The sequence below is a fragment of the Arachis hypogaea genome, chromosome 8 (assembly GCF_003086295.3).
Source record: "Arachis hypogaea cultivar Tifrunner chromosome 8, arahy.Tifrunner.gnm2.J5K5, whole genome shotgun sequence".
Lineage (NCBI taxonomy): Eukaryota > Viridiplantae > Streptophyta > Magnoliopsida > Fabales > Fabaceae > Arachis > Arachis hypogaea.
In genome coordinates, this window is record NC_092043.1 from 17035401 (window position 1) to 17087582 (window position 52182).

Here is a 52182-nt window from a genome sequence, read left to right on the forward strand (position 1 = left end):
GAAATTAAGTTTGGTGTTACCTATTTATTATTCTTCTATTTATTTTATTCAATATTTTTATCTCTTTACACAAGTTACCTCACTGGGAATTCTCTACACTCTGACGTAGAGATTCCCATTCTTTCTTGTGTTCTGTTTGTTTATGCGCAGGAACAGAGACAAAGAACATCTCTTAGGCTTTGATCCTGAATCTGAAAGGACTTTCAGGCGGCGTTTACAACAAGCATGACTTTGCAAGGCTGCAGAATCCACTATGGCAAATAATAATGCTAATGCCAATGTGGTAAATCCGAATGGGGATGATCAACAGAGGAGAGTGCTTGGCTCTTATTCTGCCCCTACTGCAGATCTTTATGGAAAAAGTATTGTGGTGCCTCCTATAAATGCAAACAACTTTGAGTTGAAGCCACAATTGGTCACCTTGGTGCAACAAAATTGCCAGTATCACGGACTTCCTCATGAAGATCCAAATCAGTTCATATCTGATTTTCTGCAGATATGTGATACTGTGAAGACAAATGGAGTGAATCCAGAGGTGTACAAACTCATGCTTTTTCTGTTTGCTCTGAGAGATAAAGCAAAGCTATGGCTAGATTTCCAACCAAAGGAGAGTTTGGATACTTGGGACAAGGTTGTTACTGAGTTTCTCACAAAATTTTTTCCACCTAAGAAGCTGACTAAGCTTAGGTTGGAGGTTCAGACCTTCAGACAGAAGGATGGTGAAACTCTGTATGAAGCTTGGGAGAGATACAAGCTACTGACTAGGCAATGCCCTCCAGACATGTTCTCCAAATGGACCCAACTGGATATCTTTTATGAAGGCTTGGGTGAGATGTCCAAGATGAGCCTAGACACTTCTGCAGGCGGTTTATTGCACAAGAAGAAGACACCAGAGGAGACTATTGAGCTGATTGAATTGGTTGCAAGCAACCAATATTTATACTCATCTAACAGGAATCCTATGAACTCTGAGACCCCTCAGAAGAGAGGCGTGTTAGAAGTAGAAGCTGTTAATGCTCTTCTTGCTCAGAACAAGCTGATGTCTCAGCAAATAAATCTACTTACTCAACAGATGGGTGGCATGCAAGTCTCAGCTATCAACAACCAAAATCCAACACAGGAAGTCTCTTATGACATGGCAGGTAATTTTATGCAAAATGATAATTATGATTATGCTCAACTTTCTTCTGAACAGGTGAATTACATGGGGAGTGGTCCTAAAAATCCCAACAATGATCCATATTCTAAGACATACAATCAGGGGTGGAGGAATCACCCAAATTTTGGGTGGAGAGATCAACCTCAGAGACCTCAAAACTTCAACAATAATCCTCAAGGCGGTTTTCAACAGAACAACTATAATAATCGCCAATTTCAGTCTCAGCAACAACAACCACCTCAGCAGGCAAATTCTAAATCCCAAGAAGATTCTAAATGGGAAATGATGATGAGTTTCATGCAAGAAACCAGGGCCTCCATTAGAAACCTGGAGGTGCAAATGGGTCAAATGAGCAAGCAATTACCTGAAAGGTCTCCAAATACATTCCCTGGTGATACAGTGGTGAACCCAAGAGAAGATTGCAAGGCCATTCAATTGAGAAGTGGTAAGGTAACTGGTTCTGAGACCAAGGTCAATGAAGATCCAGTTGAAGGAGAAGCTCGAGAGGAGAAGAAGGAAGAGGTAGAACACGCCCCTCCTAAGCGTGCAGATAACCCGTTTCTTGACTCTCTTGACAACTATCCCGCCTTACCAAAGGCTCCTGAATATAAGCCAAAAATGCCATATCCTCAGAGGCTTCAGAAAGCGTCCAAGGAAAAGCAATTCTCTAAATTTTTAGATGTCTTCAAGAAGCTGCAGATCAACATCCCTTTTGCAGAGGCTCTGGAGCAAATGCCTCTCTATGCCAAATTTATGAAAGAATTGTTGACCCACAAGAGAAATTGGAAGGAGCAAGAAATCGTGGTATTAACTAAGGAATACAGTGCAATTATTCAACACACCCTTCCTGAGAAAATGCCAGACCCAGGAAGCTTTGTCATTCCTTGCACCATTGGAGAAGTCGGCATTCAGAGAGCTTTATGTGATCTTGGAGCTAGCATCAACCTCATGCCACTTTCAGTGATGAAAAAGCTTCAAATTGAGGAGGTAAAACCTACTCGTATTTCTCTTCAACTTGCTGATCTTTCTATTAAATTACCTGTGGGTGTGGTTGAAGATTTACTTGTTAAAGTAGGACCATTTATCTTCCCTATTGACTTTGTTATATTAGACATGGAAGAGGAGGTAAAACCCTCTATTATACTTGGTAGACCCTTTTTAGCTACAGGTAGAGCTCTGATTGATGTGCAAAAGGGTGAATTAACCCTAAGGGTCAATGAAGAACAGGTGGTCCTGAATGTTTTTGAAGCTCTCAAGCACCCTAATGATTCTGAGGGGTGCATGAAAATAGATGTTATCGAACCACTTGTTCAAGAAGTACTGGAATCTGAGGTACTTGATGATGTTCTGGATCCTATTTCTGAGTATGAATTAGTTGAAGTTGATGATTCACCACCCCAAAAGAAGCTGATGAACACGCCAAGCAATGAGGAGGAAGCCCCCAAGCTTGAGCTCAAACCCTTACCTCCTTCCCTGAAATATATGTTCTTGGGTGGAAATGATTCATATCCAGTGATTATTAGCTCTTCTCGGAAACCTGAAGAGGAAGAGGCGCTTGTTTCAGTGCTCAAGAGTCATAAAATAGCTCTTGGGTGGACCATTAGTGACTTGAAGGGGATTAGTCCAACTAAGTGTATGCACAAGATTCTTCTTGAAGATGATGCCAAACCAGTTGTGCAACCACAAAGGAGACTCAATCCAACTATGAAAGAGGTGGTCCAAAAAGAGGTAATGAAACTATGGGAAGCAGGTATTATTTACCCTATTTCTGACAGTCCTTGGGTAAGTCCTGTACAGGTAGTTCCCAAAAAAGGCGGGATGACAGTAATCAAGAATGAAAAGAATGAGCTTATTCCTACAAGAACAGTCACAGGATGGAGAATGTGCATAGATTACAGGAGGCTCAACACTGCTACAAGGAAGGATCATTTTCTCCTCCCTTTCATTGATCAGATGCTTGAGAGGTTAGCTGGCCATGCCTTTTATTGTTTTTTAGATGGATATTCTGGATATAATCAAATTGCAGTCGACCCTTAAGATCAAGAGAAGACAGCATTCACATGCCCCTTTGGAGTATTTGCCTACAGGAGAATGCCATTTGGACTTTGCAATGCTCCAGCAACTTTTCAGAGGTGTATGCTTTCAATTTTTTCTGATATGGTTGAAAAGTTTATTGAGATATTTATGGATGACTTTTTTGTTTTTGGTAATTCTTTTGAATCCTGCCTTAAACATTTATCTCTTGTCTTGAAACGGTGTCAAGAATCAAACCTTGTTTTAAATTGGGAAAAATGTCATTTTATGGTTACAGAATGCATTGTTCTTGGACACCGGATTTCAAGTAAGGGATTGAGGTTGATAGAGCAAAGGTGGAGGTAATTGAAAAATTACCACCACTAACTAATATTAAGGCAATTAGGAGTTTCTTGGGTCATGCAGGATTTTATAGAAGATTTATAAAGGATTTTTCTAAAATTGCTAAACCATTGAACAACTTGTTGGTTGTTGATGTTCCTTTTGTCTTTAATTCTGATTGCCTGCATGCTTTTGAAACTCTGAAGGCAAACCTTACCTCTGCTCCCATTATAGCTCCCCCTGACTGGGATTTACTATTTGAATTAATGTGTGATGCTAGTGATTTTGCTATAGGAGCCGTTTTAGGACAGAGGCATGTCAAGCTTGTACATGTCATCTATTATGTCAGTCGTGTGTTAAATGATGCTCAAAAGAATTACACAACTACAGAAAAGGAATTATTAGCTGTTGTGTATGCTGTTGATAAGTTTAGGTCCTATTTACTTGGTTCTAAGGTTATTGTTTATACTGACCATGCTGGGTTGAAGTACCTTCTAACCAAACAAGATTCTAAACCCAGATTAATCAGATGGGTGTTACTCCTTCAGGAGTTTGATATTGAGATAAAAGACAGGAAAGGGTTAGAAAATCAAGTAGCTGACCATCTTTCCAGAATTGAGCCTGAAGCAGGAGAACAACCACCCACAGCTGTGACTGAGACATTTCCAGATGAACAATTGTTCCTCATTCAGCAGGCACCATGGTTTGCAGACATTGCAAATTACAAAGCCATGAATTTTATCCCAAGAGAGTACAGTAGGCAACAAGTGAAGAAGCTATTGACTGATGCAAAGTACTACATTTGGGAAGAACCATACCTTTTTAAAAGGTGTTCAGATGGAATAATCCGGAGATGTGTCCCAGATGAGGAAAAGCAGCAAATTCTTTGGCACTGTCATGGGTCTGATTATGGAGGCCACTTTAGTGGTGAGAGGACAGCTACAAAAGTCCTTCAGAGTGGGTTTTACTGGCCGACTCTCTTCAGGGACTCAAGAGCATTTGTAAAGCACTGTGGCAGATGTGAAAAAGCTGCAAATCTCCCTGCCAACCATGAAATGCCACAGCAGGGACTTCTTGAGGTTGAGTTGTTTGATGTGTGGGGTATTGATTTCATGGGACCTTTTCCACCCTCACATTCAAACAACTATATCCTAGTGGCAGTGGACTATGTGTCCAAATGGGTGGAAACTGTGGCTTTGCCCACCAATGATGCCAAGGTGGTAATGGGCTTTCTTCAGAGGTATATCTTTAGCCGGTTTGGCATCCGAAGGACACTCATTAGTGATGGAGGAAGTCACTTCTGTAACAGACAGCTAGACTCTCTTCTGCATAGATATGGAGTCCGTCATAAAGTTGCAACCCCCTATCACCCTCAGACAAGTGGACAGGTTGAAGTTTCTAACAGGGAGCTTAAGAGGATTCTGGAGAAGACCGTTAGTGTTTCAAGAAAGGACTGGTCTAGGAAGCTTGATGATGCTCTCTGGGCATACCGGACAGCATACAAGACTCCAATTGGCATGTCGCCCTATCAGTTAGTCTATGGCAAATCCTGTCACTTGCCAGTTGAGCTGGAGCACAAGGCTTATTGGGCAGTTAGGTATCTGAATCTTGATTCAGAAGCTACAGGAATTAAGCGGATGCTTCAGTTGAATGAGCTTGATGAATTCAGATATTCAGCCTATGAGAATGCCAAGCTCTATAAGAAAAGAACCAAGTTACTGCATGACAAAAAGATTGCCATCAGAGTCTTTGAGCCAGGACAAAGAGTGCTTCTATATAATTCAAGGCTCAAATTCTTTCCCGGGAAGCTGAAATCCCGGTGGTCAGGGCCGTTTGTGGTTACCAGAGCCTCACCATATGGTCATGTGGAAATACAAGAAGAAAATTCTGACAGAAAATTTACCGTGAATGGCCAGAGGTTGAAGCACTATCTTGGAGGCGAGATTGACCGCCAGAGGTCCACTCATCTGCTGAACTAGCAGAACTGAACGTCAAGCTAGTGACGTTAAAGAAGCGCTTGTCGGGAGGCAACCTGATAATTTTGTATCCTTCACTATTTTTCGTAGTAATTTCTCTTAGTTATTTTTATTTTTATTGAGTTCTTACTAATTTTCTAATCATGCAGCTATGTTCTCCCAGGAACCGAACACCTCAAGCTATATTTCAAAAAAAAAAAAACGTACACACGACGCGAAAGCGTCGCTGACGCGTTCGCGTCAAATGGATGTGTGTGAAAAATAAATTTGACAGAGAGTTGCGCGGGAGTGGCGCGAGAATGGAGCCTTTTGCACAAAGAAGCCCACGCGATCGCGTGCCCCACGCATTCGCGTCGCTTGTGATTTTTTGCCATCCACGCGGTCGCGTCACTGACGCAGACGCGTAACCTGCAAAATCGACGTAAAAGAGTGTTTGGGCAGAGAGTTGTGCTGGCTTGGGGCACGAGTTGTGCTAAACGCACGGAATTGGTCACGCGGACGCGTGACCGATGCGATCGCACAAACGGCCATCCACGCGTTAGCGTGAATGACACGATCGCGTCGTATGAAAATAGGCATCCCAAGCCATGCGAACAGAAAGTCGCGCGGGCACGCTGCTGGCTTCGCGCGAATAGCATAAAATCTAGGGCACGCGATCGCGTTCCTGATGCTTCCGCGTCATTTTGGAAAGTTCTTCTTTGCTCGAGGACAAGCAAACCTTTAAGTTTGGTATTGACGCTGTGCTTATTGGTTTTCTGGCACAAAAGGGAGGTGAATCATCTTCACAAAGGAGCACAACCTGAAGAATAAAGCGACCGCTAGGATAACTAAGGTGGTTGAGTTCCTTTCGTTTTTATTCCTCCTTTCTTTTTCTATGTTATGTTCCGGTTTTCTGCTATTTTACTTTTTCTGTTGCATGATCTTTTATTAGTTAGAATCCTAGGATTTTTTTTTAAATTTCTTTAATGCTGAAAAGATATTTCATGTACCACTCACTGAACTTGAATCTAAAAAGAAAAGAAAAAAAAGTGATGTATTGCATGAAAAATTGAGTTTAATTCTAAGAATAGTCTTATTTACTTAAATGTGGTGGTATTTTCTGTGATTTTTAAATGCATGATATGAACAGTGCATATTGGAATTTGAATCAAGGGATGTTGATGTATAAGGAATAGGAATTTAGAGAATTATTATGACTTCTCTGAAATAAACAAAAATTTAATCCTTGAAGCAAAAGAAACAGCGAAAAAAATAAAAATAAAAAAATAAAAACAAGGTCCAAGGCTCTGAGCATCAATGACTAGGGAGGTCAGAGATGATTAAAAGCTCAAAGAGTTGTGTCCCTAGTCATATGCTTGTGGTATGATTGTGTCAAGTAATCCTTGAGACAGAACACCTAGAGTTGAGATCAATTACATTTAACAGAGTATGCCAAAGGCTTTGAGCACCACTGTCTGGGAGTAATTAAAAGAAAAACTAGAACTCAAAGAGAGTTCCCCAGTTAAGTGTTTGTGGTGTTTTTGTGTCAAGTAAAGCTTGAGACAAAACATTTAAAGTCACGGCTAGGCTCAAGGTGCAAAGCACCAAAGAAAAATAAATTAAAGTAAATGTTACTGTGTTCAAGGATTAAACTGAAATGTAAAGATCAGAGAATTCATAATATTATCCGGATTCTAATTCCGAATAACAATAACATTCTTGATTCAAAGGAGAGTGAGATGCCAAACCTATTCAGGATTACAGTTATAAACCCCACTATAAAAAGAGACACGAGCTTAATCGAACTCTCATTCTCATGCAAATTCACATCCTAAACCTATATTAGTTTTGGTTGCTTGAGGACAAGCAACAGTTTAAGTTTGGTGTTGTGATGCGTGAGTATCTTATCTATCTTTTCCTAGTAAATTTGTATCTAAATTGTTGAGTTTAATTGAGAATTAATTATATTTTAGCCACTATGGATGCTATTTTGAGTTTTGTGCAATTTTATTTATTTTAGGTAGCATTCGGATGGATTTGATGAAGTTTCTGCAGAAAAGAAGAAGAAACCAAAGAGATGCCCAGCGAAGACCAACGCGGACACATGGCTCACGCGACCGCGCGGAATGGAGAAATTGCAATGACGCGATCGCGTGCCTGACGCGAACGCGTGAACTGGAATATGCACAAATGACACGAGCGCGTGGACGACGCGGACGCGTCACATGCGCGATCTACAAAATTACAAATGACGCTGGTTACGAATTTTGGGTTGTTTTGACCCACTTTTCAGCCCAGAAAACACAGATTAGAAGCTGCAGAATGGACAAAGCAAGTGGTCCCTAACCATCAACTGAAAATCTGTTAATTAATTCGAATTTAAATTCAAATCTTATCTTTTAAGAAAAGATATTATTTTTAATTTTTTAAAACCTATTAGGATTAGTAATAAATAGAAACTCGGTACATTTAGACAGGCACCATTTTTTACCAATTTGTTACGAGAACCCTTATTTTTCTTCTCTGAACCATGAGCAACTAATCCTCCATTGTTAAAGTTAGGAGCTCTGTCTATTTGTAATAGATTAATTCGTTTGATCTTTCTAATTTATTCCATGCTTTGATTTATATTTCAATAATTGTTTTCGCTATTTATTTTATGAATATGGGTGGAACGGAAGTATGACCCATGTTCTAATTGAGTTCTTGTAAAATTTGGAAAAGCTCTTTACTTGAACAACAGCTTGAAAACATATTATCCTAAATTTTAATTATTTGGATTTAATGGGATACGTGACATATAATCCCTTTTTTTTGGGTAATTAGAATTTTTGTGGCATATAAACTGAAAATTGATTTTTACCCTCTAATTGGAATTAACTGACCAAGGAATTGGCAGTTAATTAATTTTAGAGGAGACTAGGAAGGTCTAAGGAATTAGGGCCTAGTCACATATAGTTTGCCATGAATTTATATCTTGCATGATTAAATTAGTTAGTAATAAAAAATTTAATTCGGAAAAATAGATAACTCTGAAACCTTAACTATCTTCTCGTTATATTATTCCCAACTTATTTATTTATCTGTGTTTAATGCTCTTTGAATACCAAAACACTCTTTTCTGCTTGCCTAACTAATCTTATCAAATACTATTGTTGCTTAATCCATCAATCCTCGTGGGATCGACCCTTACTCACGTAAGGTATTACTTGGTACGACCCGGTGCACTTGCCGGTTAGTAAGTGTGGGTTATAAATTCCACACCAAAGCACTGTTCTTTTGGGTGTATTTCTGTGAATTTTCTTTTGATTCACATTTTACATATAGATACATATATATAATATTAGGGTTTAGGGTTTTAGGGTTTACAAGTTAGGGGTAAGGGTTTAGGTTTTAAGTGTTTAGGGTTCAAGGTTTTAGGCTCAAAGCATCAGGGGGGATAGATTTCAGGGTGTATATTCAACTTTCTTTGGGTGTAAAAAATTGCAGGTTGTGGGTGTATTTGATTTGATGTTTTTCTTCATATTATAGTACCTGTAATTCATACATTTTGAATACAATACAGACAGTTTAACAGCACAGACAATTTGGGTGTATATTTAAGCAATCTTGGGTGTATATTAAACTTCTGTTGGGTGTAAAAGTTTATAATTTGTGTTTAGATCTACCTTGATGTTTTCCTTCATATTTTACCACCTGTAATACAGAGTTTTTGAATACAGCACATACAGTTTAACTATGAAAAAAAATTTCATTTAATAGAAGTTGTTTATAAATGACAAATTTTTAGAGCATTTGTTCAATTTACAAACTAGCTAGCAGTTGGATTACTCAGTTTCTATATCAGTAGAATTTATCTGACAAAATGGACTCAATAATACTGACGATGGCTTCGACAGTCTTATTGCATTACTCGCTCTGATCTCTCTCTTTATTCAATTCACTGAATAGTATCCGCGAGGCATATTCTACTCTATAGTGGTCCACCTCATCCTACTATATTTGTTCTTATATTTCTTCCAGGTTGGTTTCTCGCTGCCATTTTTTCTGAAATGAAAAATGCACCTAAAGATATCAGTAAGATACACCCATATATATGAGTCAGATACACCCATAGATATCAGTAAGATATATGATTCAGATACACCCATATATATCAGTCAGATATCACTCAAACATGCATCAATATACAATGTCAAGCAACATTACAAGGTCAAGCAATATACACCCATGGACAAGCAAATATAAGCAACTGCTGACTATTACAGTATATCAGTTCAGAAATATACACCCAACAACTTATGCCATATACACCCAACAAATTACCTAATATACACCCACCAAACTACGGAATATACCCCCAAAAATTAGTTACCAGAAGAAGTAGAACAACAAGAACAGTAACACCTAGAAGAACTAAGAAGAACAGTGTAACATAGAACGAAGAATAACAGTAAAACCTAGAACAAGTAGAACATCATAAAATGTAAAATGAGACGTAGAGCAAGAAGAACAGTAAAATGTAAAACAACGTAGAATAACAGTAAAACCTAGTTCTTCAATTTCAAAATGTGGAAAGTATACAGGAATGGTAATGTAACGTACCTTGAGTATTATAGCTTTGTTTTCTCTGGAGATTCTTGATCGAGAGATCTATGTTGTGTTGATGGAATTTTCGAATCTTAGCGACGAGTTGTATATTTTCAGTATCAAATGATGCTCGAAAATGGAATTTGCTTTTTCTCTGAATGGCTTTGAGAAGTGGAAGAAGTGGAAGAGTCTGCCATTAAGGGGCGGTTTACGTGAATCGTAACCGTTTGAGTGGAGCGCGTGAATGTTACGCTCCATTCAATATAATTCAATGCGCGTGTGGAATGTTTGTGGGCTGGGGGGCTTGTAACACTTGTAAGGCCTTTTTGCTTGTATGTGTAGCAGGCCCCTATAATAATTTCGCTAGATAATTAACAGAATCTAGCCAACAAATTACCTAATATACACCCACCAAACTACGGAATATACCCCCAAAAATTAGTTACCAGAAGAAGTAGAACAACAAGAACAGTAACACCTAGAAGAACTAAGAAGAACAGTGTAACATAGAACGAAGAATAACAGTAAAACCTAGAACAAGTAGAACATCATAAACTGTAAAATGAGACGTAGAGCAAGAAGAACAGTAAAATGTAAAACAACGTAGAATAACAGTAAAACCTAGTTCTTCAATTTCAAAATGTGGAAAATATACAGAAATGGTAATGTAACGTACCTTGGGTATTATAGCTTTGTTTTCTCTGGAGATTCTTGATCGAGAGATCTATGTTGTGTTGATGGAATTTTCGAATCTTAGCGACGAGTTGTATATTTTCAGTATCGAATGATGCTCGAAAATGGAACGTTTGCTTTTTCTCTGAATGACTTTGAGAAGTGGAAGAAGTGGAAGAGTCTGCCATTAAGGGGCGGTTTACGTGAATCGTAACCGTTTGAGTGGAGCGCGTGAATGTTACGCTCCATTCAATATAATTCAATGCGCGTGTGAAATGTTTGTGGGCTGGGGGCTTGTAACACTTGTAAGGCCTTTTTGCTTGTATCTGTAGCATGCCCCTATAATAATTTCGCTAGATAATTAACAGAATCTAGCCAACAAAATAAGAAGGTAATAAATATTTTTGAATTATATTTTATTTTTTAAATTATTATTAATTAGTGATTATTTAAATTTTATTTTTTAAATGTATAAAATTAATAATTATTAATTACAGTTATTTAAAATTAATAGATTAAAAATTATTTATTTATACTTTTTTTATAAACAAATATTTTTATAACTAAAAAATTAAATTTTTTAATTTTATTATAAATATTTTTATATTTTAAATATTTTTACAATTTAAATATTGTTATAAATATTAAATTTAGTATATTACATAAAAATAATTTTTAAAAAGTAGATTTTTGAATTTTTTTATCAAGTCTTTTATTAGTTAAATTCAATAATAAATCAGACTTAATATTTAAAAAAAATTATAATAAATAATAGGTCAGACTCAAATAATGAGGATTATATTATTTAAAATATAATTTATTAATTTTTTTTAAGTTAAAAATGAGATTTGAATGCAAAATTTTTAAATAAAAATAAAAAATTATACTATGTAAATTATAAAAATAAAAATAGTTGTATAAATAGAAGTCTAACTATTCATTGAAATTTTTTTTCAAATATTGGGCTACTGTGGTAACTCCCAAAAATTACCGTTGAGGCACATATTACGCCGTTGTGGTTGGCGGCAGCAGGATATTGTAGGTCAACCAGACAACCACACTGTTAAGATTAAAAACAGCGATGACATTTTGTGTTGACCAACAATTTTATCTCCTGCTCTTAGTGTATTTATTTACTATGTTTAGACGAGTCAAACCATGGGCCCTCGATCTTTTACTGTGCCAAATGTCGTCTGTGGATTGGCTGCCCTGACTTGACCACCTTAGTCTAAGACCGCACCTTTGTATATAAATATATTTCTTTAATTCATTTTAAATATATATATTTTATATTTTAATATATAATTTATACATTTAATTAATTTATTAGCTAATTTGTATGGACACATTATATGCTTGGAAATATAAATTATTAACTATTTTGAGATAAATTTTAAAACACATTCAATCTGTTACAAATAAATCTTATTAACTCTTTCAAGATAGATTTACTTATCCTAAGGTTTTAACAAACTTTTCATTACATATTTTGTTTCCTTTGTAGTAAGCACTTTGTTTTAAGTTTTGGCTCCTCATTTATTTATTTTTTTATGTTTGGATGGTTTCTTATTTTTTTCTCAATATTGTTTGTTTGGATTGAAATTTGTTAGATGAGAGTTTATATAAAATTAATTTTAATTAAAAGTGAGTTAGTATTAATGTTATTTATATTTAGTAACTTTTATATTAAAATAAATTATAATAAAATAAATATTATTTAAAATTATTTTTAAATAAAAAATTAAAAAAATATGAATTTAAATAATTATTTTATATTATTTTATTTTAGATATTTAAAATAAATTTTATTAATCAATTTTATAATAAAAATTAATATTTATTTGTTAAATTAAAAATAAAATATACAAATTGATAAAATATACTTTATATCAAAAATAAAAATAATATATCAAATAAACTTTATTAAATTATATTATTCATAATTTTTTTAGTACTCTTAGTAATCTTTTATTTATAATTCTATTATTAGTTATAGTTAGTTTTTTATTTATTTTGTCTTTTTTAGTAGGATCAATAATTTATATTATAATAAATTATAATAATAAATATAATATATAAGAATTACAATTATAAATTTTATCAAAGCAAAAAATAGGAAAATTTCATATAAAAAGACAGAGGAAAAGAACTCATATAAAAAACAATAAAAATTTTATTAATGGGTTGCCAGGCGGGATTCGAACCTTGCTTAAGCAGACTAATGAGCTAACTACTAGATCAACCCAACTTGATTATTCTGTTATGTATGCATTAAGTTTGAATTGAGTCTTCCTTCTAATCTACTTTCAGTGTTTACAGAAAAAACACATTTATATGCATATGACAAATAAGCACATATTTAATTACCGATGAGTCATAAATTATTTTATTATTGAAAAAAATAAAAACACCAACTTTGAGACCCTGTTGCTATTAAATATCAATTAATAGAAGCAGAAAAGCAAAACTAAAGAGTTCTTGCCTCTTACTTCTTCTTTGTGAGCAGAGAGAGAAAAGTACCATATCTTGTTTGATGGAAGAACAGAGTCCAAACTCTACAACAGAGTATATGATGGTGAAGCTGCAGGAACTTCGAGCAGATTTAGAGAACGACATGATGCAAATTCCGTTGGAAGAAGAAATGGTACAAAAGTTCATGCAAGACCTCTATAAGGAGATCAATACAAAAACTACAATTGCATGCTCCGCTAATCCCACGCCACCAGTGCTGCCACAGAATGACATTTTCATCCCCCTTCTTAACGAGGATCAAGAAAAGAACATAGAGCACTTTGAAGCTGATTTTGATGACGAGTGGCTGTCAAAAGTTCTTGTTTGGTGCCAGATTGTGGACAATAGTGAGTGGTTTTGAGTTCAACTCCATCATGATATGATTATGATAGATGTATCAAGATGTATCAGATGCTTTCTACGATAGTGTTTGTTTCTACTTGTATGTATACTTGCATGTATGCCAGTGTTAATTAATATTAATAATTAAGTATCTTGTCAAGTGTGAACTATTAGTAGTAAATTAAAAGTATAATTTGGATGTAAATGTCATATATATATAATTAAGTTGTGTTCGTTTGTTGTTTCTTTCTTTTAGCTTTGCCTACTCTTTTATCTTACTATTTTTTCTTTTACTTTCAATCAACCATCAAAACTTAGAAGTAAATGCAACAGAGTGTATTATAAGATATTTGCCATAAATAGTTCATATGTTGTGAAATGGAAAATTATATTTGTCAAATTGTTGTTGTAGTTACTTTGTATTATAAGATATCTCAAGTCTCGTGAAGAAAGGAAAAAAATCCTACCAATTTAGTCTTAAAAAGTTAGGATGTCCCTCATACATTGTATGAGGCATGCATGGCTTTGTATAAAAAAAATAAAAATATTTTAAGAGTACAACTCTTATTATTTGAAAGTTGATTATATATTCAACTGTATAAAGAGATTTTTAATATAACTATTTTTAAGAATATAATTAAAATTTATTAAACTTATTATAATATTATTAGTAGGTATTTTTATTTTTAATAAATAAATAATATATTTTGGATTTAAATATTATATCCTTTAAAAAAAATGAATTCTTTCATCAATTAATAAAGTCTTCAATTTTTATAGAATAGATAATTTTGATATTTTCAATAATTAATTACACTAAGTTGGATAGTAAAAATCTTTAATAATTGATTTGTACTTATTAAGTCAGATCAAATTACACTTACCAAATAGTACATCTCTGTATAGGTGAGATAAATTAATAGAAGCACAAGAATATTAACAAATCTTTCAAGTTTCGTAGATGAAGCAAATTCTTGTCCGGTCAACTCATAGAAACAATTTTTTGCTTGCTCTTTACTTTGTATGTAGTTGACTAGTGTCCAAATTTTTTTTAAAGAAAGGAGCTCAATTCAACATTATGGAATATATATAGTTCAATCTAAATGCAAACAAAAATAAAAGAAATTAGTCTTAATAAATACAAACATCTTATGTCAACTAACACAATCACAAATAAAAAAAAATACCACAAAGAATTAAAGATTTTTATCTACTATCATCTTTAATATTATCATCCATGGCCTATAGAATCATTGACGCTCTTAGCTGTGCACTGAATATATACCAATACTGAGTACACAGAGTACACTACACCTATTTCCACTTTCAAGAATATTGAGTCTATTATTAAAGTAGTCATAAGAAAATCTTGTAAACAAAATTACATTTTTTTTCTTATATACTAACTTATATGTATATATCAAGACAATTAAAAATGATAAATCTTCTCTTAAATCAACTTTCTAAATGTTATAAATTTTTATTAAGGATTTACTTGGAGATATATGCAGCAACTATTTGCACAGGTTAATACCAACCGTAATAAGTAATAACATTATAGAATTCATTTGGAGATGGTTGAAGTCAATATCTTAACTTAGCTTTTATTTTTTAAAACACAAGTTGCTCGTTCACATTTTATTGCCACAAGTAAGTGTTAGTGGTTTATTTTAAAAATAGAGTTGTAAGTATTTTCTTTAGTTTGAGTTCAGCTCAAAGTTTAAAAGCATCTTGTTTTTTAAAGTTTTGGTTTTCACAACATACTAGAATACTTTATTAACATAGTTATAAAAAAATATTAAATAAAAATAGAAAATCAACTAGTATTGATTTAAATGTAGATTAATATGAAAAAAATGTTTATTGTCTAATATTTGTAATAATAAACAAAATATCTATTACTTTATATATTATATACAATATGTTATATAATATAGAAAATGAAGTATACAATATTTAAAAACTAATTAAAATTAATTTAAATAAATAAATTTTATTATTCAATTATCTCAATTAAAATTTTAATAATATAATTATATTTTCTTTATATATAATACTCTCAATAATATATATTTTAAAAATATAAAATATTTTAAAAAATATATTTTTATTATTATGTCTCTTTTATTTATATATAAAAAGTTATATTTTTTAAAAATATTTTTAGATGTCATTTCATTCATAATATTTTTGTAGTTTTTTATATATTCATTTTTATGTTTGATATATATATATATATATATACCAAGTTATAAATTTATGTTTTTTTATTTTGGCTCTCTCATTTATACGACATTTGTATCTAGTACGTGTTGATCATCCTGTACTAACATAAATGATAAAATACACATATATTTATATGTTCAGCACTGCGTTCTTTTGTATTGTATTCTAGAATAGTTTACTTTTGTATCAGATGCGTTTACGGAAAGTTACAAAAGTTACAGGATATTAAATGTCAGCGTAGCATGTTGCATGCATTATTGTCTGCAGTACAAGTGTAACCGTGCATGTCATGTAATAATCTAATATTAATTTTAAAGCTTTTCATATAATTATTATCAACAATTTATTCTAAACTATGCTAATGTATTATGTTTTTGAATTTTACTATGATAAATTTTTACCATAAAACATAAACTTTAAATATTGATTTTTATTTTTTTATCATCTTATTAATTAATATAATAAAAAAAGTCTATCTTACAAAAAATAAGTTACTAATAAAAATTTATATATATATATAAGTACAAATATTTATTTTTATTCATGATTTATATAAAAAAAATTCTCTAAAGTCAATAAAATTATAAATTAATTATTATTGATTTGTAACTTATATTATGAGTAAATTTGCCGTCTTAATTTAAAAATAATTAAATTTTTATTTTTGTATTTAATTAACTTCTTTACTTTAGAAGTTTAATCTTATATGTCATGTTTTCAATAACAATGGATATTGGATACTAACATATAATATGATAATTATAAAATAAATGACTATTTAAATAACAGTGAGTATTAATAAATATTATTGATGAAAGAAATAATACAAACAAAGACTACACTATTATAATGTAAAAAAAAAAAATTAATTGGACGAACTTTGATTCATTAAGATTTTTTTCTCTTTCATTTGAAATAAAAGAAATTATATTTTGTTAATCCATCTCCTTTGTTATAGTCCATCATCAATATCTTTTTCAAATTCAATTGATATAATCAATTATATGCATCTTCTTTGATTCTTATCTTTTCTAATTTTAGTACTCACAAATAACTTGCTAATCATCTTAATATATCTTTTTTTTCTATTTATTACTTTTTTTTTGTGCAAAAAAAATTCTCTCCGTCACATATTTATATATTAAGAATACTTTCTAAGATTTTTTCTTGAAGGGAGAGAAGAGAATAACCTATATATACACACACTAATACTTGTTTTATCCAAATCTAACATAAATTTGCATTCTACTCAATTTTACTACAAATTGAGAAATAGAGCACTACAATTTAACATAAAGCTTTTGCTTAAATTCTTCAATATCGTTTTATTACTACAGTATTTTAAATATCATTTTGTTACTTAAAGGATAAAGGGGGAGTATAACACACTAAAATTCCTCTCTTAAATTGAAATTCAAGAACAAAAACCTAAAAAAAATATATCAATCTGTAAAAACATAGATCTCTTTGTTAGTAAAATTGTTGAAACCTCTTTTCAATAGCATTTGAATAAGACTACAACCCTTTTGACACTGTAGTCTGTGTCCCATAATTTTATATTAGCCAACATCTATATGGTGGCCAAGTTAACGGTGGCTAAATAACTACAAATTGATTGACAAATATAGCAGTGACATTTGATAATGGAAAAAGGCCGATTAAAAATTTCAGTTATGTACAAATTTTATTTATGATTAATTGAAGGAATGCATTCCACCTAAACACATGGATAAGACAAATTTTAGGACAAAGCAAACGGAAAACGGGAAGAATTAACAGAACGATGGAGGTGTGGTACAAGATGGAGGCAATAGCGGAAAAAAAGGGGAAAAAATTGGATATTGGGTAAATGAAAGCAATTTCATTGAGGAAGAGACGGAGAGGCAGATAGGTCATAGGTGGCGGTGGCCATGAATACCAATTGCTGGAACCATAATAAGAAGCCCCGTGGAATCAAAGACTGCATTCGGTTCCTGTAGCTCCAGGTAGAAGAAGACATTTCTTACGGACTCGAGGCTAGTGCTTGTAGCGGCAAACCAAATCTGCCAGGCTGAATCCAAGAAGAGGAATTGTATGATTAGATGATGTTTCCCTTATTTTCCATCTCTTCTCTGTTAGTATATTATTGGTGAAAATTTATGTTCAATCAATTTTATGGAAATTGATGGTGAATATTAAGTTGATTTTAGGTAAAATTGATATATGAGAGTTGTTAGATAAAAATTTAGTCAAATCAGTTAAATTATCTAACGATTTTTAGGTATCAATTTTACGTAAAATTAATTATATTTAAATTTTTATTAAAATTAATAATTAAAAATTATTAAATAATTCAACTAATTTAATTAAATTTTTATTTAATAATTTTTAACTATCAATTTTATGTAAAATTAATTACACTTCAATTTTCAACTATATTATTTGGTTAATGTGGAGATTAGAAACCAAAACCACAAAACAAAAAGTATTTACTGTATCAATCAAAAACATGGTCAGCAAGCATTCTATCTTCTACGTTTTTTTTATTGTGACTCGTCAGTCACTTGTAGTCACCTTTTATATTTTTTCCATTTACTCAATTGTTATTATTTAGGGTAAAACAGTTATATACACTAAACCAATAACAATATATATAAATCACCCAAGTTAAATAACGTTACATAAATATTTCAAATTATATTTTTATATAAAAATCAAATTAAAATAATTTAAATTATATAATATAATAATAAATCGAAAGATTTGAATTACATAGGAGCATTGTTTGAAATATAAATAGGATTTGTTAAATTTAAATTAGTATGGAACTAATTCGATTTATTACTTATAACAAATTATTGATTTACTATTTTTAAGTTAATTATTTAGTTATTTTATATTAATTTTAAAACATAAATGTCAATAAAAAAGTATCTCCTATTTGGATTCAAATAAAATATCAAAAAATCAAAAATGAATAAAAATAGAAATTCAGCTTTTGTATTTTCGTTTAAATTTCAAAAAATTTACATTTTTATAAACTTATGAATTTAAAACAGAACATTCAACGATTTTTAAAATTTTATTAAAAATTATCCTTTAACTTATTAGCGTATAAAAAATTATTAACAATATTTTTGATGCTGAAAAAGTTAATATAAAATATAACCCTCCAAAATAGTTATAAGAGTTAAAACTTGAATTTTTGTCAGAATCAGAAATAACAGATAGTTATAAATTATAAAATGACCAACTATATTTATACAATATGTAATTTGACCAACTATATTTATATTGTATTTTAATTATTTCTCAAATTACATATTATATAAATATAGTTGGTCATTTTATAATTTATAACTATCTGTTATTTCTAACTCTTAAAAAAATTTAAATTTTAATTCCTATGCCACATTAGAAGACTATACTTTATATTAACTTTTTTAATATCAAAAGTCCGGGTAATAATTTTTTAAATGCTAATAAGTCAAATGATACTTTTTAATGGATTTTAGAAATCGTTTAATGTTCTGTTTTACATTCATAAATTTAAAAAATGTAAAGTTTCTGAAATTTGAACTAAAATATAAAAGTTGAATTTTTATTCTTATTCATTTTGATTTTTTTGATATTTAATTTTAATCCAAATGGAGTACTTCTTTATTGACATTTCAATTTAATTCAAGAAATTTATACTACAAAATTTATAAAAAAAACACCAACCTAGTTGAATTACAAATTAAAATAATAAAAATAAAGGTAAAAAATAGGAAAAACCTTAAAATATGATTACAATTTCATTAGTATTTTGAGCAACATTACATAAAATATTGTGTCGAAGAGACACATAAGATAAGTAATATCTAATTAAAATAACAAAACCCTATTTAATTAAAAATAACATAAAATTAAAAGCCCGGTTAAAATAACGTAATAGTTATTGGCCATTATTGCATTAAAGAAAATTCAATTTATTTTGGTAACAGAAAAATTCAATTATTTTATTATTAAATGCCATTGCTAAAACCTAAAAGTAAGAGTTGCAACATGGGTCAGCCTGACGCGCTCCACTGAGCGAGCCAAACTTATCCCATTTCATTTTGTATTGTGGGTTCAAAATAGCAGTTCATACTATCTTTTGACAAGTTGGCCCATTTCTTGTTGAATTTTTAATAATAAAATTCTAAAATCCAAAATTTTATAGAAATATGAAGTGATTGAGTAATTAAAAAAAAAATTAAATTATCGTTTTTTTTTTAACGTTTGTGTAGATCTTAAAATTGTCCTAACATTTAAATCGTTTATTTAACTCTCTAATATTTTAAAATTGTCCTACTTTAGAGTCATGCCAGCTAATGCACCTGCGTGGGAGTGATTTGGACTTTGTTAATAATCTGTTACAAGTAGTAAATCGAATCAAGTTGATTCGATTTATATTGTTCCATACTAATTCGAATCACAATGATTCAATTTATACTTTAAACAAAGCTCTCATGTGATTCAAATCAATGTGTTTTGATTTATTATTATATTGTATAATTTAAATTAATTTAATTCGATTTATATAGAAGTATGATTTGAGATATTCATGTAACGTTATTTGATTTGAGTGATTTATGTAATATTGGCATTAGTTTGGTTTATATGAGAGTTTTATCATATTATCTATGGTGCTTCTGTTTATACATAAATTTTAGAAGGATGAAAAAAATTAAAACAAAAAAGTTTAAATAATACGAAAAGATGGAGGGTACTTTTAATTCAAAAAATTTATACTAAAAAGTTTATATAAAACACCAAACTAGTTGAATTACAAATTAAAATAATAAAAATAAAAGTAAAAAATAGAAAAAATCTTAAAATATGATTACAATTTTATTAGTATTTTGAGCAACATTACACAATATATTGTGTCAAAGAGACACATAAAATAAGCAATATTTAATTAAAATAACAAAATTTTAATTAATTAAAAAATAACATAAAATCAAAAGCTTCGTTAAAATAACGTAAGAGTTATTGGCAATTATTGCAATAAATAAAATTTAATTTTTTTTGTAATGAAAAAATTCAATTATTTTGTTGTAACATGTCATTGCTAAAATTTAAAACTAGGAGTTACAACATGAGTTAGTCTGCCTCACTCCATTGATGTCTGCTATTAAGCTAGCCAAATTCATTCCATTTCATTTTGTATTGTGTGTTTAAAATAGCAGCCCATAATATCTTTTGACGAGTTGGCTCATTTCTTATTGAATTTTCAATAAATAAAATTCTAAAATCCAAAATCTTATAGAAATATGAAGTGGTCGAGTAGTTTTTTTAAAAAAAAAACTAAATTATCGTTTTTGTCCTTAACGTTTGTATAGGTCTTAAAGTTGTTCTAACATTTAAATCGTCTTATTTAACTCCTTAATATTTTAAAATCGTTCTACTTTTGAGTCATGCCAGCTGATGCACCTGTGTGGGAGTGATTTGGACTTTATCAATAATCTGTTACAAGTAGTGAATCGAATCAAGCTGATTCGATTTATATTGTTCCATACTAATTCGAATCACACTGATTCGATTTAGTACTATAGTGTATAATTTGAATTTAAACAATTCGATTTGTAAATACCGTAAAATTAACGAATAATTAGTCAATAAATTAATTTTTAATAAAATAAATTAGAAATGTGAATTTTATAGTTTAATAAGATAGAGCTAATTAAAATAAGAATTTTGACACTAATTTTAAAGAATTTGGCCCAAAATTGGGCCACGTAAAATTAACGAATAATTAGTCAATAAATTAACTTTTAATAAGATAAATTAGAAATGTGAATTTTATAGTTTAATAAGATAGGTTAATTAAAATAAGAATTTTGACACTAATTCTAAAAAATATAGCCCAAAATTGGGCCAACGAGTTAAATCGGTTGAATTGGATCCATATTGGACCCCCAAGGCCCAACCCAATACCCATTAAATAAAAAGAGCTTCAACTATTGTCCCTTCCCTCAAAGGGAAACACGCTGGAACTTGACAAAAAGGCGGAAGGTTACGGTGAGAAGAGGAGAAGGAAAAACCTAATTACCTCCAATCTTCAATTGCTTATATCTTTCAATTTAGAACTCTAATTGACGAGTCGTCAGTAGTCATGCCTTTGTCTCGGAATTCACTACGAAACCCATATAACAAAGTTATTGGTAAGCCTCACTTTTATTCTCGGTTGTTCACTCTTCAATTTCGGAATTCTTGAATTTTGGTATTGAGATTTTGTGTAATTTCGATGTTTAGGATCAAATTAACTTGGTGGACTTGCCGAATTTTGTCCCAATTTTCTGTTGGTAAGGTTAACAATCTCAGCCCTTGTGAAATTGTGTATATAGCAAATCCTATTTTGATTTAGTAGTGTTTATATGATACTAGATTGATTTATGTATTTTGAGAGCAAATTGGTGGTATTAAAAACTTGAAGTTCACTTTCGGGGATGAAAAATATATTTGGTGAGGTCTAGGAGCTTGGGTATCGAGGGCTTGTGGTGCCTTGTGGCTTAGGAAGAAATCGACCAAGGTATGATTTTGATTTCTTGTATTTAATATATAATGTCTTGTGAAAATTTAGGTTAGATGACTTAGGATAAGTTGGATTGAGACTGTTGATGGTGGATATGTTAAGGTTAATAATTTTAATGTTATTATTGGAAATGTTAGAAGAATTTGTATGCAAGATTGAGGTATGATTGATTTTGGTAGAAGGTGAGATTGTGATGCTAAATTGGTATGTTGTGGTGTTGTTTATGTGTATAGAAAGTTGATATCTTTTGGTGAAAATAGAGGTTTATGAATTTTTGTGAAAATCTAATTTTTAGCCGAACTTCGGCGAGTCATAACTTGGCTTCTGAACTTTCAAATTATTTTAAACTTGTTTCATATAAAAATTGGGTTCGTGATGTTTACGCCATTCGAAGAACGGATGAAAAATGTTTTAAAATGAGAAAGTTATGTGCATCAGAAGATCGATATGTAAAATTGAAATTCTGCAGACTTAACCATTTTTTGACTAATCTGCAATGCATCCGTACGCAAACCCGTCCATACGCGGACGAGGTAATGCGTACGCGTGATGGGCAAATTGCACTCTCACACGTGTCCGTCCTTGTTTCAGCAAACATGAATTTTGTGTTTTAAAACTTAATTTCAAACCTCTAAACTATTATTTTTACTCTTTTAGCCCCTAGATTTTAGTGGTATGCCTAGTATTGAGATGAAGTTAGGAAAATGTTGTAACTTGGAGATGAAGAAAGCTTGAGAAGTGACGAATTAGGTATGAGGAGGTCGGGTTTATATATATATATATATATATATATATATATATATATATATATATATGAAATTGGCTAAAGAAAGGAACAAACATTGTATCTGAGCACTCTTTCTTGAAAGTGTGACCCTAGGAGATGGTGGAAGGTGAGGATCCCCTTCTTTGTTCTTCCGGGTATTGTAAAATCACCGCCAGTGAAATGGTGGAGGTTAGGATCCCCTCCTTTGTTATTCTTGAGCATATGTGAACGTACTTCCTGGGTAGACGTAAGGGTTGTGGTTTCGTCCCACTTGCTCCAAGTTGGTTAGTACAGAGGCTCCCTGGGTAGATGCAAGGATTGTGGTTTCGCCCCACTTGCTTCGGGTTATGATGAGTTATGTATAAAAGTGTAAATATATTATGTATAAGTAATGCTATGGCCATATTGAATAATTATAAAATGTTTATGAATGAATATGAAATAATTTTCTGATATACGAGTTTTCTTGGGTAAAGTACCGTGTCTTACCACCGTGTGTTTTAAATTGAGATTCGATACTCTGTTGACCCTACAACATAAGAGTGACCGAAAACTTATAAATTCTCGAGAAATATATCCCCCAATGAGCAAATTTATATATATGAATGAGAAAAAAACTATGCATAGACTCTTGGGGATGCGCGTCGAGGGACAGTCCAGGGTTTAGCAGCCGGACTTATCAGGTTGGCTTGATAACTGACAGATGAGACTCATCAGCCATAGGGCAGGCATGCATCATATGCATATTGTTTAAATTGCCTGTTTGTGCATTATTTGGGAATGCCTAAGTGAACTTACCATGTTAATTGTTATATTTGCTACTTGAAGTACTTATATTCTATCCGTGTTTGTTATTGTATGCTTGGTTGTCTGTGCGGTTCTCTGGTGTTGGAGGATTGGAGGAAAGGAGGAGGATTGAGGGTTAGGTTTGAGTTTTAGATGAGATTGAAACCTTTAGAGAACCACCCTGACTTATGGTTTCTGTTTTAGTTCTTTAAGCTTTATAATATGAGTGTCGGTGTTCTAAGATTGCCCCTGACTTTTCCAAGACCTTATATCTTATGTATGCGGCATCTTTATCATGCTAAGAACTCCCGTTTCTCATTCCATACGAATATTTGTGTTTTTCAGATGCAGATCGAGAGGCACCTCGCTAGGCATCTGGAGTTCTCTACAATGAAGTGGGGTTTTAGGATTTGATATTTTGTTCCATTTTGTTATATATATACATACATACATTATGCTTTACTGTTGCACCTCATAGAGGTTTATGGAGAACTAGAATTACTTTTATGTATTTTTGGATTATAGTTTCTTATATGTATTTATATGACTATTCTCTGGCCAGTCTTACTTTCACAAGTTGAGTTCAGAGCTTGATATTTTGTACTCTTTACCCTCTACTCTTGCTTTTATGTTTATGAACCTTAGTTTTTTTTCGTACGTAAGTAACCTTATATCCTGAGCGTTGCGCTTTTAATTTTGTGATTTTGCTTTAGTTATTCCTTCAAGGCTCCTCGTATACTACACTCTTTCAATTATATATATATATATATATATATATATATATATATATATATATATATATATATATATATTTATTTTAGATGTCGTAATACCACACCACCTCTATCTTACGACTTAAGTATAAAGTTCTGTGTAGTAGGGTGTGACATAATTTATACTTCAAACAATGCTCCTATGTGATTTGAATCAATGTGTTTCAATTTACTACTATATTGTATAATTCAAATTAATTTAATTCGATTTATATAGAAGTATATAATTTGAGATATTCATATAATGTTATTTGATTTGGATAATTTATGTAATATTGACATTGGTTTGGTTTATATAAGTATTTTATCCTTTTATCTATGGTGCTTCTATTTATACATAAAATTTAGAAGGATGAGAAAAATTAAAAGGAAAAAAGTTTAAATAATACGAAAAGATGGATGGCACTTTCAATTCAAGAAATTTATACTACAAAATTTATATAAAACACCAAACTAGTTGAATTACAAATTAAAATAATAAAAATAAAGATAAAAAAAGGAGAAACCTTAAAATATCATTACAATTTTATTAGTATTTTGAGCAATATTACACAAAATATTATGTCAAAGAGACATGGAAGATAAGCAATATCTAATTAAAATAACAAAATCCAAATTAATTAAAACATAACATAAAATCAAAAGCCTCGTTAAAATAACATAATAGTTATTGGCCATTATTGCATTAAAGAAAATTCAATTTTTTTTTGTAACGGAAAAATTCTATTATTTTGTTGTTACATGCCATTGCTAAAACTTAGAAGTAGGAGTTGCAACACGAGTTAGCATGCCGCGCTTCACTGTCTGCCATTAAGCGAGCCAAACTCATCCCATTTCATTTTGTATTGTGGGTTCAAAATAGCATCCTATAATATCTTTTGATGAGTTTGCCTATTTTTTATTGAATTTTTAATAAATAAAATTCTAAAATCTAAAATCTTATAAAAATATGAAGTGGTTAAGTAAATTTTTTTTTAAACTAAATTATTGTTTTTATCCTTAACGTTTGTGTAGATTTTAAAGTTGTCCTAACATTTAAATCGTTTTATTTAACTTCCTAATATTTTAAAATCTTCTTACTTTAGAGTCATGCCAGTTGATGCACATATGTGGGAGTGATTTAGGCGTTGTCAATAATCTGCTACAAGCAGTAAATCAAATCAAGTTGATTCAATTTATATTGTTCCATACTAATTCGAATCACACTGATTTGATTTAGTACTATAGTGTATAATTTGAATTTAATCAATTCGATTTATACTTTAAACAATACTCTGATGTAATTCGAATAAATGTGTTTCGATTTACTACTATATTTTATAATTCGAATTAATTTAATTCGATTTACATAGAAGTATAATTTGAGATATTCATATAACGTTATTTGATTGAGAAATTCTTCGCATACAAGCGATTAATGCTTGTAAACCTTACAAGTCCAATTAAAACTAACGCTCAAAACGCGCTTCGAACCGTTCTTCTTCCTCTTCATCTTCTCCTTCTTTTTTTCTTTTTTTTTCTTTCCTTCTCTTTCTCTTTCTTCTTTTTGCTGCACGTTCTTCTTTCTCTTACTCTTCTTCTTCTCCTTTTCTTTCATTTCTGTACGTTCTTCTTCCTCGTCTTCCTCTTCTTCTTCTTCATTTACGTGCTCTTCTCTCTATTTTCTCGTTTTTTTTTATTTTTCATGGTAAAATCTTTATGAAAGAAGAAGAAGCAGCAGAAGATGAGGAGGAGAAAGAGAAAGAGTTCTGAATTATGCATAAGATGTACTTCAACGAATTTTGGGTGTATTTTCTTAAATCCTTTGGGTGTAGTTTTGTAATCTTTTTGGTGTATTTCTATAATTCTTTGGGTGTATTCCTATAATCGTTTGGGTGAATTCCTGTAACCGTTTGGGTGTATTTCTGTAATCATTTGGGTGTATTTCTGTAATCGTTTGGGTGTATTTCTGAAGTTCCATTATCTTCAAAAGGATTACAGAAATACACCCAAAGGATTACGAAAATACACCCAAAGGATTTAAGAAATACACCCAAAATTCGTTGCATAATTCAGAACTCTTTCTCTTTCTCCTCCTCATCTTCTGCTGCTTCTTCTTCTTCAAAACGATTTCAAAGCTTGATTTCAGAAACCATGAAAATCGAAAAAAAAATGAAGAAGAGGAAGAGGAAGAGGAAGAGGAAAAACTTGATTTCAGAAACCATGAAAATCGAAAAAAAAAACGAAGAAGAAGAAGAAGAAGAAGAAGAATAAGAAGAGGAAGAGGAAGAGGAAGAGGAAGAGGAACCGTTCATAATACAGTGTAGTGCTTTGAAAACAGGAAACGGATGAATAACGCATTAAAAGACCCGTTAACAACTTGTAAGACTTGTAAGTCAAAAAGACTTGTATGTATAGCTGGCCTCTATTTGATTTGGGTGATTTATATAATATTGGTATTGGTTTGGTTTATATAAGTGTTTTACCATATTATCTATGGTGCTTCTATTTATACATAAAATTTAGAAGGATGAAAAAAATTAAAAAGAAAAAAGTTTAAATAATACGAAAAGATGGAGGGTACTTTCAATTCAAGAAATTTATACTACAAAATTTATATAAAACACCAAACTAGTTGAATTACAAATTAAAATAATAAAAATAAAGATAAAAAAATAGGAAAAACCTTAAAATATGATTACAACAAATGTAATTATCCGTGCCATATACGTAATAAGATTAAAATTATAATTTTAAATTATTTTTTAAAATTAATTTAAATTATAATAATTTGATTAATAAAAAATTAATATGTTATGCATTGTTTTTTTTTTAAAATTTAGTATTAATTGGATTAACTTTAAAATAATTATTAATTGATTTTAATAATCTACTTTCTTCAATAAATCAGACATATATATTGAATGTGATCATAAATAATATAGTAATAGTTAAATCTACCCACAAACATATTGGTTATTATCACACTCTAAAACAAATTAAATATAAAGACTATTAGCACGCACTTATAAATCTATAAAATTGCACTGTCTTTAATTCGTGTAAGGGTTTATTTATCAAATAAACTTAAAATATAAACAAAAAATATTTATAAAATGGACCTAGTATCACTTGAAAGAATCATGAAAAATAATCAACTTACCTTATCATCCATAAGTCGTGTTGTTCTTGTCAAATTTGGATGAGACTTTTCATAACCTTATAATTCTTGCCTTTATTTTTCAAACTTTTTCATTACATAATCTATCATAGGTAATACTGTTGATAGAATCGTAGTTAGTATCCTTTAGGTATGAAAAATAATAAACAGAATAAGTTCTATGCCTGAGGTACGAATTTTCTAGATGATAAATAATTGTAACAATACACTATTAATCCTTATATATATATACGCACACTAATTATACACGGTAATAGTTAACAAATATTTTCAATATATATGTTATCGACATTAATTATATGCCAATATTTTTAGGAAAGAGCTAAAAGAGGAGATATATAAATATATATAATATTATTGCTATATAGGAAGTATACATAAATTGCTACATTTTTTTATTATGTTATACAACTTAAAATTATACTATTATATTATTATTAATCCTAGATACTTGCTATAATTATATCAAATTTAATTATGAATCTAAATAAATAAAATAGATAACATTCAATATTACTATAAATATAAAAAGTAAAATAATTAATAAAAAAATATGAGTAGAAAATAAAACATATTAATTAAAATTTAATTTGTTATCTAATTAATCTTGTATCCATACGATATAACTTTACAAAAATGTTATGAATCACAACCTTTTTTTTTTACAAAAAAGAAAAACACTATATGTAGCCTTTAGTAGTACAAAAAATAATTATAAAAATTAATTATTGATATTGATATTAATCATAATTGATTATTAATACTCTAATTTTTTAAAATATATTTTACCTATTTAAAATATAATGCATGTACCGTGTAGACTTTATTATTATTATTATTATTATTATTATTATTATTATTATTATTATTATTATTATTATTATTATTATCCACTAATTGATATCAAATTAAATGGGTCACTATTAATGTGTGCATCAATTATCTCCTAATAAAATTATTATACTTGAATGAGAATTAGAACTATATCAATTAATATAATTAAAATGATTAAAAATATCGATGATTTATAAGTAGTTTAATAATACATTAAATATTAATTTGATATAATTATAATGAAGATATTTTCTTAAATTAATATAATCGTGCATTATTCATGAGCTAATTGTAATATAATTAAAATAAATTTATTTGAGAAAAAAATTCATGTATAATTTTCAAACATTATAATAATTTTTTTATTTATATATACGTATATATTAATTTTGTTAAATAATTATATATATATAAATAATTATATACATATACATAAATAAAAAATATATAAATTATATTTTGTTAAACTCCATGTTATCAGCTATTAAAAATATTTAAATCACATGTATTAATTTTTTTGTTATAATTATTTTGTTTTATATATATGATTATTTTTTATTCTACAGTTGTGCAATAATATTTTTTATAATATTATTGTTATATATGAAGCAGCTTTATATTACTATAATTATATCAAATTTAATTATAACTGTAAATAAATAAAATAAGAAACAATCAAAACTAATTTTTTTATAGTCAAAATTTACTGTAAATATAAAAAATAAAATCACTAATGATTAAAAATTTGAGTAGAAAATAAAAATCCATAAACTAAATTTAATTTGTTAACTAATTAATTTTATGTCCATATAATATTATTATTATTATATATTGATTAAAACTGTGAATACATACTAATAAAATTATTACATACAAATGAGAATTAGAACTATATCAATTATATTAATTATATAAATTCAAAATTATTATTATTATTATTATTATTATTATTATTATTATTATTATTATTATTATTATTGAGTAATGATGATAATTCATGTGATAATGAATATTACCTATAAAACATCTAAAATTATGTGACAATTATAATTCAAAAATTACTGTATATGAAGTCACGTGAATTATTATTATAATTATAATTGATATAATAATTGCTATAATTGCTACATATTCTCAATCTTATCGGTTGTATCAATTTAACTATATCAATTATATTCAAATTAGTAGTCAATTATTTTTATGAAAACTTTTGCTATAATTAAGTTATACTTATGAGATTATCTTGTATTAATCGTTATAATTAATTTAATAAAGATATTTATTAAGTATATATATTATCTATATTAATTATATGCCAATATTTGTAAGAATGAGTTTAAAAAAGTGATATATAAATATATATAATATTATTGTTATATAAAAAATAGATTTAAATAATCTATTAAATATTAATTTGATATAATTATAATAAAAATATTTTTCTAAAATAATATAATCATACATTATTCATGAGCTAATTATAATACAATTAAATGTATAATATTATTCTATATTATTTATTTATCGTCATGATTTGATTTGATTATTTTCTAGTTTATTTACTTACACAAATGATTAAAATATATAACATAACTATTGTAATTATTATAATTTTATGATATAATTATAATTAACATATTTTATCATAATTAAATATTAATTTGATATAATTATAATGAAAAAAGTTTTCTAAAATAATATAATCATATATTATTTATGAGCTAATTATAATACAATTAAAAATATTATTATATCATAATGTCTACTTACTATATTAATATAATATCAAAAGATACATGTTTCATTATTTTTTATAGATAAAATCGGATTTTATTGGCAACTAAATTGTGTTTAGGTCAACGAAAACTATATGTTTAGGTAGAGATTTTTTGTCAAATATAATGAAAATACAAATAAAGAAATAAAGGATAAAAATAAACTTAAATAATATATATGGCACCACTTCATTTTATTAATTATTAAATTATTTAAAAATAGTACATCCACAAAAAATACTCATAATATATAAATTAAGGCAATAATTTAAAATTTTTTAATTATAATTTAATCAAATACTAATATTAAAACCAAATTACTTAAACAATATTGAATCTATTATAGTTCTTAGTCACGTATAGTATAGAGTCATTCTCGTAATGATAACCAACTGAAATAACATCGTAAATATCAACATTTAGAATTCGTGCAAATTCAAACCATCCTCTTGTTAAATAAGCTTCATCATCCGCTATCCATGCAATGCGGCAAGGTATAAAATTGCCACACCGAGAAACCAAACTAACCCTTATTCCTCTCAATGGCATTGCAAGCATGCAAAAGAAAGCTGGTAATTTCTGAAAAAAATCACAATAGGTTATAAAATTATTCTAATAATGAACAACTTAAAATAAGATAATTTAAATATATTACCAATCGTTGAAATTGCATATCCGAGTTTGTCACGAATTTAGTAAAACTGAACTTAAATTGAGAGAATTCAATCTCATTACGTGCTCCACTTTGAAGATTTTCGGGCAGACGTAAAAAGCATGGAGGGGATGGAACTTAAACTTGCCCTATAAAATTCCGTGGATGCAATTTCTCAATAAAAAATCGAGCTCCTCCCAAGAAAGCTAACTTTAACCACATTTCATTAGGTTAGTCATAATAGGTAAGTAGATCCAATCATCCTTCGGTAAAGTAGAGATTATTGCCCCTTCTTTGAACGCTTACATCCATGTAGTTGGAACCTGAATCAGTGAAAACAACTCGATGAGGTATTTCATGGATGTGATGCATTTTAAACGATTGTGGTAAAAGACAATCGAACTGGAACATTAGACGATAAGAATAACTTAGACTAACAACAATTAATAAATTATTAAAAGAATAATATAATATAATGAGTATATGAAAAATATTATAAATTAAAAAATTATAAATTGTACCTTAAAAGGATTAACTTCAATAAAAAAACGAAGAGTACATTCTTATTCTATGAAGTAGTAAAAAAAATACTAAATATAAAATTATGAGCTGACTCTCAAATTTAGATTCATGTACTATAGAAAAATACTATTTATAGACCTTAGTAAAACAAAAATAAATATGTAAATTACTTATTATTAAGGCAATTTTTTATTATGTGTAGTAATTACGCATTATAATGATAAGTAGTTTAATAGTACATTAAATATTGATTTGATAATGAAGATATATTTCTAAATTAGTATAATTATATATTATTTATTAAATATTAATTATAATATAATATAATTATAATAAAGGTATTTTTTATAAAATAATTTAAAATAGGTGAAAAATTTCATTTGGAGAAAAAACGGACTTACGAGAGATCGACACGTCATCTTTATTAGTTGGGAAAAACTCAATTTTAATATATTAAGTAGATAGATTTTATTAGTATTTTGAGCAACATTACATAAAATATTATGTCAAAGAGACACGAAAGATAAGTAATATCAAATTAAAATAACAAAATCCCAATTAATTAAAAAATAACATAAAATCAAAAACCTCGTTAAAATAACGTAATAGTTATTGGCCATTATTGCTTTAAAGAAAATTCATTTTTTTTATAACGAAAAAAATTCAATTATTTTATTTTTGCATGCCATTTCTAAAACCTAAAAGTAGGAGTTGCAACGCGTGTTAGTCTGATGCACTTCACTGATGTCAGCTGTGAGCTAAACTCATTCCATTCCATTTTGTATTGTGGGTTCAAAATAGCAGCTTATAATATCTTTTGACGAGTTCACTCATTTTTTGTTACATTTTTAATAAATAAAATTCTAAAATCCAAAATCTTATAGAAATATGAAGTGGTTGAGTAGTTTTTATTAAAAAAAATTAAATTATCATTTTCATTTTCAATGTTTGTGTATGTCTTAAAATTGTTCTAATATTTAAATCATCTTATTTAACTTGTCCTAATTTAGAGTTGTGCCAACTGATGCATCTGCATAAGAGTGATTTGGGCTTTAGCATATACATATAAATTGTGTTAAGGTGATGTGATTTAAGTTAAAATAATGTAACTTTTGTTATCTTAGGACCATTTATATAAGTTGAGAAGCACAATTTTTTAGGACGATATTAAAAGAGTTTTATACGTAAATCATCCTAAGATGTGTGGTATTTAATATACTATCTAAAATTTATTATCCTAAAATGATTCATATGATATAAAATTCAAGAGAATAATATTTTGAAATTTCATTTAAAGAAATGTGATAAATTTGATTTTTTTTATTTTATTTAAATAAAAAATCTAAAAGATATGCGTATTTTTTATTTTTTTTTCTCTTTTTTATTCAAAAAATTTTAGAAAAATTAAAATAAATGTCAACAGTTTCATGTATTATATATATATAATATTTTAAATAAATTATACTTTTATAAACGTTTTAGTAAAAACTTGTATTATATAATAATATTTTTAACAAATAATTAATTAATAAAATTTTAATATAACAAATTTAATTATTTATTAAGTAAAATAAAATAAAATAGAATTATTTTATATTTTTATATTACAGTTTAAAATATTATTTTAATATAATTTTTTAATATTATAAAAATTTTATTACATAATAATTAATTTTAATAAAAAAATATTTATATTTTTTATTTATATATTTTATATTTATTATTTAAAAATAAAAAATTATAATTATCATTTAAAGTATTATATATTAAAAAATATATATTTATTTATATATTATTAATATCTAATATATTTTATATTTATTATAATTTATTAATTCTAATTTTATATTAATTTTTTATTTATATTTATTAAAATTTAATAATTTATAAAAATACAACATATTGAATATGTACAAAATTACCGTGCTTATTTAGACATATCCTAACTTTAATACCTTACCATAGTAGCCAAGCAAATACCAATAAAGTAATAGCTTAAATGACATAATTTTTCCATACTCAATTAAGAGATTACGAGTTTGAGCCTCCAATCTTCGATAAAAAGAATACCAATAAAGTAATATTTATCTGTACATGTTAACACATGTAAGTTTGAATATAATATTATGAACCAGCATAATTTGAACTAGTTTAAGAATCCCATAACCGAAACCATCAATTAAAAAAAAATTAACTACTAAAAATATTCTCAAATTATTTAAATATTAATAAAAATACACACAAATTTTACTATCAATAAAAATAATTTAAAAATACAATAAAAATATTTAACAATAAATATATATTTTAAAAAAATACTTTAGAGATTAAGTTTGTATATAATTTTTTATAAACATAATTAAAAAATAAGATAATATTATTCTTAAAATTTGTAATTTTTTTCTAAATATATATTTTTGTGATTTTTTAAAAATAATATTAGTTGTTAACAAAAATATTATAAAAAATATATTTAATGAAAAATCACCAAAATTTAAGGATAATAATATCTCATTTTCTAATAATGTTTACAAAAAATCACATCAAAATTCAATCTCTAATGTATTTTTTGAAAAATACATATTCAATGTTAGATAATCTTAAAAAAAACTAACAATAATTATGTATTTCTCAAAAAATACATTAGAGATTGAATTTTGATGCGATTTTTTGTAAGTATGATTAAAAAATAAAATATTATTATTCTTAAAATTTAGTATTTTTTTTGTTAAGTATATATTATTTTGTGATTTTTTAAAAGTATTATTGGTTGTTAAAAAAATTTATAAAAAACTTTATGCTTAACGAAAAATCACAAAATTTTAAGTGTAATAATATTTTATTTTTATAATATGTTTATAAAAAATTACATTAAAATTTAATTTTTAAGATATTTTTTAAAAATATATATTTATTATTAAATATTTTTATTGTGTTTTTAAATTATTTGAAGACATTTTTGTATACTAAAACTCGAATTTATTTTTGTGGTTAACCATAAAAAAAATAAAAACTTAGAAAAAAAAAAAATCTGGCCGTGAATGTTTTTACCAAAAAAGACCTGAAAGTGTGAAATCAGAAGAGTCCAAAAGGGAATAAGGTTGTTGAAGATATTTTAAGATGATAGTTATGGAATCGGGATGAGGAAAAAGTGCGTAATTTGGAGGGAATAGAAGGTAGGCAGTTGCAGTTAATGCGATCCAATGTTATAGAATCTTCCAAGTCCCATTTCAGTTCATTCATGTTCATCATATTCTGGTTTTGGTAGTAAAATCGAAATCAATAACAGTGAAATATGGGGAGAAATAGGATGAAGAATCTGCTTAGGAAGCTGCACATCGGTGGTGGAGACGGCGGCGATGACGGTGACGGTGACGGTGGCGCTTCTCCTACTATGAACGAACTACCGAGTCGCAATCTGAGTGTTGCAGAGCATGAGCGTGAGCATGAGTTTCAATTTCAGATGAGAATGGCGTTGGCCATCAGTGCTTCCCATCCAATTCCAAACAATGACGCTGACTCCGATCAGATCGATGCCGCCAAGCAGATGAGCTTAGGTTCTGAGTCTTCCCTCACACAGTTCCAATCCCTTCGCTATTGGGTACTTCTTTCACTTTTATTTCATTCTCGTAATCAATTAAACTTATCTCACTTTTTCATTTTGTTGTTAATGTTTAATCAATTGTAGAAGCTTGACATTGTTAAAGGGGAAGTGTTTTCTCTGAGTAATTTGTTTGGTTTTTACCTCTGGCAGAATTATAGTGTGATAGGTTATGAGGAGAAAGTGATGGATGAGTTTTATGATGTTTATGGAATCTCTTCAAATATCATTCGTCGAGGAAAGATGCCCTTATTGGTGGATCTGCAGGCTAAAACCACCTCACAAAATGGTGATCGTGAAGTCATCTTGGTGAACCGCTTGGTTGATCTTGAGCTGCAGCGGCTTGAGGAAAAGGCCTGTGCCTTATTCAATGACTGTCCTATTTCTGAAAAAGGACTGATTTTAAGTGGCTTGCTGCAGAGACTTGCTGATATTGTTGTTACCAGAATGGGTGGCACAGTTGGTAGTGCAGATAAAATGATAGAAAGGTGGGCTAGGAGGAGTCATGAGTTAAGAGATTCTTCAAGAACCATTGTTCTTCCTCTTGGCTCTCTTGATGTTGGACTGTCGCGTCACCGAGCCCTGCTTTTTAAGGTTGCAACATTCTCTATATTTTCTAGTTATGCATATGCACATAAAATTATCTCAAATATCTTATAACAGTTTTTAACACTTTGTGTGCGAAGAACATTGTTTTCTCCGTCAATTGACATGTATGTTCTGTTTCGACCCATCATTCATCAAAGAACATAAAAACCCAACAGTGCAAAGTTGCATTTCCAAGTTTATGGTGCACAGGTGATATGCATCAAGCTAAATCGAGCTTTCTTCATTTCTCTTTAGCCAAAAACATTCACTTTTATGCCACCTCCAACTTTGATGTAATTCATGCAATTTACTTGATAACCATTCAGAAGTTTCGATTGAAACATGTTTCTTGTCCCGGTGCATAGGTACTTGCTGACAAGATTAATATTCCTTGCATGCTGGTCAAAGGGAGCTATTACACTGGAACTGATGATGGAGCATTGAATTTGATAAAAGCTGATGATGGAAGGTAAATCTTATGCTAGAATGTTAATGGCTTAACTGTCTTTTTAAATATTGTTGTCCAAGGATTGTTTACCATAGATACTTTATCATCATACCTTTATCACCTTAGGTCTCTAATAATAAATGGTGCATGACGTGCACCATGGTGGAACAAGTTCAAGAGCTGTTATTGACTTGTTGTAATGACACAGTGAATACATCATTGATATGATGGGTGCACCTGGGGTTCTTATTCCTGCTGAGGTGCCAAGCAGTCAGCTCCAAAAGTATAGCTTTTCTGTAAGGAATTGTGAAGAAGTTGTCCGAGTGGGACTGTCTAACCGAACACATTTGATTGATACTAGAACTCAAGTCTTGGGTAGCTCACCTGATCAGTGCAGCAAAAAAACAAAAGCAGTCAGGTCCCAGTCAGAAAAACCATTAAATGTGGGTGGTCAAACAAAACTAGTTGATAATATCCATGTTGGAATGAATGAAAGAGAGAGGTTTGGACATAATTTGGGAAATCTTTTAGAGTCACTGCATAAATCATGTGAATTCTTATCACATAGAGAAACATCACCTGCAGAAAAGATTCGCGTAAACAATGTATCCAAGTATGTCCTCAGTGCAGCAAAGAACCCGGAATTCGCACAAAAACTACACGCAGTTTTGCTAGAGAGTGGAGCCCTCCCCCCACATGATCTCTTTTCAGTTGTAAATCCACAAGATATGGGTGAAGATAAAACATGTGAAGAATTTGTCAGGGATATCGTTCAAGATGATCCAACTAGGTTGTCATTAAGCTACAACAAATCTCTCATACCCTATCAAATGAAGCGCACTGCCCATGATACTAGGTCAGAACAGCAGAAAGAATTTTACGTAGATAGATATGATAATTCCACACAGTGTGATTGTGAATGTGATAATACCGGGAAGGGGTCTGTGATGGTTTGTGACAATAGAGTTGATGGGTTAGAGCAATCTCATTACTTATGTAAAGAGCAATGTCTCCAATCTGATTTGCCCAAGAGAGCTGTTTCTTGTGAAACACGTGATAGGTTTGATGTTTCCCATGATGGGGATGACAAAAATGGTTATAATGAGGTTGGTGTAGCTTTAAATGACGTTGGATTTTGTAAAGAGTCAGCCATTCAGATAAATAAGGCACCCTGTATAGAGTCAGCAAAGTGTATCACATATGATCATAAAAATGACAGAGTTAACCCAGTCTTGGGGGAGAGGAAAGAATGGGAAATTCAATGGGAGGATCTTCGTATTGGTCAACGTATTGGTATCGGTAAGATCTATAATTTACTAGCTGTGCCTTTCATTCCCCTTTATTGTACTCTTGTGACTAACCTCATAAAACTGTGGCACTCCTTCAGGTTCGTGTGGTGAGGTTTTCCATGCTGATTGCAACGGTTCGGTAAGTGCTCTATATCCTCACCTCCTAATACTTTTCAGGACATTGTTGATTTCTTGTGATAGAATCAGGGAATAGCAGAAGGTTAGGATTTTATTGCTGCACAGGGACTGCAATTCGCACTCCCTAGAATGTTCTACATGGTTGGAACTACCAACTCAGGGAGAGAGAGTTCTCTCCAATTCTAACTGAATTAACAAAACAGAAAAGCATAAAAACAAAGCTAACTACAACCCAGCTACTAATAGGTAGTTAAGAGTAGAGTTTAACTAACCAACCAGCCAGCTAGACCAAGCTAAACTGCTACTTACCTCTTCTCTTGTAAAATAGCCCAAACCTGTTATTATTAGGCGCCATTCGTTCAAAACTCCTCCCCTGGACAACCACCTTATCCTCAAGGTGGAACTCCAATGTGGCCGCCCTCTCCCAGCTGTCCTCACAAGAACAGAGACCCTCCCAGCGCACCTCTAAAGCACCGTCTTCAGCGGTTCGCGGTGCCAAAATCTGTGAAGGATTCACCACCAGCTCACCATCCTCCTCCTCCTCTTCATGGGAGCTATTACTCGTCCGCCACATCTATCCATCTTGACAGAGTTTCTTCCAAGATATCTATTTTGCTTCCATAAATGGATCATTTTAGCATAACTCCTAGTCCTAGATGACTGCAAAATCTATATTAATGTACTATGCCAGAAGTTTGATTTTGATGTTTGTTTTCCCAGTTGCCATCATGCAGACTTAATTCTGAAAGATGAGTTATAGTTTGTGGAATAACACATTGGAAGTAAAATTCCTTGTCTCTCAAATTAAATAACCAAATTCCTTTTCATTAGCCGCTTTTCAAGGTTTATCTTCGAATCGCTAAAATTGGAATTTAAATATGTATGAAGGGGAATTAAAGAATAAAAAATTTGAATTGTGAGGGTAGTGATGGAGGGTAAAGCATTCAACTTATTCGTGATCATTTTGCTTGGTACAGGGCTCTCTAAGTCAATATATAGCCAATTTCTGTATGGCTGTAGATATTTTATTAATTGCTCATTTTTGTTGATAGAAAATAAAATATGGATGAATAATTATGCCGAGATATCTATTTTGCTTCCATAAATGGATATTCCTTGGCCACTTTCATTCTTTCTTCTCAAATTTTGTTTGTGTCATCATGCACTGGTGTAGGGTTAATTTTATATATGGGTCCGTGTGAAGCAGTAGTCATGTTGCAAATGCACTGATTTTGATAGTTTTGAATTAATGGTTTGCCATGGTAGGAAGTTGCTGTGAAGAAGTTTCTAACACAAGATTTTTCTAGTGATGCAGTGGCTCAGTTCAAATCTGAAGTAAGAATCTGATGTTATACACAAATCAATGTTGCATTCATGTGCTTACATATACATTTTTACCCATGCGATGCATTTACTAGGTTGAGATCATGTTAAGACTGCGGCATCCCAATATTGTGCTCTTCATGGGAGCTATTACTCGTCCGCCACATCTATCCATCTTGACAGAGTTTCTTCCAAGGTCAATGTTCTTTCTTCCTTTTCTTGTTGTCGTTTAGGTTTGGATTGTTGTTTGTGTGCGTGCATGTGTGGTTGATTTCCTACATGTTTATTTTGTTTGTTAAAGTATATTTGCCACTTGGTATGCAGAGGGAGTTTATATGGTCTATTGCGTAATCCTAAGTTTCAACTTAATGACAAGAGGCGGTTGCGTATGGCTGTTGATGTGGTAATGAGATGAAATTATCCTTGTATTTAACTTCATATCCTCCATTCTCTTTGCCTTTAATTGATGTGAAGATATTAACTGTCTTAAAAACCAGGCTAAGGGAATGAACTACTTGCACACAAGTCATCCTCCCATTGTCCATAGAGATTTGAAGTCTCCGAATCTTCTTGTCTCCAAGCATTGGGTTCTTAAGGTAATCAAACTTTAAATTTTTTATGTTTTCCCCCTTAGAGAGTTTGGTTTATGCATCTGAAAATAAGGCACCATACCTTGTTGTCTCTTGATAGGTCTGTGATTTTGGTCTATCGCGGATGAAGCACCATACATTTTTGTCATCAAAGTCCTATGCTGGAACGGTAATTCTTACAAATTAATGGACTTTGAAAATTCTTGGGTTACACTCTTAATTCATTCATTTCTTTCATAAATTACAATTATGATGTATAGCTTTAAGCTAAGTAACACAGTCCTAGATAAATCTTTTGCCTGCAGGCCGAGTGGATGGCACCAGAAGTCTTAAGAAACGAGCTTGCCAATGAAAAGTAAGTTAATTATGAATGACACTGTGACCTCTAATAAGAAACCTGTTTATAAAAATTCAGGATATGATTAATAGTTAAATCTTGTGTTGGTTTCAGGTGTGATATATATAGTTTTGGAGTAATCTTGTGGGAGTTGGCTACTACAATGATCCCGTGGCAAGGTTTGAACCAAATGCAGGTTGTTGGAGCTGTTGGATTCCAAAACAGGCGCCTTGAAATTCCAGATGATGTTGATCCAGAAGTAGAACAGATAATACGTGATTGTTGGCAAATGTAAGTTAAAATTAAATTACATTCATATTATATATGATTACGATGGCAACTTAACGGTGTTATTAATGTGATTCATGGAACTCCGTGATTTCAATCACGTATTGGTATTAAATATTAATAGTAGTTTTTCCGCTTGTTTGATTTTAGTTGGGTGTTTGAAATGCAGGGATCCACAGTTACGGCCATCATTCTCCGAGTTATTATCTCGCCTCTGCCAACTTCAACATCTTGTTGTCGTTAAAGGTGTAAAACGAGCTCCACACATCAAATGAAGGGAAATTCATTTTTGTGTATCACTTTATATTATTCTTTGAGAATGAGAGAAAGCAGAGCCGGCATATGGTGCAAGAAAAATGTTTCACAAATTATGAGTCTCACGTTGATTAGTGTGTGAAACATTCCTTATTCTCTCTCTCTCTTTCTTTTTATTTTTTTCTTTTTAGATTTTAGAGTCCAGTTAAGTCCACTCTAATGCAGATGAGTGTCGTGAGGGGAGGTGGATGTTACAACATTAGATTTGTATATAGATCTTACTAGGGGTTGTAAACTTTTGATCACCGAGTCGTATATTGATAATAATCTTTTTTACAACACCAGAATAAAGCATCTTATAGAGTTCTCGACCTTGTACAGTTTTGCAATTAGTTGCCATTGATTTAAATTTTAAATTTCAGTGGTCGTTCTTTAATACAGAATATTAATCCATTTTTAATTATAAAATTGTTTTTTTTTAACCTTCATTTTGAAAATTTCATAGTTTAGGATTAGAATTTAAGATATAAAATTTGATATTGAAGATTTAAAAAAGTTGTTGATTTTGATCGAAAAAAATTGAACTCTTTAGTTGAATTTTATACATAAATAAAACCCAACAAACAAGTAGAAATATATAAGAATTTAATGAATCAATCATAATCTAATTACTAGTTCTTTATTTTGGTAATATACAGATGTTAAAGCATATTTTGGAATATTATATATTAATATAATATTTAGACATATCTTGTTATAATTTCATATTAATTTAGTTTTATATTAGATTCATTTCGTTTTTACGATTGAATTATATTTTTGTCTTATAAATAAAACCATGATAATAAATAGGATTGTAGAATTACTTAAGAAGTAGTAGTACTATTTACAGTAAGGATAATTGAATGATGCCTACCAATTTTTTTTTGTCTAAATTACGTAAATGTGAGTATTGAGAGACGAGTTCCACTCTTTTTAAAAAATTATATTATGACACTATAAAATATATCTAAAGTTGCAACTTCATATATATATATATATATATATATATATAAAAGTCACTCAAATAAAGATATTTAAAATATTTTTTTAAAGATATTTTTTAACAATTAAAATTTAACATATGTAATCAATTAAATCATATTATTTTTTATTTCTGTCATAATTAGATCGAATAAACTAATTTAGTAAAAAAAATTAATGAATCAAATTTTAAACTAATTTAAATTAATATTTTTTTTATAAAATAATACTACAATATTTTTATTATATATATAAAAAAATATTTTAATTATTTTTTATAATAAAAATATTATAGTTATTTTTTATAAAAATATTAATTTAAATCGATATAAAATTTGATTTATTGATTTTTTTGTTAAATTAATTTATCTGATTTAATATTGACCAAAATTACACAATTTAATGACGTTTTAAACGTCTTTTATCTTGGTGATTCTCATATATAGAACACTAAGTGGCACAAAGAGAATATATGTAGGCACATAAAGTTACACTACCTAGCCACTTTATTAGAGGGAGGGAGAGGGAGTTGCAAGTTTCAATTCTAAATCAGGAGCTGCTGCGCCTTGAATTGAGGTGCAATTTGTTGAAGTTGCAGAGGCAAGCCAGTGAGATAGAACAACGGCATCGCTATTCCTAGTGCCCTCATTTGCTAGGGTGAGGCGGTGTTTTCTTGATCTGAAAGTGTTCCGCCGGCGAGTCTGACGGAGAAAATACTTTTGTGCATGGCTGGCCACTTGAGTGGGTGTTCTGGTTCTCACAAAACATCTGGATATGCCTCTCCAGTTACCCTTCCCCAGCTTCTCCATCCCCTCTAGGAATATACGGTGCTCCTCCTCACTCCATGCCAATCCTGATGATGATCATCGCCAGTAAATACTTACGTATGTTTTGGATCCATATATGTTATGTTAGATACTGATAAATATTAAATGGTAAAAACTCATATGCAGTCGACTTCACGTGAAGTTGATAGCCGAGAGCCGTTAAATAAAAATGTAGTTAAATCAGTCAAATTATCTAATAGTTCTAAATTATCAACTTCACATCAAGTCATCAAGTTAACTTCACATGAGTTTTCACCATATTAAAAATAGTGAAGAAGTGGACACTTTTATAAATGTAAGTAGTTAATATATATATATGAATCGTCAAAGTCTGATATAACAGATTAGAATATAGTTATATGTACCTTTGTTATTGTCTTTGATCGTTGACATAAGACCACTACTGCTGGCACCGGAGGTTAAGTAAGAATAAGATATTTCATGTGAATTTTTATTTGCACCTACAAGCGACGATGATAAAGAAGCAGCAGCAGATAAGGATAGCAGGTAGTCCATGCATGAAGAAGAAGAATAATATTGATTATCATCAAGTTGTACCCCAAAGAGCTTTAGTCCACTACACCCCCCTGTGGTACTACTGAAACTGTGGTTGCAAGTCCTTGAATTGTGACCAGAATTCCCACAATACGTGCATTTCCTTGCCATTATTATTATTATTATTCTCCTTTCTTACATTTCACAACCACTCTTCGCCCACTTACACATATATATATAGACCGGGTTTCACGTACGTACTGCCCACCCACACATATATAGACTCAGAAAGAGAAAGAGAGAGAGAGTAATATCGCACAAAAAGTAAATCAACTAATATTTTCAGTGTTATTTTAGGTAACTAATAATTTTTTTTGAACAATATGAATAATCACCAATCAAATTAAAATATACTATATCTTTAAACTACTTACTTAAATCTTAATATTAGAATAACATTGCACACCTAATAAAATAAATATCTAATATATCCATTATTCACATTGTATAGTATTTTCATTATTTACGTATATTTTTTTATATTTTAAACTCTATTAATAATTGTGCGTTCTTTGGTGGCATTATATTGATTATGTTCATAGTGCGTTTGAAAAGGGGTATATCCGTATATGTGTGTGAGAGAGAGTGGAAAGGCAATTAGATTAGAAAGGAAGAACACAGTTTTTCTCTTGGACCCTTTCTCACCCAAGGTTTTGAAGCTGCAACACAAAACTTGAAGAAACTAAAGTGCTCTCTTCCAATCATAATTGTCCAATAAACTCGTCAAAAAATTCCGTCCTTCATGTAAATTAAAGGAGCCCATGTGTGTCTTTGCAAGTGGCACATGCGATATCTCGTATTATGAGATACATGTATGTTAGAGATATTATTCCTAGATAGAAAAAAAAAATCGACCTAAATAATCTAAATTTATTTTATTTAGTATTTATTATAAAATATATTAAATAAAAATAAAATAATAAATTTTAACAGTGTTTAGTTAATATTTTTTGTTATTAAATATTTTAAATAATAATTATTAATGGATTAATATATTTTTTATAAAAAATATTAATTTCCTAATATTTCATTACAATAATTGAATAGGCTTAATTTAATTACAAGAGTAGTGTTAGGGAGCCAATGGCTTAAGTGTACAATATGTACAATATGCTAAATCTTTGGTCCATGAATAAAATGAACATCTGATTTTGGCATAATAGGACAATGTAACACTAATGATTATATATCTAATACTTCCTAAACCTCCATTGTACGCATTGTACGCTTAAGCCATTGGCTCCCTATACTTTCCGTAATTGAGTAATTACAAAAGTTTAAACAAAAAATAATTCATCCTAAAGTTATTGAGACAAATTTGATAAAGAGAAAATACAGGAAAATAATTATTTTTCAATTAATTTTAATTAACATTTTATTTTTATTGTTAAAAGCATTTTTTTAAGGGAGTCATTTAGATAAAGTAGTTTAAAACGTTTTTTTTAAAGGTGTTTTTAAGTAATTAAAATTTAATACATATAATTAATTAAACTATGTTATTTTTATTAAAATTAAACTAGATAAATTGAATTGGCCAAAAATTGATAAATTATACTTTGAACTGGTCTAAATTAATATTTTTTTATAAAAAATAATTATAATATTTCTATTATAAAAAATGATTAAAATATATATATATATATTAAAAACTTTAAATTCTAACTTTTTTCTTTTTTTTGTGTCATTATAGGATTAGAATTTAGAATTTTTAAAATTAAAAAAATATATAATAAAAATATTTTAATAATTTTTTATAATAAAATTATTGTAGTCATTTTTTATAAAAAAATATTAATAATTTAAATCGATTCAAGATTTAGTTTACCAATTTTTTGATAAATCAATTTGTTTAATTTAATTTTGATAAAAATAATATAATTTAATTAATTATATATATTAAATTTTAGTTAATAATCTTAAAAAAAGACGTTTTAAATATTTTTATTTATTTTTTAATCCACATTCATTATTCTTAATTACTATTCCTAGTCTCTTACTGCTCTTTCTTTTCTCTTCCCTATTCCTTCTTCATTCAACCCCCCATTTCTCTCTCATTGGTCTCCTTTGTCGTCTAGAGCCATTGTTGACACGTACATTTTTTAAAAAAATCTTCTAAAGCGAGAAGAATAGAAAATCAATAAAGTGATAAATTAAAAAGTTAATCCTCATACAATTTATAATTTTTATTATATATAAATAATCTTATTTTAATTTAAGAATAATTAATACATTATTTTACCCATTTAATCACTTCAGAGCAACTAAAGTTGTTGCCATCCAAATCTGAAGCCGTCATTGCCACCTCCTCCTCTCGTTCTACTTGCTTTTGTTGTCTCCACCTCTTTGGTTTTGTTTTCTCTCATCATTGTTGTTGTTTCCTTCACTTCTCTTACTCACTGTCATAGTCAACAACTTTAATTTGCTCCGACATAAAATACATAGGTGTTTCATGCTTTCTTTTCTAAATTTTTTGAGTATATTGTTTGGACTTGTAGATGTTCTACAATAAATACTTTTGTATGTTCTTTTTAATAGGTTTCTTTATGTTCTTCTTGTATTAAATTTTGAATGTTTGTTTAGATGGATGAGTAATTTTTTGTATGGGTTAGATTTAGGTTTCCTAATTTCGGATGTTTAATTTGACATAACTGAATCTAATGAATTTAGGGATAAGCATTTTTGTTAAAGGTTAAAATTTAGGTGCATTCCTTAGATGAAAATTTAGTCAAATCAGTTAAATCATCTAATGACTCTCAGTTATCAACTTTATGTGAAGTCAACTGCAACTGAGTTTCCATTTTTATTAAAATTTAGACTGTACTTATTAGCAAAAGAAAAATAAGTAATTCCATATCACTAGATATAATTTTACACCATTAAAAATACTAATAATGACTAATTGATAATTACAAATCACAAAATATACTCACTTCTAACACTCCTCTAAATGTATATCTCACTTTCGGGTATTCATTTTATTAGAGTTTCTGATGTTCTTCTAGTATTAGAATTTAGATGCTCATTTGTATGGCTTGCAGAATTTTCGTGCGTTTTTAATTTTGGATGAGTAACTTAATATAACTAATTATGATAGATTTTTAATTTTGGAGGTTCTAAATATCTCACTCTTTGACGATGTTCTTTTTAGTAGGATTTTGGATGCTAAATTAAATATAGTTTTAGAAGTTCAATTGTATAAAATTTTGAATGTGTGACTTTTCTTTTTTATTTTGGATGTACTCATGCTTTCAGATATTTTTAATGGGGTTTTGGATATTCTTCGAGTATTAATTGAGTTTCGATATTCATTTGAATTGTTTGAGAATTATTGAATGTGTGTTATTAGATTTAGAGTTTAAAAATTTAAATGTGTAATCGAATTTTAATCCTTCGATTCTTTAACTTTTATCATCTAACAAGTGATTCCACCACTGGAGAAGATGGCTGCCAATGAGTGATTGCAGGAAGGTTGTCATTGGAGAGTGGCCGTTGGTGGGTGGTTGCCAAAGGTGGTCATAGTAGTGATAAGAGTGCTATTAGAACTTAGAAGAAAGAGAGAATGCAAAAAGAAAAAAAATAATGTAAGAGTGAAACGAAATTTCAAAAGAAAAAATAGAAAAAGCTGTTTCCTACAAATAGATAATTGTCTTTATGCATAATTATTTATAAATCAAACATGTTACGTGTATAAATATATATATATATAAAAGATTAGTCGTAAAATTAAGATAAATTTTACCCAATTTCTTTTTAAATAATATATAAATTATCTTTGTATAGATGTGGTATATTTTAATTGAATGTTTACTTTTAACTTGAGTTAATTTAACTTAATGAGAGTAAACATTTTAACTAAAATAGAACCATTCTATAATTAAATAATTTTTTAAAATGAGGATATGACTCTGGCTCGAGAAGATTGGGTTATGCATTCTGCAACGTCGTTTGCAAGATATTCTCATTACCCACTCCCTTAATAAACAACCTTACAGGAGAGACACTTACATGCCTCAACGCCATGCATCTTGGACAAGGACATCTCGATCCAGTTCTTGCACCAGCATTGCGCTGACGCAGTGTAAGGAGTGGCAAAAATGGTGCAGGAAACTAATGAATTTATCGTTTGGAATTAAGATGACTGAGAATTTCAATTTTAAAATAGAAAAGTATATGAAACCAACTAATAATTAATTAAGAATGGAATAATATAATTAATTATAATTAGTTTTATTAATTTATAATTTAATTTGTTTGTTAAATTATGAGGGAAGATACGCTAGTGTTAGGAGAGAATCACGAAACAGATGCTTTGATCATTCATTAGTTGGTTCCATATAATTAATTATGTTTTATTAATGCGTAACACATAAAATATAAAAATCATATCTAAAACTATCCAATTATCGGTGCTTCTCATTTACCAGTTGGCTAATAATTTTTAGTTTATATAAAGTTAGTTCTTAGCATTGTTGTTTTAAAATTGAACTAACTAACGTACCCGTGGGAAGAAGTGGTTTTGAGCTTCCTTTTATATTATATGGAGGATTGGGGTGAGCGATAACGAATAAGGAGTGGGGGAGAAGCTATCACCATTAAAAAGAATTAGAGTACGTTTTCTAGTAGATTGATTTGAAAAAAAAAATTAGAATTAAATTTTTAATATTTATCAAATTATACATTCACCATTTTTAAATTATTTTTTAATTACAAAATAATTTAACTATAGTTAAGATATTATTCAATCATAAAATAACATATCATAGAAAATCATTTATATATTACTTTAAAAAGATACAGAAAAATTTATCTAAAATTAATAATAAAAAATACACTTAATATTTTTATTAAAATTTGGCTAGTATTTAATTAGTAAAAAAAAGTGAATAATATATTTATTTATTTATACATAAATATACCGTTAATAACTTAATGGCTTATTTTTAATATGCACACAAGTTGTTTGTTAAGTTGTCTTGTTTGTACCTCGGACATAATACTCATTTTATATCTATCTAATACTTGCATCTTCTATATCCAACTGTGTTTTAATTAAAAAAATTGAAATTAGTATTATTGTGTGTTTGGTGTCGCATGATGTTGTGTGTCTAGGATAGTGTCCCGGCTAAAAAATGAAAATTATGGAAATGTAACTAGATCCAAAGACTTTTAACACTTGAGACAAAAGTTACGTGACGTCAGAGCAACTTTAGCCTGCATGGCCTTTATCTGGCACCATACATAGTGTAGCTCAAAGTTTTGGTGCATGTATCTTTTTTTTTCGTGGACTGCAAATTAGGTGTATGATAAGATGAATACAGCCCAAAACTTGTGATAGACAAAAGTTTCGACCTAGCGAGAAATTGTCCGCAGCCGTTTCCTCCATTTTTAGAGAGCATAGAGCTAAGGAAAATGCTTTGAGGAGAGCTGTTCTGTTTGTTTTAAAATTAGGAAGATGAATATCAGTTGAGATTGATGAAGGACCGAGTCTTTTTTTTTTTGTGTGTTTTTGTCAGATATGTTGTACAATCTCCAATCCTAAATACCACAACACGCGTATTAAAAGGCATAAGATCTTACCAATTGAACTAGGTTTCAGCTGCAGCATGCAGGACCGAGTCTGATTAGGACTATTAATATTAGTAGCTGGGTTAGGGTGTTGGGTGTGGGTTGGATTTATCCGAGCCATACCATGTCAAAAACAAAAAATTAAGGCTGCGTTTATTTCTAAAAACAGGATAGGATAAGACACTGAAAATAGGACAGGACAAGACATTGATATATAGAGACACAAAATTTTGTATTCTTATATTCTGTTTAGTGATAAACTAGAACAAATTATGAAAATTCAATTTATTCTCATTTTTTTTCATTCAAAAAATTTAAAATGAAAAATATAACAATAAAAAATATAATTATGAAAAATTAACAAGAACAATGAAAGAAAAAATAAAAAATAAGTTGTGTCCCTTGTTAGTTTCGTCGCGTCCTTCCTATTGGGATAGACACAAAATACACTAATTCAGTGTCTCTGCACATAATATCTAAGGGATTAATTTGAACTTTAAGCCCAGATTTAGTTTATTAACATATGCGCCACTACACAGGCTGTACCAGTGAATAAGATTGAGAGTGTTCATATATTGCTATCTTTTACCAAAACGGGTGTAAATTATAGGCCCTAATGGGAATTGTAATTTGGTGCGTAGTGGTAAGTGGTAACTGGAATATAATGAGGCGACTCAGATATCAATGTGAAAGCATCAATGACAAAATCTTGTCCAACTTTGATTGGAAGAAGCAAAGGTTGTCTCATTTGTAAACTTCAAAACAAGGCTCATGTCTCTGTCTCCTCCTCATCGCAGGATTTCCTCCAATCCTAAATTTGGAACGTTTTGACTTTGGCTTTTTTGTTGGATGAGCTTTGTTTAGTTTATGGTTTAGAGTTTTGATTAAGATATAAATGGTTTAAGTAGAAAGAAACGAAGATAAAGACAAACACAAAACAATGCAACTCAGTCCTCCAATGAAGGGCTATTACTACTATGTCAGTGACAGTGTCGGTTTTGAATTTTGAATAACGTTGGAACCAAATATGTCACGCAAATATATCTTAATTAAGAAGAAATAAAGGTGCACATTATATACGTGTTGCAAGAGGATCGTATTATTATCTTGGTTCTAAGTTCTAGGTTCTAACACACATATTAATATTTAGTTAACACTTGAAAACAGTCAAAAGCAAGAGAATCTATCAAAGTATGATGGATTTGACCATCATCATCAAAATGACATTATCACATGATTATTCATATAACAGTCAATATATCACAGGCAAAGAAAAAGAAAATAATAATTACAGAGGCAACAAGCAAGCTAAGAAATAATGGTGGGTCAAGGGTCAAGGGAGATAGAGTCATGAGAAGAAGAGTTTCGAGTTTAGATGAGCAAGCATAGACAAGTTTGTTAGAGAAATCACATGATCCACGAATCTCCAGTTTATGTTTTTTCTTTTCAACAATTGCGACCACTCCTCTCAAAATTGCGTTCCCATATATAGAGCACATACATATCTATCCAAAAAAAAAAAAAAAGCTGGTAGCTAGGTTTAGTTTGTATTTTTATTTTTACTGTTTTTATAAAATTCAAAAAACAAAAAATATTAAAAATAAAAACTCTAATCAAACGCACTTGTAGTAAGGTAGGGTACACTCCAAGCGTGTGTGTTCATGTGATTCTTCTTCACTATATATTATTATTCGTCATCTCTTTTTATATCCATATATATAAATAAATATGAACACAACAAATTGAACTTCGTTCTTACCTCCTCCATTACCCTCGAAACCAAAACAAGAAACAACGAAAGAATTAAAATGGCATCATCATCTTCTTCTTCTTCTTCATCATCATCAGCAGCTGCAGCACAACATGCTCCTCTTCTGCAGGGTCTAACACCAGAGGAACACGCAGAACTTGCACAAATCATCAACACATACCACAAGTTCGACCCTTCTCCGAACACCTGCAGCTCCATTATAACGCAGCGGATCGACGCACCAGCGCAGAGGGTGTGGCCACTCGTTCGAAGCTTCGAGAACCCTCAGAAGTACAAGCACTTCATCAAGAGCTGCAACATGATGAAGGGAGACGGCGGCGTCGGCAGCGTCCGCGAGGTCACCGTTGTTTCAGGCCTTCCGGCATCCACGAGCACCGAGAGGCTGGAGATTCTAGACGACGAGAAGCACCTTCTGAGCTTCCGCGTGGTCGGCGGCGAGCACCGTCTTCAAAACTATCGATCAGTGACTTCGGTGAATGAGTTCAAGGAGAAGAATGATGAGAAGGTTTACACGATAGTGTTGGAGTCTTATGTGGTGGACATACCCGAAGGGAACACTGGTGAGGATACTAAGATGTTTGTGGACACTGTGGTGAAGCTCAATCTTCAGAAGCTTGGGGTGGTAGCCACTTCTACTACACTGCATGCACATCAATGATTCTTAATCGCGTGAAAACTTAGATACAATCAACTTCACTTAAAATTAATAACCGAAAGTTATTATATGAAAATTTAATAAAATAAATTAAATCATCTAACAGCTCTCACGTATTAATTTTAAGTGAAGTCAACTTAAATTTTTACATTTTAAATTATTATTAGGATCGAAGAGTATTAGACTCTCATATATATCATCTTTCTTTTATCTTATAAAGACTTATATTAATTAATTAATTATTTTTTAGTTCACTGCTAATTAATAATCATTGCTTTATTTTGCATTTAGCAATGCAAGCTTAATTAATAATATATATTCTTGTTCCAACCTTCTATTGTTTTGTCCTCTCTCATCTTCTTCCTCATACAATATATCGAAAACATGATCATGATGATGATAATCATAACTTGTATAACTTGCTGGAATAACGTTGGAATTATTTCATTTGTACGCCTAGTATGGTTGTAAATTTTTTTAGATTTAATTATTCTATTAGTCTTTATAATTTTATAAAATTTACTATTAAATTTTTATATTTTTTTTAATTGAATCTCTACATTATTTTTAATTTTATAATTAGACTTTTTTTTGTGTCAAAAATATTAAAATTAATAGAATATTTCTCTTAAAGAACATGTGGTTAAACATTCAAAAAATATGTGATCAATGATCTAATTATATTTTTAATTGTGGGTGTCTTTAATTTACAAAAAAAATATTTCGTTAATTTTAACATTTTTTACATTAACATTAATCTAATTACAAAATTAAAAATAGTGTAAAGATTCAATTAAAAAAATATAAAAATTTAATTGTAAATTTTGTAAATTATAAAACCAACAAAAGTAATTAATTTTTTTTTACTAGATTGTGTGGTGTCCGAGATTTCCATATCAACTAGCCAGTTATCATGGGCAAATTTTTACCATTAATAAACTCATCATTAGACACATAATAGAGTTTAACTTATTAACTAATAATTTTCATTTTCAAATTTTGGTGCTATGTGGTGGGAATGTTTATTTTAATACATAATACATACATACCCTAAGCTACTGGTACTAAAGTTATTTTTTATATAAATTTGATTAGTTACTTATTGTTTAATTAATTAGTAAATTAAAGGTGACTCCTATAGTCATCACCTTATAAAATTGAATGTATTAATAGTTTACAAAAAGTTATCATGAATTGAATATGATGGACACGACATATTTTGTTCAGTAGAAATAGCAACACAGCACGTCGAATTCGAATATAGAATGAATTATGTTAGGCGAAGAAGTTGAATAAATGTTATAAATATT

The 52182-nt window shown here is 29.7% G+C and overlaps 2 protein-coding genes and 2 long non-coding RNA genes across 5 annotated transcripts; 3 read left to right on the top strand and 1 right to left on the bottom strand.

Annotated features, from left to right (window-relative positions):
- Positions 1 to 21792: 21792 nt before the first annotated feature.
- On the top strand, positions 21793 to 24473 carry LOC112708349 (uncharacterized). The gene is made up of 4 exons (XR_003156312.2): positions 21793 to 21980; positions 22072 to 22121; positions 22204 to 22348; positions 24249 to 24473. It is a non-coding gene; the product is annotated as an uncharacterized lncRNA (long non-coding RNA).
- A 10133-nt stretch (positions 24474 to 34606) lies between these two features.
- On the top strand, positions 34607 to 40849 carry LOC112706374 (probable serine/threonine-protein kinase SIS8). 2 transcript variants are annotated; one of them, XM_025757648.3, is made up of 13 exons: positions 34607 to 35220; positions 35374 to 35814; positions 36174 to 36277; positions 36465 to 37555; positions 37644 to 37684; positions 38950 to 39018; positions 39102 to 39202; positions 39331 to 39409; positions 39504 to 39602; positions 39697 to 39765; positions 39902 to 39951; positions 40048 to 40224; positions 40391 to 40849. In XM_025757648.3, exons 1-13 carry the CDS (start codon positions 34915 to 34917, stop codon positions 40494 to 40496), a joined length of 2733 nt encoding a protein of 910 aa, XP_025613433.1. In that variant the 5' UTR covers positions 34607 to 34914; the 3' UTR covers positions 40497 to 40849. The 2 variants fall into 2 exon arrangements, 1 of the variants encoding a protein (XP_025613433.1); XR_003155731.3 differs by having other exon boundaries at positions 34657 to 35220; positions 39883 to 39951.
- A 1056-nt stretch (positions 40850 to 41905) lies between these two features.
- Positions 41906 to 42970, bottom strand: LOC112708350 (uncharacterized). Its single transcript, XR_011864320.1, has 2 exons — positions 42692 to 42970; positions 41906 to 42352 (listed from the first exon to the last, which is right to left on the bottom strand). It is a non-coding gene; the product is annotated as an uncharacterized lncRNA (long non-coding RNA).
- A 6768-nt stretch (positions 42971 to 49738) lies between these two features.
- LOC112708352 (abscisic acid receptor PYL2-like) lies at positions 49739 to 51202 on the top strand. The gene has a single exon (XM_025760523.3). The coding sequence runs from the start codon at positions 50255 to 50257 to the stop codon at positions 50873 to 50875; it is 621 nt and encodes a 206-aa protein (XP_025616308.1). The 5' UTR covers positions 49739 to 50254; the 3' UTR covers positions 50876 to 51202.
- Positions 51203 to 52182: the final 980 nt, after the last annotated feature.

Coding starts and splice junctions, on each gene's coding strand:
- LOC112706374 (XM_025757648.3), top strand. CDS start 34,915: ATGGGGAGAAATAGGATGAAGAATCTGCTTAGGAAGCTGCACATCGGT. Junction 37,685..38,949: donor ATGCTGATTGCAACGGTTCG/GTAAGTGCTCTA, acceptor TTGCCATGGTAG/GAAGTTGCTGTGAAGAAGTT. Junction 39,952..40,047: donor AACGAGCTTGCCAATGAAAA/GTAAGTTAATTA, acceptor TGTTGGTTTCAG/GTGTGATATATATAGTTTTG.
- LOC112708352 (XM_025760523.3), top strand. CDS start 50,255: ATGGCATCATCATCTTCTTCTTCTTCTTCATCATCATCAGCAGCTGCA.